Source organism: Pholis gunnellus (genome assembly GCF_910591455.1).
Source record: "Pholis gunnellus genome assembly, chromosome: 2".
In the NCBI taxonomy this organism is placed as follows: domain Eukaryota; kingdom Metazoa; phylum Chordata; class Actinopteri; order Perciformes; family Pholidae; genus Pholis; species Pholis gunnellus.
The window spans coordinates 8,718,865-8,779,812 of NC_136536.1; the positions used below are offsets into that span (position 1 = coordinate 8,718,865).

A 60,948-nucleotide genomic window follows, 5' to 3' on the forward strand; every position below is an offset into this window, starting at 1 on the left:
GATTAAAGCTATAAATTATTTAGTGCCTTTCTCCTCCGAAGGATCTCTGATTTGTCTGTAGGGCCATTATGTTTTAGAGGAGCAACTTATTCTAAACCGAAGCGAGCATTGTCCTTAAGATGCAGCAGAATGCTTTGCAGGGGGGGGAGGGAAGATTGGAATATTACTGGCTGTTTATGTTTTTTAAGTGAAATTTAAAGTGAGGCTTTTTACTAACAAAAGATGACATGCAACACAGAATTCTTCATTTTTATTGAGCTTTTATTTATTTTTGTTTTTACACAGCAATTCCCTATATTTTGATGAAAATCATTATTCGGTGCGTACACATATATATGCTCCAAGTACATTTAGAGGATTCAGCACAACCTAGTAGAGATTCACCCAAGGCTAACCGAAGACAAACGCTCTCATCAGTGCAATCACAGAGGGAAATTAGTTGTCTCTGCACATAATTTGCTCTAATAAGTCAAAGTCGATGTGGGACTCATTGTTAGTACACAAAACTGCTAAATGGATGTAATATCAATTTAAAAAAAAACTTTATAAGGTTAATATGAGTTGTATCATGCAATCAGCAATCATTTCAATGTGCATAAACTGTAGTTGGTGGAAAATCAAAATACACATCAGCTGCTCCAGTTTTTCAAATAAACATGATGCTCTCTAATAGGAATACCTGAGTTATTAAATACTGATATACTTCAGGTAACACATCGCAGGTAATTAGGTGAAATAAACCCATAATTCTTTTGGTGCTTTATATTAATTCATTTTGGATGTTTGCATATTAACACAGTTAATCGCACCGTATATCTAACATGTCATGGCTAATTACAGAACACAGTCAGCTTTCTGCAATTACACACACACACACACACACACACACACACACACACACAATCTTGCTTTTAAACTGATTGATTATGAGAGATATTAAGCGCAGCATTCATGGACACGGTTTATACGTTGTTGTTTTTTTACTGTACTCTACATTAGCTAGAACACTGGGCAGTTACATGGTGACAGATCTTGGCTGTGTGTGTCCCGTCAGTATGGTTCCTCTCAATAAACGAAAGAGAAAAATAACAAGACAAAATGTAAGTGAAAGTCACATCTCAGACCTTTTCTCTCAAAGCAATCCCTCTACATGCAATGAAGCCAATCTACAGACCGCACATACATGATTGATTATTCTCACTATTAGCACCATTGATTTTGCTCGCTGTGAAATTGTTTTGAAATGTATTAAAATCAAGAAAGCCTCAGAAATGTCTCACTGTCACATTTTTTCCCCAGCTTGGAGTTACTTTCTAAAACAGTTCTAATAACTTCTAATAGCTTAGTCGAAAAATTAAATTATGCATATAAGTAAGCTTGCATTGAAGATGCAGTGAAACCCGACTTTAGCTAAATTGACGCCAACTCGTGTTTGCAAATTCTTTGTCAATCTGTCATTAAACATGCTATCAAATAATGATAAGTGCACGCTGCTTGCTTGCACTGGCGTGTCTCCCTGACGCTGATGTGCTGTAATAGGGCAAATGTGCATCAGAATTTGCCTGCTTGGATACACACAAAACATTTGCACTGTGCCTGACTTTGCTTCGCCCTGTGCAAGACAAGCATGGATTCTCTGCATCATCTGGCCTGTAAACCAGAGGAGGAGGAGGAGGAGGAGGAGGAGGCGGGGGTTCAAAATGTTCATCACACAGCAGCAGGGTAATGACTAGCTCATGTGTTTAATGAAGGGCTTTAGAACTTATAGCTATAATGACCCACATCCTAACTCCCTTTTCTCCCATTTATTCTCCCCAAAGTCCTCAGGTTATTACGCCCCTCTGAGAAATATCCCAGAAAGAGCATTACATCTCTCGATTCCTTTTCACGGAGATATCAGAACATTTGTCCTTTTACCTGCATTGTACTGTTGCAGATTTCCTGACACGATATTATTTTCAAAATGTGGAGGACCAAATACTTGGAATATAAAGTGATGAATGATGTACCTAAATGCTCTGCCTCTTTTTTTGGGGGCTAAATAACAAGCTGTAAAATATGATTTATAATGAATTCAGCCTCCTGAGAGTGTGAGCTCATACAAGACAAAGAGGAATGCATGTATGTCTGCTCTCCTACATACATCATATCTTCCAAATAGCCCATAGTCCTCCACTGTTAATGGTGTTGCTTCAAATATGCTAATTAAGCAAAAATAAGTGATGAATGGAATACATTTGATCAATCAAGTAGGCCTAAGCCCCTGGTGCTGCATATTCATTGTACATCATGAATATGAAACCAAAGTCATTTATCAAATATCAGTTGCACATTTGTATCTTATTAATCATACATGCTGAAACTTCTGTCTTGTCAAAAAAGCTGAAGGTTGATGAAGCACTTGCAAAAAGGATTAAACTCGGGTAACTTGGGGTAGTGCTTCAGTTATAATGCATGAGGTATTTTCAAACTTCCAGAATCTTAAACAGTTGGTCAATCCTCCCTCCTGATGACGTTCAGATCCTATCCCCATGTTGCCCCTTTTTTTCTGTCTTTTAGATATTCACTTGTAATGATTGCCCAATAATTACAGATATTCATCACTGCCTTGCTTTGAAAAAGGTTATTGATTCATTTTATAACTTGAGCCAGGCTTTGGGTACGCACTTAAATCATTTCGGTCTGTATATTACCAATGCAATAATAGGTTAATTTTAGCTCGTGCCCATTGGTCGAACACGCCACAAGACAAGGGTTTGTTTTGACCCAGTGTTATGTTTTGATATTCATTTCGGGTTATTTGCCCAAACTAAAATAGGTATGGTTATAAACTGTTATAATCTGTCGCTCTTTTTAAACTCACATGTAGGTATTTGTTAGTGTTTGTTGATAATTTGTGGGGTTTTTTTGCACGTCTTTTTGCACAACTAACAACACATTTGATACCATTTTAATGTATAACTTGATTCAACACTGGGTCAAGATAACCATATTTTAGTTTTAGCAAATAACCCAACAGTAGTATAAAAATAACCTAGTGATTTAAGTGTGCAATGTGGGATTTTGGTGGCTGATTTAAAAAAAAAAGGGGGTAAATACTTTATTTTCACTTTTTATTAGTAAAAATGAATAGCCCCCGAAGACACATTTAGGGTGTCAGTGACCACTGAAATGGGTTAAAGTACTCCATGTTATTGTGAAGCAGTGTATAAGAGAAATATTTAGCAGACACATACTGTAAATGAATAATTGATTTATAACAAGTGAACAAAAGATGAATAAATAAATCAAATTCCCATCTTTTTTTAGCTGATTTATGACATTATATAAAAAGCTGATAGCCGTAGCCAAACCTCTGTGTAACAATGTGTGGAGGTTTTCATTGCGATCATATAGTGGATGAGAGAACTAACACTTGATTGCCAGCAGTTCATCAGTGCATCCTTCATATTTGTCACCCAGCCTGCCTCAAGGCAGCGTGCTAGCTCAAATTGAAGCTGACATCTTCCAAATATGAAAGCAACAAATCACACATTTTTATTGGGCTTAATCTCCAGCCTAGCCCCTTGCAGACGTCAGCACAATCATGGACGCTGCTCTAATTCTTGCCGACTGGCTGCTTGTGCCTCCGAAGCATCTCAGGACTCATGGAGCAAACGCAAATGACCAGGCACCAGAGACAGGGGTGACACCTGCGCTTATTAGGAGGCTTTATTATGGCGGAATGAACAATCGCAAACTCATGTAACAAGATTGTGCTTCGAGTAATCTATGGATGAGCTGTTAATGGAGAATACATCTTGGAACATGCTGAAACGTATTGATCTTGAGACAGATAAACAAAAAAGCTGATGTCTCGTTTGACTCACTGGGTTTTTTCAGTTGTTTGACTTGTACATTCTGATATCTTGAATATGTTGCATCTGAACTTTAGCAGGGAGTTGTATGGGAGTCATGTTTGGAAACGAAGGACAGAACTGGGGACAAAAAATAAACCCACATAGAGGAAAGCTAAAAAAACAAAATTCAGTTTAATAATATTAGGCAAAAAGGTCAGTTGCCTCATGTTTAAGATGAGTAAGTAATTCCTTTATTCACTCCACTGTAAAAAAAATGATATATATATATATACGGTTGAATATGGTTCTCATTAAAGGGGAACTATACAGATTAAGCAACCCAACGTCTGTTAACAGGTCTTAGGGAGTTCTACTGCAAATGTTTAAAAATATATATTGTATAACGCCTTTTGATGCTCCAGGGGAAGTTGCACAAAATCTGATGAAATCTGCCTCAAGTGATGTCACTTGACATTGAGCGTTGGTTGGGGCTGAAGACTACACATTTGAAAACGAAAACAAATCCAGAGGTGTGGAGTGAGCAAGACGTGAGCTCACTGGGGCTCTGTAGCCCGCTGCTCATCTCTGTGAGGGTATAGCTGCTCAGGGCTGCATTAGCTGTTTCTAGCATAACACACATTAATCCCTGACTGAACTCTTCAGTGGTAGAGTTGCATTGTGGGTAATGTACGCACCAGGATTTGACAGAGAAGAAGAATGTGTAAAACCAAAAAGACAATCTCTTTTTCTCCTTTTTTTTCCCCATCATGGGTCAAACGATGTTGTAAGAGTGCAACATTAAATCGGTGGAGTGCTGCTTTAAGGCTGGAAACTACAATTCAGCGTAGATGTAGGTGGGCCAGAAATGTGTAACACAGCTTCTCAGCTACCTCCAGATGTGTGGCCAACAGAGACACATAGCTCTCAAGAACAAAACACATCCTAGCAGGAACCATAAAGAACAGAAACCCAGTCACTGTTTGTCAAATTCTAGCCAACAGAAACACATTTTTGGTGAGGCTCTAATACCAGAGAGTTACAGTGTGTGTGTGACAAGGGTGCTCTAAATGTTCTTCAAAGATAATCTGAACTAAACAGCCAGTGCCAACAGAAACAAGATAGCAATTGACTACACTTTCTGTAGGACCAGGCCCCCACTAGACATATTGTTGGGTGTAATTTTCAGCTTGACATTGGCCACAGTGAAAATGTAGCTTCTTTGACCGCTGAAAATGTAAGACTGGTATCAAGTGTATGTGATGATGATTGGTACATTCTAGATGAGGTCAGGTCAAAGTTGATATGGGGAACATGTTAGCCTAGTTACACATGGACACAAAGCAACATTAACACCTGATTGGCGGTCTGTTTCAGGCCACCTAGGAGATGTAAGTCTAATATTTACTCTTCTTTTATCTCTGTTTTGGTCTCCACCAACTTCTGAGGGAAATCTCTAGCTTTTAAGCTGCTACATGCTTCGCTATTTTGACCAGCTAGTCGCTAACGCTGTCTGTCTGAAATTTGGTACTGGGTAGGTAGCGTTCAGTGGGTTTATTAGAGCTTTTTTTCTACTTCTACTTTTGCTGGAAATTAGGTTGAGAGTGAACCAAAACAGTAAATTTGTGGGCAGTAAAACTAAATCAGTGATCTTATTGATGCTGAAATGTTCCGTAGAGCTGAGGGGCATCTGAGAGTTGGGGGATAATTGTCAGCGGTTTTGTCACTACGAGTGACCCCTTTACTATTATGCATCATCATTTCATCTATTGTTCATGTAAAGATATTGAATAGAGCAGCTTTGATAATAACAGGTAGCGTTCAAGATGAATGGTTGAGTCATAAAAGAGTACGGAAGCGTTTTAGCAAATAATGCAAAGCCTTTTTCAAATGAAAGTGATTGGCCTATTAGAGGAACGCCACAGTATTTACTTACTTGTTGGATTCTGCAGAAACTTAGTGAAATGATGAAGCCCACAGCTGTGTTTTCAGATTTTCGGAATTACACAGATGAGCCCAAGGAGGAGCTGAGCAACATCTGTTTGCTCATTTATGTGTCAAACACAAAACATCAGACATGACTGATCTCACTTTGACAAAACTTGGAAAATGATGCATCTCACCACTGTTTTCTGGCATTTAGAATAACACTGATTGGTCCAAGGGGAAATTACAATTCAAAATAAAGTGACACATTTGTTGCTGATTGGCCCAGATGGGGACATTTTGGGGACAAAAAAATGATTACTATTACTCTGTCTCCCCAATCTGAATTTTCAGAGGACGGATCGTACACATTACGAAATATGAAAGTTTGGAATCGATGACACGCAGCTGCATTCCATTTTTTTTTTTTTGGTTACATTATAGCACAGTGAGGTATAAGAATTATAAAACCCACTAAAGAGCCCGGAAAGAATTTGACTGTCAGCACTGTGCAAGGTCGTCCTCACTGTAAACTAACAACCAGATTTGGATGGGATTAGATTTGGACCCCTCAGACACTGTCAGGAGAATTCAGGGTTTGTTGGCTCTCTTGCAGCCAGCAGTCAACAAGGGCACAAGAATGCTTTCTTTTTGCCACTATGAATTTGTTGGCTTGCTGAAGCATTTTCCTCTCCTCTCTGTTTTTTTCTTTTTTTTTGTCCACCTTTTCATAACAAGCATATTCTGTATTCACACCTTCCTATTATTAGATCGCTTCCTGACTTGCAGGCGAGTTGGCCTTAAAGCCAGAAACACTTATTCCTCACTTGTATTGGGCTGGAATGTAATTACCGCTGCTGCTACCGCGTAAGAAACAATGACCTTGATTGATTGACAAGCATTTTCACAATCTGCTGCTTTGTAGATATACTGTAACAAATCTCTCTCCACCTTTGGATCCGAACCCAAGCCAGACGCAACATGAACACGGTAGCAGCAGTGATACTTCAAAAGTAAAACACTGAATCTGTAACATGTGACATAACACTCGACAGAGCTGTAATATTTTTACAACTGAATGTTCTCATTTTCCCCTGTCTATCAGTCAGCCTGAGTGGATGGTGGCCAGGAGGGGGATGGGTTGATGGATGGATGGAGGGACGAGGGGGGTAGAGAACAGAGCTCTCCACCTCTTGCCCTCCTCCGCTGTCATCTGTTGCCCCACAGCAGGCCAGAGGTTGTTGGCGTTTTGCTCACTTGTAATCCGTCTCACTGTCTGGCTGCCGGCTCTCGGGTCACCTGTCACTCAATTTGACATGAATCAGCATTGACGCCAGCAGATTTAAGCTATTTCTCTCAGTCTGTAAACACAGCCTGGGTCCATGGGCCCCTAGCAAAAATAAAATAGCACAAAAAAAATCAGCCCTCGCCACCCACCCAAAACTACTGAATGTTGCCTAATGACCTATAAGAGCTTGAATACGGTGAGACATGTTAAGTTTTTCTTGTGATATAACTCCAATTAAATGTGGAATGGCAATCAGGTTGTGTTAATGTGACATGACATGCTGATGCATCTCACTTTTGCAGCCCGAGATGAGGACACAGTTTCAGACAGGGAAAACACAGGCAGTAAATCCCCCATCAATCTGACACATTATGTTCTGGTGATAAAAGATTTACCATGGGGTCATGTACTCGGAAATAGAAATTCTTGTTCCTGAGTCCCCTTTGAAATATACACTATTTCACTGCTATCATTATATTGGTAAATTAATGCCAAAACGTTTATATCAATTTTTATATACATTTTTCAACTTCTTTTCTTTGTGAATTTCATGAAAGTGCCATTTGAACTTTTCTTACAAAAAAAGTTACATTTACATTTAAAGAGGCCTGAAAAGTGCTGTACGTATTTTCTTCCTCACAAAACATTTGCAAAGTAGATTTTTTTTTTATATTCTAAATCCTGCATTGTTTACATTAATCCACTCTAAATTTGCATTTAAGAGAAACTAGAAATAAGTTACACTGAGAGAACTTCCAGTAACAGTGATGGAGAGTAAGTAAGTACATTTAGTGTTTCTATTTCATGCTTCTTTATAATACACAATATATTTCGAAGGAAAATAGTGTACTTTTTACACCGCTACATTTATTTGACTTCTTTACAAATTAAAATTTTACATAAAACACATGATGAGCTCATTAAATATGATGTATTAATTTGTCATAGATTAAACTTCCACAATACATAAAATAATTAAAATTAGGTCCACTGCGACCAACTACGAGAGTAAAATGCTACATCTCTGCATTCATGCATTACTAATGATAATCCAACACTCACAGGGGTCATTTGTGTGCAGTACCTCTGCTTCACATTTACATTGTGTGACTTTATTCAAGTAATAAAGTAGATGCAGGACTTCTACTTTTATATTAGTAAGCAAGTATTGCTACTGTCTACTGTAAATTATCTGAATACTTACTCAATCACTGCCTGGTAAATTATAAATAAGTACAGGGTAGATATAGACCAGTCACGTTAAATTGTCCAAAATGTAGAAGGGATCTGAAGACATTCATAGTTCTTCATTTATCATCATTTGTGACATGCATATATCTGCACTGTATATTTTTTTTTAAAGTGTGAGTGGGCCTTTTTCTTTTCACTGTCATGAAAGCCACTTTTAAGCCTTTTGAAGACACGTGGCAATGTTACAATACGTAAACCACGAGTCTTACTTTATCTCGTTACTTCCCTAAAAAAACAAAAAGACACATTTTGAGAATATTACGGATCTTCTGCACGTTTGAAATAAGCCTCCTCTCCAGCCACATGGGTGAATCAATGCCGCAAAGTCACAACAGTTTCTGAATTCATGAAAAGACTTCCTCTCCAAGCATGAATAGACATAAACAAAACCACACTGGTGAAACACGATGCGTCTTAACATATAGACAACACTTCAGGTGTCTATGTTTTTTTAATGCAGAACACGCGTTAAATATCAGAGAAGCTAAATTGATCCAATGATGCAACTGTAAGCAACAGTGATAGCATGAGCTGCATAGACAGTTGTCACTGTGGTCAAGATTCAGACGTGGACATGTGCAGTCTTAAAAACCCAGCCACTGTGCAGACAGGGAAATCAATACAGCATTTTGTTATCTATCTCTATCTTACAACTTAAAAGAGAAGGATTATATGTCATAGAGTGAGCCCAGGCAGACTCGGGCGTAGATCTATCATTGTAGGGAGTCACAGGCCTTTTCCTGTGTAAATCATGTGTCACATGGGCAGCAAGTTCATTCTCCGGCCATGGAATACATTTAGGCCTTGGACACGGACCTCCATTTTTCACTTATGATCGAGTGCTTCCCTGCAGTGCTGGACCTGTAAGTAGATTATTTTCCGACATGACGCCTTCATTGTTCGTTTTGTTGTTGCTGTCCATATCAGATCAAACAGGGGAAAAATAGCTTCATGTGCTAAAACAAGTGATTGATACATTTTAATTACTCCACTTCTCTTAGGAGTGCAAGTGTCACAGCTGCTGAGGTTTTAATGTGACAAAGGCTTGACAGCGAGACGAGAAAGGCAAATGACACACTTGTGGCAAAGTTGTGAAGGTACTGAAATCCTCCCACCTGAGCAGTCAGTCAGAGGCTTCAGTGCCACCGCACGATCCCCATAAACCAAAACCTCAAATGGAGCCGAGACAGTGAATGATCCGACTTCATCGTTTTGCAGGACCCTTATCCTTGAGGATGGTTCTGAACCATCCCTCATGTGGAACGTATATGCTGACCGTGCGAGGTGGATAAAGTGAAAGTAGCCACAGAAAACATGAACATGAACATCACACACTGGGACACGTCCTTTCAGGCAAAGATGAAGGCCTCTGCAGAAGATGTGACGCACTACTTGATAAAGAAAGGAAATCTTGTAATATCCAAGTCTTGATTGATTTTATATTAATGACCGTTATACAGCAAACCATAAATACATAAAGAAATTGATCCCCAGCGTCAGTCTCACATCCTTAACCCTCTGTGGTTGGCGTAAGAAGGCAATCTCGTGCCGTAGCTACAGAGATGGGAGCTGTATTCTACAGGTACTGTATATTCTCGGTTATGGGTGCAAAGACAGGCCAGCAGGTAGTCACTCATTCAAGACATCTATATTACATCTGTGAGATGGGGTCTTCCAGAGACAATCATTCCTACGATTCACTTTCAGCACACAAGAATCATCTTATGTCATGAAAGTATGTGAGCGCTGAAATTGTCAGACAGCTCCCACTTTTGGCTTTCATCATCTCTTCCCAAAGCATTTCGATTTAATTTAAGTGTGCCGGGAAGTGCTTTCATTTTGTTTTAATGAAGTTTTAAAAGTCGGCTGATCTATAATGTAAGCTGCTGCCACAGTCCAACTTTCACTTACCTATCATCTGTTCTCCGTGTGATTTCCACAGAATACAACGTGCTGACCTGTCAACCATTACACCATGTGGGATATTCCCGAGTTCACTCAGAAGTTAATCACTGGTGCAGAGAAAGAAGTCTGTCCTGCAGTTTCTCTTCTATGATGAGCTGTAAGTGCCAACCTTATCAATATACCATCCATCCATGCTCGATCAAATTGTGAGTACTGATGTTCTACAGCTAAAACTGAACATTCTAACTATTTAATGTCAACATCACACGCATTAACACAAAGGCCACCCTGAACATCTTAGATATGAGCACACACTGTGGGAATTTCGGCTCTTCAAGTCTCGCATTGCTGAAAGTGACCCGAGATTACGTGAAACAAAGACGCGGTAAATGGCGTCACCTACCCAAAGACAATGAGATGCTACGTCCAATGTCATGGCATTATGTTGGAGGATTCAAACAAAGGATTGAACCGTAGACAATATCTGCTTGGTAATGGAGAAGGGTCTTAGCTGCCACATCAAAACGGAGAAAAAAAAGGCATAGCATTTGAAAGCCTAAAGGCTTAAACTAATACAAAAAGTCTAATCAGACTAGCAATCCCTGATGTTAATGAAGGTGTCACACATTGCACAAAGAAAGTTGTGCCTGGCAATCTTCCATTTTTCGGCTGCCTACACCAGTGACATTTCATCTCACATTCAAAGAGCGCTGAGGCCCCTTAATGAAATGCATAATTAACATATTCTAATTGTGCTGAGCACAGTGATGGTTTTGACAGAGCTCACTTTCCATGTCTAATTCAATGCTAATTTAATCTGTTCTTTTCCCGCCGACATGACCTTTCTTGATTGAGTTTCACCGCAAAGAATTTTTTGATGGATTGATTTATCAACCTCTTGAAATGCAACAAAAGTGCCAGTTTTAGACAGACGAGAGAAGTAAATGACGAAGACGATGGCGGAGACAAAATCAGGTGACTGTGGAGAAAAACAATTTGATATTTTAAAATGAAATGAAGCCAGACAAACTATATAGAATTATGTCCCATGATACACTGTGGTATTAAAACACTCCTGCACAAAACATAGCATTTTGAATCATGCAGGTCTAATGGCATCATTTCTCAGTCACAAGCAGAACATTGCTTAAGCCATTCGGCTGGCGCACCTTTAACACGGGGATTAGGAGGAATCTAAAGGCGTCTTTATGACAGAAAGAGCAAAAGATACCAACACTATTCATGGATCTCCTTAATCTGAGTATTTACCAAAGGTTGATGCTGAGTAGGCAGCTAAGAGTATATCGGCCCACTCAGCTGTTGAAATTCCCATTCTTTTATAATGGGAAAGAGAGAATTATATTCAACAGAGTCAAAGACACTGACGTAGCCTATAGGAGACTTTGTTTAGCTTCGAGCTTCAGGCCACAAATAGGGAATGTGTTGTAAGCAATAATTCACTTTCTGAAGACACGTCTTTCCTTTACGGTCCTTCAGATGTCAGATAATACATTTGCACTATTCTAAATGGAAATGACAGAAATTCCCTCCAATGTCTGATTCCATGTAACAGTATGAGGCGAAAACCTAGGTAGTGAAATTGGGGGAGAAAGCTGGGGATGAGGAGGAATGTGGAGCTGTCAGTCAGTCAGTCAGTGGGAAGGGGGATTATGCAGAGCTCAGAGCAGTAATTGAACACCGTCGGGCCCGCCCTCATTTACATCTCTCCCTTCTGCTGGCTTTGATTGGCAGCTGTACATGAAATGCCACATCAGTTGAAAGTATGTTGTGAGCTGGCACTAACAATCCTGTGGCTCCGGGGAGACCTGCCATATTGTAATTTGGTTATCAGGCATGAAGGAAATAATTCTAAGTGCCAGGAAATGTGAGGCAGAATAAATGCTTCATTGCTGCAAGTTGCCCAGGGTGACAGTTCTTATTTAATGTACAAGAGCGTCCCGTTGCCTGTAGATTTGGGGAGCATAGAAGGGGAAGGCAGTTGTAAACTGAGAGGTGGAGAATTTTCGCAAAGAAGATGGGTAAATGAAAAGCCTGCAGAGAACAGAAACTCAGATAATCAATTTAAAATATATCTTTTTTTTTGGATAATTGTGGGGTCAAATATGTACTCTAAATAAAAAACAACATGTTTGTGTTTACACCCTATTTTGAGGCTCACACGTGGAATTTTCAGACAAAAGGCATAGAGACAGAAGTAATGCAGATTTGAGCGTGCCGTTGCATCATTTGGTTGACATGTAGTGAAAATGGGTCTTGAACGCAGCCACTTCTCTTAAGTGGCTCGGGCCTTATTTGTTTTGATGCACTGTTTTTGCATGGGGAGTCTTTTCTCTTGAGATGGAGCTGTCACATTGTAAAAAGAAGCCCCTGATGCTGGCAGCAGCCCCCGGGCAAAATGAAAACAAGTAAGTGGCATAGATAAATCATGCCAGCCAACGTCTTGTTGATGAATCAGATAAGACCAGAGCATCTCAGGAACACTGGGCTTAATGGAGGTCCCAGTGGCAGCTGTGGGTGGGTTTATAATGACTGTAGAGAGTTTCTTTTGTTTACACGCAATTATAACACAGATTCGTAGATAGGTAGATAGGTAGATATAGATAGATAGATGGGTAGATGGGTAGGTAGGTAGGTTTAGGTAGATAGATAGATCCATAGATAGATAGGTAGATAGGTAGATAGATAGACAGATATATAGGTAGATAGATAGGTAGATCCATAGATAGGTAGATGGATAGGTAGATTTGTTGTGATTTGTTAGGCAGTGCAGGATAAAGTGTGACTGATGTTGTGCAGCTGTTATTCTATACCGAAGCCTGTCACTTTGATGACTTTACTGTAGAAACATAAATATAAGGATAACAAAGTTGGCTTAGCTACAAGTGGCTTGTATGTGATGCTTGATCGGATACCGAAAAACAAATAAAATGCATCTACAGTGAATGTTTTTTGCCACTTGAAATTAATTTCTGTAACAACATGTTCACATTAATGGTATATGTGTGGTATTAAGGTTCCTTAATGCCAACATATTTGCAAATTAGTTTTTCTGTAAAAGTAAGTTACAAACTTTATTTATTACGGACAGTAGAGAGGAGGGGATTTTGTGGTTTATGATTGCTGTCGTAATCTTTTGGATACGCAACCTGATTTCAAAGAAACATCCTGCAGTGTGGCCAATTCAACTTTTTGATGCAGCTTTTATTTTGGCACAGTTTCTTAAAAATGAGGCTTCAAATTCCAATGCTGTTTTATTAGTTGATTAATAATGTAGGTTAATGGATCAAATGTTATTTTGTCAATTTTGTAAGTGGCTACATTTATAAAAACAGGTATTAACACAGAAAATGAAGGAGTTTAGATGATTTCTGACAACATCCAGTATAACTCAGAATACAGGTTCATAGATAGATAGATAGATAGATAGATAGATAGATAGATAGATAGATAGATAGATAGATAGATATCCCCGTCCTATTTGTTGCTATAGGGCTAATTATTCATAAACTAATAGGGTTACGAGAAAGTGGCCTCTGCCATCATCACTCATGTGAACAGACTGACTGAGGGACATGATGGCTGACATTCCCTGGCAGAGTGCGGATCATTTGTCCGCAGGAATAGGGGCAGCTCAGTTCCAAATGCCATGGTGTGGGGTGCCCAGACAATGGGCTCAATGCTGGGCTATTATCCCCTGTGTCAGCAGGGATTGGCCTCCCATTTGAAGAGGTCCACTCGTCTGCATCCATGCCACTTTGAGGAGCATCATTAGGTGGTCCTGTCAATTTCCAACCTAGTGTTATCTGGATGCTATAAATACTGTGCATCATTCCTCCCTATATTTGCCCTCATACCATCCATCCAGCAGCCTGCCGTCCTGGGGAGATGGTCTGCTCGGTGCCAAATGATCTCTGCTATTTATTTTTAATCAAAACGGATAAAATAGCTCTGCAAATAGCCTGGTGATAGCGCACTAAAATTGTTTTTATGGTGCGTCTTCTGTGGAAAATTCTGCATATTACACATCAGCACACATCTTTGCTGATAGACATGTGCATTGCTCTTTCCCCCCCCCCCTCTCACTCTGTTAATTTTAGTCCAGCATAGATAGAGTGACGGGTGACGGGTACTGTATTGTAAAGCTGATATACATCAGTTTAAATAAAACCTCTGTTGATCATCTGCCAAACACCCGATGGGATTCAAGCAGGTAAATACTGCTGAATGTATAGTCAACTTCACGTCACACTAGATTTCTACTGTACCTGATCAAACAGGCCTGTGAGGGGCCAAGACAGGCTTAGACCATCATTAGTCCATAGTGAGGTTGCAGACTACTAGTAGCTATCTCAGCTCATGGCCAAATTGGCTGGATGTCAGTCTGTCTGTGTTTTGTGAGGTGTTAAGAAGCCTAATGATGTCTGGTCTTGGCTGCTCCATTGTTTGGAAGTTGATCTTCCTCTGCAGGTGATGTAGGCGGCTGAATGTTACTGAACTATAATCCAACACAGTGAGAATATCAGGGATGAGATTTTTTTTTTTGCATTATTCTTATATGACGAGCTGGTTCGACTTATGGATGTGCCTCAGCCGATGTATTTTAACGCAAGAAAAAATTGGATTTATGTTAAGGCCTCAAAAATCCACATTAAATGTTGCAATTTAGAGAAATGAGCCAGAGCAGAGGAATGAGGAGGTGAAAGAGGATTTGATTTTGTAATGTTTTGTTTGCACAGATTTATATATATGGTGCTGTTTTCTGACACATCTCTTACTCACGCTTTTGGCGTGTCTTTCAACCCTCCCTTTGGCATTGCCAGACTAAGTTATGTGGATTGCCTGTGAAGATGTGATATCTTGGAAGCACTCAGACTGCCCCCAGAGAATTGGCCTGTAAACCATCATTAGCGAACGGAGAAGTGTAAGTCTTAAAAATGTTAGATCCAGCTGATGTGCCATATAACCCCTTTTATTCCCAGTGACAAACCAAACCATCTAAAATCATGTATAATTATGGCGAGGCAAATCCAATTTACCCCTTCTGCATGTAAGGTTCTCTAAATAAATGAAATTATAGATTCAGAACCACAAAGCAACTGCAGTATTTCACAAAGAATATCTCTGGATGTGGATCCCGATTCAACATGTGTTTTAAGGGATTGCTTGATTTGTTTGTTTGATTTCAGATGTGATGGATAAAGCCCAAAAGACTTGAGGCAAAGTATTGGGATTTGTCTTTCTGATCTTACGGACTTAAAAAAGCCCTGACTTTTGATGCAGTCGCGGCAAGACGGAATTTCATATTTCATATTTAGCTTTGACATCTTTGACAATTGGGGGAGAGAGAGAGGCAACCTTCAAAACTTTCAAGCGCACATAAAAGTTAGATCAGTTGTATTTTTAAAGGTGCAAAGGGAAGTCACCATACTCAACCGAATCAACATTTCAAAGTCTTCATGGAGCCCTTGACTTTTGTGGCAGATCACAGAGGGGTGGATTGGCAAGACTCATTTACATTGTTCAGAAATCCCCGGCTGGTCTTGCTTGAGAAGAAAGACACCCTTTACACAGCTTAAATATAACCTTTTGTCTCATACTCAGAGACAAAAAAAATAAAATGTTACAAAATAAATGTAGGAACATCAAAAACAGTCATAAAAATGTGTCACATGTGCAATTGGAAAAACAAGAATAGGACAGATGGAGATGTTAATGTTATTAATTTGTCCTCTTATTAATGTTGCCAAAAAAGTGTTTGAGTGACTCCTTGTGCAAGCCATATCTGTGGACCTGTCAGTTGATTAGTCCTCTTGATTACCATTTATAAGAGGCCCCAGCGCTCTATTATTTGCATTCCTATTTAGCCATGATTTTGCAGAGGGCACACCGTGATTAAACTTGTCAAGAGGTCTGATTGACAAGGTCAAATCTTCACATTCCAGTCTGCTGAAATGAAAAAAAGAAAAGAAAGTAAAATAGACACTGGATGTGTCAGCTTCCCTTCCCTTTCCTTTTCCTCTCCCACCATGCTCAACAAACTCCCCCTCTCCCTCTCCCTCTCTTTCCCCCTTACAATCTCAGTCAGGAATGTTTTAATTTTAGGGATATATTCTGCCTGTCAAGTGAGGCTGGATGGCCTGTAGTTCAGACGATGAGATGTGATGGGTGTAAAACAATAAAAAAAGAGAGTAGGAGATGGGAGAGAACAAAGAGGGAAAGAGCTCACTTTATTGGACAGATTTAATTACACTGAATAGAGATTAAGGCAGGCAATCCACTGAGGTGTGAAATTAACCCTTGATTACTGATGAAGCTCTGAACAGGGGCTGAAAACAACAGTTAAAAAAAGATTGACCACTTGGAAGTGGTAATTATTTCAGATATCACCTCTTTTTTTCTCCAAATCTGGATAGGTAATGTTAGCATGCATAAATGAACGAGGATAGGTAACTACATTATTAACCAGGCAGAAAACGCTAACAGAGAAAGACTTGACATGATCTGAAATCTAGCAGCTTGCTTGCATCAGAGATTGCTAACCTTTCTGTTACTGGGCTCTTCCCCTGGAGGGGACTGGGGCCAGGGAAGGAAAGAAAACTACAATTAAAAATGCGAAATTAGTTGATGCAATCTGCTCTCTCTAAATGACGCTGATGAGTTATTCGCATGAAATCTCACTTTATGAACTGTATTTAGAAAAATGGACAGTTGTGGATTGCAGAGACATGAAAGACAGTATTTGAATTAGGTTTAGCAGTTTGAAATCCCCGAATAATTTCTTCAAAACAAAGCTCTGTACAAAAACACAAGGTAAAAGAACAACTACTTATATTACAAAATAAATTAAAAAATAACAGCTGTGTGTCTAACACACTGATATTCCTTCATCGCACCATCGCCATACAGGAGGGAAATGGGACATCCTCACGTTCAGACCTGATGTTCACAACCAAATGCACTGCTCCGACAAGGCTAGCTGTTCGTATAATTAGCAGTAATTAATGAACAGAAAACCCAGACTCGTTTGTATTTTAAATGATCTTAAATGAACCCATTAGCACTTGTCATAGTCCTGTACACTAAACAGCGTGAGTTCAATTAGATTTTTGTCGTATTAAAGTGGTTTCCCGATGCCACATTTGAAGTCTTCCAGTTGTGCCTCTTTCCAAATTATCTGCAAGAGGGCTCCGGCAAATCTCCCCCATGCCATTAGGTTTCAAGGCCTGTTTGCTGAAGTTACAAATATTCTGGAGTTTTTTTTTTCCTGTTTCCTCTAACACACTTTGCACTATTGAGTATTATATTGGGAAGCTAGGCTAAACCACCACTGCCTACCTCTTATCCCTAACTGTGCGTGCATGACAGCATGCATACAATAAAATATGTACCCTGTCTTGTACATTTCATTCCCGGTGCTGAACGGACAAGGGAGGAGGACAGAGAGGAGAAATAAAGTGCCATAATGAATCTAAGGGGTATAATTCATTCTGATCAAACGCACTCAGGGATGAGTCATGCTCCGGTGAACCTTCTGACCACTGATGGGTCTACAGCAGAGAAGGGGATGAGGCGGGATTGACGAGCGCACATAAATTCTAATTATTCCCAATGTATGCGATCCTGCAAATGGCCGTCCTCGCAGTGGTGGCCGACGATGGCTTTCTCTAACAAAACCCCCCCCCTCCCTTCTCAAAATGTCCCCTCGGAGTTTTTATGAAGAGCTCTGGCTGTAAACCTGGGACAGGAGCTGTAGAGCAGAAGGAATGAAAGCAGCGGGTCGTGTAGTTGGTACAGAAGGGAGAAAAACACACCAGCTCTGGTGCCGGGGAAAGAAAGGTACGATGATCAATTAATCCAGGCAGTAATTGGATGAGTGTGTATGTAAAGCGGTAATGCTGTAATGAAAGTCATCCATTGTGCACATTCTCTCCCTGGCCGGTGAACCATCCCCCTCATCATCCTCTGGATCTCAGGTGCTTAGCCATGCAAATCTGTCTGACAGCCCAGTACATCTCTGTCTGCCTAATTGGACAGTATAGAGTTGTTTATGGATATTGCAGACATTTAGGACTCAGTTGGGGGCTGCTCAAAAATCATTAGCAAACGGCCCCTGTTACTGGACTGTCAGCTTCACTTCACCGACGTCAAAGCACTGCCATAAAAAAAATGTTTATCTCTGTCAACAACAGGGGAAGGCTCTTTTTAAATGGAACAGTATACTTGCTGAACATTCAAACATGCTATGAAATGAGAGTCTCAGGCTTCTAGCAGCTTGTTATATCACTCCCACGCCGCTAGTTTTTTGATATGTAAGCGAGGTGGGGTTTTTGTTAATTAGAAAAGAACTCCATCTGTAGAATTTGCAGTGGTGGTTATTTACAGATGAAAGGCAAAAGAAGATACTGTGCTCTTCCAAATATTGAGTCCTCACACTCACTTATAATGCATATTTTAGTGGACTGGAGAATTAAAGCCGCTATAAGCAATATATATATATATGTATATCAACAATGGATCAAATGGCCAAGTGTATGTGAAAGAAGTCGCTTCAGTTTCACACTGAACAGCAGACACAGTTAGAGACTATAGCTGGTGAACACAGTGGAGCATTTAGCAGCTAAAGAGCCAAATATTTCCCTCAGGAGTTGGTGGAGACAAAAACAGAGCTAAAAGAATACTTAGACTCATCAGTCTGAATGAATGCTAATGTTGCTCTGTGTCTGCTGCATGAGTAAATAGGCCACTGTTAGCCAAAAAGTTCTCCATTTCAACCTAAAACGTTATGTTAGTGTTTACAGCTAACGAATCAGTTATGAACCCGATTCAACATCAACTCTACTTCATCCACACCTCAAATTCATAAACTAAATGGATTTGATCATTATGTGATATTACAAAATAACTTTAGTAGGCAGTAGTCAGATTAACAATACATGTATATTGGTTGTAGTGTCGAAACTGTTTTTTTCAAGGGCCAGTGTAGCAATTCGCCAGATTTTTTTTAGCAGAAATGGAATGTAATATTAACAACTATGTTTTGATTAGTGTTTAATCACCTGAAACTAAGAATCATTGTGTGTTTGTTAGCTTAGAATGAGCCCTATATCTACAGAGGGAGTGTTTTTTATTATTATTAGTGGGTCTCTTTATTAGTCCATGATGCACCGCCATGTTTCTACAGAAGCCCAGAATGGACAAACCAAAGACTGGCTCAAGAAAAGGCCTTTTGCATTTTTACATTACCTGAAGGCCACCGTAGTCAGGCTACAAAGTGCTAAACAGTGGTACCGCCAGATCTGACATCCGTTGCTCTAAACTTTAAAGTAAAATGATTATGGTATGGATGACCTCGGAGCGAGGCGAATGGTGTTATCACGGTTTTGCACTCAGCGGCTCACGTTACCGCTGTCGTGGAAACAGAGGAGTGAGCGGAGGGGTATTCAGTTGGTTGCAATCTGTAACCACACCGCTAGATGCCGCCGAATCCTACACACTGAATGATTAGTCAACCAACAGAAAACGAAAAAGGGCTACTCCAGTAAGGGAATTAATACTACACTCCAATGTAGTATCAATTCCCATAATGCAACTCAATTGCTTCTTTCTTTAGAATTACTCTGCCTGCTCAATACCCTCCATTTAATGAGTTTTAGGTCAAATATTAGCGGTCTCAAACTCTGAAATAATCTGTTTAATCGGATCCTTTTAATAACAATTTTCATAATTACTAAATAGATTGAGTCATTTATCAAGCTAACATATTTGCCGCTATTTGTTATGAGTGTAAATGAGACCTATTTGAATTGTGGGTTGCTTGTCCGACAAAACAAGCCAGGTTAATATGTCACCTTGGACTCCTGCAGGTTGTGATGGGTAGTATTACTATTTAGTGGCATTTTATAGGCAAAATCAATGAATCTTAACCAACAGATCAATTAAACATAATAATCATTTATTCCAGGCCTAATTGGTTCTATTTAATGTCCTAATTTATCAAAGAACAAAGAAAAACAAATCCCCAATGTGGCTCTAAAAGAACGAAGTAAAAACATAAGTAAACATTAAATATATATATATATATAACCGCATTTGGTGTACCACAGTACACCCCTCTCTCCACCTACACCTCACCAAAAAATAAAAGTCGCCAATTCTACATCGGGATGCACTCGGGGCTCCCACTGGCTCCAAACACAAGCTGCAGGTTCGGCTTATGAATGTTCAAATTGAAGGCACTCTGATTTGCATGGCTGAACATGGTGAGGCAGGGGAACAGGTCAGAGGGACTCTAGACACAAGCTTTTAGAGGGATGAGGCTGTGCCAGGCTGCACGGAGGTGAGGTGCTCATTGCACTGATGTGACCTCACACACAGCTTGAACAAAAGAGGAGCTAGAGGGCTCTGCTGAGATCACACACCGAACAGATAGCTGGATGTACAGTAAACATTGCAGAACATACAGCGACGACTAGGATTAATCATCAAAGTTAGGTATTAACGTTCATTAACACAAAGCCATTTCAAAGACAAGCCTTCAGCCAGCGGTAATGGCTAGTGTCATCAAGCGGCCTTCTATTTTTGCAGAGGGACTGTTTTATCATTGCACTTATCTGTCGGGATGCAAATGTACCGGACGATTGATCGGAGTGACCACAGAAGAAGACTTTACGCAATGGACAAAAACTGGTGACAAGACAAGGGTAAATTCAGAAGGTGGTGCTCACTCTAACTCTTTTTTTCTCCCTCTCTCATTCTGTCTCTCTCTGGCTCTTTAAACCATTCCATCTTTATAGCTGAGCCAATCAATGGCAAACCAGTGTCTATTGTCTGTTCTGTGCTCAGGCCACTGCCCTCCTCCAGCTCCCCCCATTACAGAAATGTTTCTTCCCATCAGTGCCTTTACTTATCACTTCCCGGGTGACATTGAACTTCCTATGCCCCGGCCGCCGAGACACATCTCTGAACTCACACAATTACTCTTCATTCCCACTAACAATTTAGTAATGAAGTATTGATTTCCAGATTCCTCTCTTATGGATGATATTAGATTTTGTTTGATAAACTGTGCCTGGGCCTCTAATCTGCACGGTCCCTTTCCCCACTGTCTGTAAAACAAAGTGCCACTGGAGAGATAATGACCGGGGAACATCGATGAACTCATTTCATCAATTTGTAACACTTGACAATGAAAAAGGGCAGGCATTTTTCAAGCAGCAATGTCAAAGTTTATTGCTCTGGGTACGGTCTTATTGGAAGCCAGACATCTTGAGCAGCGTTCAGCTCTAATTTATGGGCCCCAGTGTGCCAGTTACTTTTAAAGGAAATGTTTGGATACTGGGAGGATATTAGTGTTGCACCTGGGTTGTCTGATTTCCAGGGCCACCAGGGATTCATGTGTCATGTTAGACAATACAAAAACAGGAGAGGTGGGGCTGAGACTCTGGCTATTTGCAATGCAAGAAAATGTGGTTTAGGGCATGAATCATGCCGAGATGTTACATGCAAGTCAGACATGCACTGACGTAAGAGCCACATTAATGTTTGAGTTTCCATGTGTTCTGGAAAAACGGTGTTCGCAGAACAACAAATGCATCTTTTGTGAGAAAAAACAAATCGATAAAAGTTAAAATGATATCTTTATTCATTTAAACCAAGCAGGTTATGGTATTTATTCCATCAAAAAATACGGTGCAGACTTCACTAATTGGAAATGAATATGAACTAGTCCAAGTGTTTCGTAATTCAGGTTTAGGTTCAAGGAAATCTCTTTGATAAAGTAGGTTAAATAAGTCTGACTTCAGTTACCATGGATGCTTATTGCTCCAGACTAGTCTGGTCACTTTAGTCTTCAGGCTTGGCTTCGCCACATTGTTGCATTGTGAAACATGAGCCAAAGTGTCACATTTTGACATGGGCTGCACTCACTGTATGTTGTACTTATCGAGCCTCATATCTTTATTAGCCTCTACACAGTATCCAAGTCAACATACTGTGCATTCAGAAAGCATTCAGACCCTGGCACAGTTTCTTTTTTTATGTTGTAGCCTTATGCTAAATCAAATCAATCTACACTCAATACCCAATAATGACAAAGAGAAAACAGGATTTTCACAAAAATAAAAAAAACTGAAATATCACATTGACATGAGTGTTCAGAACCTTTGCTTTGACACTTGACATTTAGCTCAGGTGCCTCCCATTTCTCTTGATCATCTTTGAGACTTTGCTACACCTTGATTGGAATCCACCTGCGCTAAATTCAAGTGATTGGACATGATTTGGAAAGGCACACACCTGTCTGTACAAAAAACAAAGAACTGCCTGCAGAGAGAGAGACAGGATTGTGTCGAGGCACAGATCTGGGAACGGCTACAGAAACATTTCTGCTGCATTGAAAGGTTCCCAAGAGCACAGTGGCTTCCATAATTCTTAAACAGAAGAAGTGTACAACAACCGGGGCCCTTTCTTGAGCTGAGTCTAGCAAAATGTGAAAAAAAGTAAAGGGGTCTGAATACTTTTTGCATTTAGAATAATGGTAATAAAGAACTCATGGCAGTATCTTTATGTAGCATTTCTTACACTTATTCTCTCTTTAAATGTCAAAAATTAAAGCGGCAAACAGGAAAATCCACTTATTAAACAGTAGTTTTGCCTTATAGATGCTGTTATGTTACTACAAACCAAAAAGAAAACTCCAAATGAGAACTTTATTTTCAAGAGAAATACAATTTTCCGGCTTGGCTCCACACTGAAATAGCATCACCTATTGAGTTGATGTGGCTGGAGTTGTGTTTCTTGCATGGCTTGATTGGATGGTTTGCCATGGAATTTGGTGCAGGCCTTCAAGCCCCCTTCATGATGAATTAGTTAGTTGCTTTCTCGAGTTCCTCATTTTTCATCTAGTGCTATCATCAGGTCAAAATTAAATTGTATCCATCTTGGTTTATGACCAGATAGGCTTACCTGCAAAACCGATGACATTCAGCCTCTGCTGTACTTTGTTTTCAGTGCTAACTAGCACATGTTATTCTGCTAACAAACTAAACTAAGACTGTGAACATGGTAAAACGTGGCCAAACGGTGGAATTACACTTTTTTAGGTGTGTCAACTTCCCAGTACAAACACACGAATAGTCCGATTAAATCATTAGTTTCAAGGAAACGAATATTTTCCTTCCTCCTTTGATGTAAATGAGCATGAAAACGAGGCTGGGCCGGGGACTGGGAGGCGGGGTTAAAGGAAACACTTGTGCTGATGCTCTAGGGATGCAAAATATCACCAGAAGATCTGGCTAATTTTATCAGAATTTTATAATCGGAAGTCAAACATTCTTTGCTTCATGCGCCATTGAGCAACTTTCATAGGAATGAGTGGGGCACCGCCTCCAACGCTGTATCCAGTTCTCTTTACACATCCAAGGTTGCAATGTTTGCATTTAGCAGAAAGCCCCACCGTGCCTAAGCACAGCCTCACAGAGCCGCTAGTATGACTGTAGACTCTAGGCCGTCCTAAGCCAGACTATTATTAGCCTGATCTCATCAGCTCTGGGTCCCGGGTTGGGTTTATAAAAACAGTCTAATCCTGGTTTAGTTTCTTAGGTTTATTTAAGACAGGCTTTTCACAATAAAAGTGTAAACCTTTACAGTTCATCACATTTCCTCCAGGTGATGCTCAGCTGCTTGCCCTTTGCAAAACCAAAAAGTTCGAACCAATGTTTGAATGAGTGAACAAATCTTGCAGAATTGTTGTATTTAGATTAGTTTAAATATCACAGAGACAACTTAAAATAAATCATCCAACCATTTTGTATTTTAGCATTACATGTATGTGGTGCATCTCCGTATGCTCAATTACCCTAGCACTGTTTTCTTTACGTGTGCTCCTGCGCAGACAATTTATCTGGAGCAAAGTCAAATCATTTATTTCCCCTCATTCATCCTGATAGAATGAGAGACCCGAGGAACAACAGCCAATTTAGACTGAAAATCCCAGTTCAACTCGGGGTAATCTGATTTCTCTGCTCCCCAGAAATCTACATGTATAGTGCTTATCAACTGGATTACTGGCAGGTAGGAAGAATAACTCAATTTGAGGTTACTTGTTTCTCTGTGTGTAGTATTCAGTGTCACAATGCGTTAGAAGAGGAGGGCTATTGCTTTGTGGAATGGATGCGTAACTTCTTCGCTCCTCCTTTCCAAGATCTGGCTTCCCATTCATTCTTATGTTGTTGTTTCTGCATTGCACCAGCACATAGAAAAACAAAGTGATCAAATGTAAAAGTACTGCAATCAGATAATGGCTTCAAGGGATGCATTTAAAAGGAGACTGCAGGCCTGAGCACCCCCATGTCTTTCTTTTTTTTTTAAATGGGACACTGTTTGTCTTCTTACCAGACATGTGGTGGAAGGGTTTCCTGCAGTGGTGACACCTACTGTATGTTGTCCCACTCTGATCCCGGCAAAGAAGGTTCCTCCCAGACTCTCTGTATGCGGATATAATACAGGGTCAAGTATGGGTTGTGGTAACGGATGACCACCGTTCACGTACCCTCATCACCACAGAGGTCAATACCCCTGGAACAAGAGCAGCACTCCCTCCAAGGTGATTATTGATAAAGGATGGCACGCCAATGTAGACACAGGAGAAATTATACTCTGGGGCCAATCACTGCGCTTCTCTTGTTTCTGGAGACGAGACCTTGCTTAATGTATAAATACTGTGGTGGGACACTATTCCCATACCGATTGAGTGACTATAAAAGAAACGGAGTGGAAACCATCAGGGATGCAGGGAGCCATGTCAGTTTCCTTTAGACACAGTCCTCTTAATATCTTTTAAAGGAAACAATCATCTTTCCTGATGAACCAAAATGTCCTGTAGCAGCCAAGGTCAAATACACCGAGCCCACATAGACGCACACAGACACACAACTACAGTAAATGCATCATGTGTTCAACTGTGCATTATGTTCTCTCATTTGGCCCTTAGTCCACTGTAGGGGAGGTTTCGATCTCAAGGTGCTGAAAGGCAGATGCTCCGAATGTGTTTCACATAAAAGTGGTGGCTAGATATATCACATTAACATCTTAATACAACCCACAGGCAGCTCTGTTTGAATCCGGAACAAGACTGTTTGTATTCGTAATCACATCTGCAGACTGGAGAGTCAATTTACTCTCCAATCTAGAATTTGTTGGCAGCATTCACACAATGAATAAATGGTTTCTAACATACAGTAATGTAGTTGTAAACAAATATAACAACATTTTTAAGTGTTTAATGGTGTGTTTGTTCTTTGCTATGAGGCATTCATAACCGGCTACTAAACAGTTAATGAATGTTTGATTAAAAAAAACAACTATAACTTTTAATCACATCTATAAACTGTTTTAAACTTCCCTTTGAGAGATTGTGCACAAGCAACAATTAATACAACTGTGACAAATGTATATTATTAAAAGTCAAAATATAGATATATGACAATTGGTTATTCATGAATTCATAACAATTTTAAAATGTTTATTTTTAGCTCACTTTTCATGGCAATAAATACTCAAGTATGTTTGCCAAACATTGATAAGTATTAACCGGATGAATGTACTCACGTGAATAACCATCATACAATTATTGTGTATAAGATGCATATTCAAAAAAAGCATATCTTGGAGAAACTTTCATGTCCAGTTGCACAAAAGTAAATTGCCGTTAACATTTTAGAAGCATTTGTCATCATTAAAAACATAAAAACATTTTACTTAAGGAATAAATAGTTGACAATTTAAGATTATCCTTTATTAGTCCCACAGCGGGGAAATTAACTTTGTTAATACAGCATTACTATTTATTCGTGGATGGATACGGTTTTCTGAATAATGATAATTCGGTTGAGTTAACCGATCTTTTAACACAAGTCCATGTTTCAGTTTTGCAACTGTTTCTCAGCAAAGTTATCCAGATCAGTCAGTCAACCTGCTGCGTGTAACAGATTATAATTATAATTAGCTGAAATTACACACTGATTGTGTTGCATAGATATTCAATGTCCAACAACATAGCACGTTGCTATTTTAAATAAGGAAGGGTGAGTGGGTGGGTGGATGCACATCATCAGATTAAGGTTTTAATTGTTCATATATGAATATTTAAATAAAAGACAACTACAATTTACAACAATTTAATAGTGTTTATTAAACAATGTTATCAATAGCAATTACAAGATATTAGCTCATCACAATATTACATTGTGTCATAGAGCGTTTATTAACTGTTTGTAAACAGCAGGTTTAAAACTGAATATGTATGATTGTATGCTTACAACTACTGTGTTATCAAACATTCATTAACTGATAATACACCAGTTATGGATGCTTATTAGGTGCATATTAGGGATTATAATGGTGACAAATATATTTATCAACCAAAAAATGTCTTTGTTTGATTACAACTACACTATAATGTGTTATAAGCTATTTATTAATTGTTTATATACTGCTTATGAATGTTAAATAGATGAATAAAAATAGAGCAATGCTAAGCAGTGGCGTGAGTGCAGCACAAACAGAAAAATTGCTTATGTAATTTGGACCATAATACTTTCTTATAGACAATCTAATGGATAATGAATATGTCTTGAAAAGCATCTTATCATTGGTAATAGATACACTGTTTTCCATATAGCTGCAAAAAAGCAAATAGATAATGTCTTCGGTGACATTGCACATACTCGCTGCACTGTATCTTGTTGATTAGACTGTAAAATGAGGAAACTCAGGAAAAAAAACAGTTGCTTAGGAGGTGCCATGTCCTACCAATCACTCTCCCCTTCTAAAGGGGCTCCAATGGCACCTGAGGGGGAATCTCATGGCTGTCATCCCAGAAAGCCTGCCGCACTGATGCCTGCTTACCATCTGCTCCCCATATGAGCAAAAACAGGCAATTGTCTCAGAGAAGGCACCTCAATCACACTGTCATTGAACTAATATACTTAAACATGTTTTTCGGTTAGGTTTGGACAACATCTTGGTAAAAATCTGCAACGCTGGAAGTCCCCATTTGGCTCGTGGAGATAGCCGCAAATGATTGTGTGTGCATGCGGTGTAGGTCGAGTGTGTTTGAAATGTATATCACAGCCCTGCCCTGTCTCAGCATGGACTTGGCATCTGACAGTGAAAAAAGCAGAACAGTGGGACCCTGTCAGTGTTACACTTCCTGTAAATAACCCCTCCATGCCTTTGGTTTTATCATTCCGTGCAAATGATTCCAGGCCCCTCCAGAGTCGACGAGAAATAGCATTATTTTATGGCATGGAAAAAAGAGGAGATAAAAAGAGGAGCCGGGGAGAGAAAAAGGGAGATGGGGCTAAAAAAGGTCCTTCAGGGAACATGGTGTAAATGAAGTTCCAGGAATGACACAGGCGAGCAATGAGGCGTGGATGGAAAATATACGCTGCACATCATCGGATAGAGATGCCAGTGAAAATGGCTTCATTGAAGTGTCAGCCCTCATCCATCAATCAATCATCCGCAAGAAACAATAACGCTGCGGCGATGGGGCAGCTTTTATGGGGCTTACTCATGGGTATCGGAAACAGCACTTAAGTATAGTTCTGACACTGGGAGAAAAACAGAGGTGAGGTGCTCGGCTTATTCCACATGCAGGTAGAGTAGATGGGGGGGGGGGGCTAAGTATACAGTGCCCCCCCCCCCCCCCCATAGCAGAGGAGTTCTGGACAGAGGAGTCTTTATCTCCACAACAGCAGTGGATTCCACCTTTTGTAACATCTTTGTTGTTAAAGCCTCATATTGACAATGACACAATAGTCTACAGCCTTGCTAGCAACTCTGTAAGGCTTATTAACTCAGGCCCAGTCGTGCTTTGAGCTAACATCAGCATGCTAACATGCTCACAGTAACAATGCTAGCATGCACAGAAATGTTTATCACCATCTTAGTTGGGCGTATTTGCATGCTAACATTTTTCTCTAACACAAAGTACAGCTGAGCATGATGGGATTGTTATTCCTCTGGGGACCATGCACGTCTGTACAAAGTTGCATGGCAATCCATCCAATAGTTATTGAGATATGTTTGTCTGCATCAAAGTCGAGCAGCCGTAATGATAGTGTGGCTAAAATAGATTTGTAGAATACTACAGTCGCCTATGTCTTGAACTAAAAATGTTATCTTTGCATCTATTTTACATTATTGTCTTTTAGTTTCCCTTCAGTCCACTTTCACGGGTTGTTCCGCTGTTAAAGTTGTATGCTACGATGTCGAGTTATAAGCCTATCTATAATAGACAATCATTATTTGTCGTTTTACTTACAAATAACCTCAACAGACCAAAAGCATGGAGGTAGAGCAACACATTCCTAAAGGCTTCAATATGTTCAGCACTCTCCCAACATAAAAATAAACAAAAAATGCTAAATGGTCCAACAGTCACTTTTGCTGTATGTGAGCCTTTTGATTTCCCCAAACCAAGTCTCTTGATGGCTCCTCGGCAACATGAAACATGACACGTCATCCATTATTCTGTACATGTGCCTTGCTATCTCAGCCCGCTCCATATGGCCCCTGTTGTCTCCAGACACCCAAATCCCTTTCCTTAGGCCAGGGGCTGTTTTTGTGGGAACCATTACATTGCTCCTCTTCCTCAGAGGAATGGGGTGACGATGATGAGCAATCACAGCCAGAGCAGACTTTCTGCCTCAAATTCTGACAGGATATTCAACAATTGACCGTATCCGCTTTTGCTGGCCCAATTGCTAATTCATGCAAGTTGACAATCTGGAGGCAACAATTATGAGTGATGAAAGGACTGAAAATAAGAGGAGAGAGCACTTAAGGGGAAGGAGAAAAACATGAAGTTTACTTTACAGGGAGAGGGGGAGGTAGGAGATTTGATAGTCTACTGGAGGAAAAGAGGGTGGAATTGCTAAACACAGTCACAGATGTATCCACAACCTCCTCCAAAACCAAACACACTGAACAGATGAATGGATGGCAATGCAAGCATAAAATGCCATTCGTGTATTGAGTTGTGCACTAAAATGGCTGCTGTCGGAATCACACAAAATCTAATGTGATGAAAGAAGCTTGACAAGGAGCTGTGAAGACCTCAGGTGGTTTATGCCAAAGCATTTTGAGAAAAAAAAATAAAAATTCCCATGTGAATTTGCATGAAACATCTCAGGTTGATCTCTGGTTGATCTCTGTGCATAATTGGCAATGAGGCATGGTATTGGGGAATACACATTTCAAGATGTAGGAAAATAAATACAGTTCTAATTAGATCTATAAAATCTGTTTTCCGTAACTTGCAGAGAAAGAAATTGCTTGAGAGATGCACAGTGTTGATTTTTTTTTACATTACTGTATCAAATCAATAATGACTGTAGGTCTCTTTAAGCCCAGCAATGATGCACTTTGATGAAAGGAAGGCCTGCAGTGCCATTCATCTGCAAGGAACAGAAACGTAGGTGAAGGTCAGGCCACATCTTTCTGGCAGCAATACACATATTTGAATGTTTCTTGAGGCCCCCCAAATTACAGAGAAAAACATAGAGAACAAGAAGTAAACAGAGTGAAAATTCAAAGTGTATCTTTGCCTATTACAGGGACTTTTGACATGAGAGCCCTTGCAGCATTTTGGACACGGGGACCGAGAGTAGCGCGATGCATGTCATAAGCTGTTGTCGACTTGCGTTCTCTGCCATGCCTTTGCACTAAGTTTGCCATAGTGTGGGGGGAACATGAGGGTGATGCTAAGTGAAATGCTCATTTTGCGTTTGTGATTACCAAGGCCCATGGGCGATATGCACTAATGTGAGCTAATGCAATAGATTACACAGTGCTGGCCCAGGGGAACAGACAGCAAACAGATGTGGTCTACTCAAAAGGGGAGGAAGGGGGGGGGTGGAAATCAAAGTTTAAAGTGTTCAATGTGCTGAAGATTGTCCCTTGCAATTTGTTGTTTACAGAATGCACCGCCGCGATAGGTTCTGTCAGTCTTCTCTGTTTATAGATGTGAGGGAATTCAACAATAGTGTGCTCATGTCTTGGAGAGGATGTGACCAAACTTCTCTCAGAAAGCTTTATTCTTCAAGGAGTAGATGCCCACTGAATCACAAAGCAGGTGTGTTGCCTTTGACTGCCAACAGGTAACACCTGTATGACATCACCAATTAGGGCGTGGCCACAGGCGCAGCATTCAGTATGCAACTTGCAAAGCAAAGAGAGCAGAACAAGCAGGGTTTTTTTTGTTTTTGTTGTCCTGTATGGAGAAGTGTACTTCTTCAAATGAAGAGTGATGTGTGTAATTTACTCCGCTCAGTATCAAGGCTAATGAATACTCCTGTATTTTGAATTATAGTTTTGTAATTCCATTCCCAACCTGGCCACAGTGATGTGACTTATAACTGTGCTACATATGTAGGTCTGCTATTCAGACTGAACATACAAGGCTTTGAAACCAGAATCTGACATGGCTCTGATCTAGACTTTGTAAATACTGCCCTCTAGTGGGCAATGTGGGTCATTGATGGGGAAAATGCATTAATCACCATATATTCTTTAGTCTAGCGTAAATTATTGCAGACATTTTCCATTTTTGGGGACTTGACACCAGGTTTTTTTCTCGTTAGGAACTGAAGATACTGGAGCATTACTCTGAAAAACATGTTACTGCCACAGCATCCATATTGATAGGACTGAAATCTTAACTCAAAAGCTAGAAAAGGTGGCTGTGTAAAAACAATCCAATTCTGAATTGATCTAAATCAGATACAGACTAGTCTGTAGTCAGCAATTAAAGCGGCCATTGCAGGGTTTACCCTGGGAGCAGGTTAAAGGTCAAGGAACCACCACCTCTCTTTGTCTTTTTCTTTAATAACTGTTAATGTATAAATGCTGTCTATAGAAGCAAAACTGTGTACAGTGTAGATGTATGCGCTATGCATATTAGAGGTATGATACAACCATAAAATCACTTCTTTGACGATTCAATAAGCATTTCAGCTCCAGGTGCGTGTAACCTCTACACCTGGGAGATGTCCAAATTAAAGACAGGTTTGTCAAATCAACCGGTACCAATTTGAGTTTATTTAAGTCCCTCAACCTGCAGCTACATCTCTGTTCTGTACCGAGTACACTGTGGGTGGCCAGAGGCCCATCAGTGAGGTGACACACAACACGCAGCTTTTCGTCTCACTTTATTATTGAAACGTGTCATACAAATCTCAAACAATATTTTCATTTTTTTTACATAAAGTACACCAGTAATGTGAATACCCCCCAAAAAAAGAAAGAAATAACTTAACCCAAGCCTTTCAAAAGTGGCAAAAACACTCAACGACACAACAGACTAAATGGCTCATTAATGCGTTAACCTGAGACTTCGTTCACAGTGTGTAATTAATCAAGCCATTAAATCAACATAGCTGCTTCTGTATTTTTTTTTTCTCCAAAACTACACAGTGATGACCAGCCGGGACCGACTGCTGCCACGTGAAACTAAATAACACTTCCAAGACTGCATAGTGAAGCAAACCTCCTGAAAAGTGACTAAATGTGCAGTCTAAAATAATACAGCACGGCCATTTAATACACAAACAGAACTTGTGAAATTTGGTGCCGCTTATGGATTTGAGGCACCACTAAAGCAGATGATAGCCATTTGCCATTTCAAAAGTTGTGTTGCGTTTTAAAACCCGGGCTCGTCAATACCAAGCGTGTCAAAGAACTCCTCAACCCACACTGTGTTACAGTCAATCATGTGCCACAGGTCGATAGGGCCTCAACAGCAGTTGGATCTGTACCTCATGAGTCTGTGTTTTATGTGGTGCCTGACAAATACACATGTCCGTCTAGTTATACCACAAAAACACATCCGTCTCTAGTCGATAAGACAACTAGGTGCAGAGGCTCGGCTGACACGAGGGCTACAGCAGCTTTACAAAAATAACAGCGTCGAGCGCACAACGCGAGGTAGACCACTTCAACATACACAGGACGCGTTACTGTGGCCCGTTTGTGAACCACTGGGCCGAAGCCTTTAAGTTATTAAAACAGAAAATCCCCAACCTTCAGTGCCTTGGAAAAGGGAGGGTGGGGGGGGATGGGGGAATAGACTAGTGCTTAATTACTGCCTGGACATAAACAGTACGTGAACAAAGCAGCAATTTCTCACACAAATTATATTTCTTACGTTTTTTTATATCATTTCTATGTACTGAAAGCTGACAGATATATTTATGTTATCCCACATACAAAGTGTACCGTTATGTCACAGACACTTACAGATATCTGAACATTAGTGTGGGTCATATACGGATCAAGCAACAGTTGTGAATGGAAACAAATATCACAGTGCACACCGGTGGAATAGCCTTTTCAAAAAGAGAGACGATCTGCACTTTTTCATTCAAAAAATAAATGTACAATAAAGGCCTCAGCCATGAAATGTCTATGCAACACAATTTCCCCCCTGTTGAAAAATAATTAAATTAGGGGAACCTAGACATTTTGAGCACGAGACGTCTCTCTTTAATCTGTATATTGAACAAATTCTCCAAAAAGTTAATGGAAAAAATAATGGAGCAGTACAGTTCAAATCTAGAGAGAAGAAAAATATACTTTTTTTAATGTTTTCAAGTATGACTTGATTGATTTATATCAAGCACCAGGTGAGATATTCGGGTCCGGGTTTGAAAATCAGAAAAAAAAAAAACAGGAAGCTCTAATTGTGTGTACTTCCCAAAATATCTTTCAACCTTTTACCTTGGTGCCACTTTAGGTACTTTTGTCAGTGGTCCCATAGCGTTGAGAATTAGGGAAAGGGCCCGACGGGTCTCTCCTCTGATGGTTGGACAGAGTGGGTAAGTGTTGGTACAGCGCGCTTCTGCCCCCTGAGAAAACACCTTTCATGTTAACTCCACAAACTGCTAGGATATGCACCTCTATATGAACCTCTGCTGAACCTAATACATACCTGCTCTTGGGTTGGCCAGTCCTCCATGACTGGGGTTGGCTGGTGAGCCGTGATAGAGAGACGCCAGGTCACTGGGTGTGTAGGAGCGCAGAAGGTCCATCATGCTCCACTCAGCGTCCAGGCCTCCCCCGATGGCCACAGACGACGTCTTCAAAGAACCCAAGGTGTCAGAAACTGTGGATGGAGCGGACATTTGCGGCGCGGTTTTCACACTCCTCCCCGAGATGAGCAGCCTGTTGGACACGTTCCCCGCTGGTCCTCTGAAGCCGGGCTTCTCACCGGTGTCAGCCTCCCGGCCTCTAGGTACCGCGTACTTCAACCTCTTGCTGGAAGGCTCACCAAAATCCATCTGGGGGAGGCTCCCAAATCGGCTCGACAGGCACAGCCGGGCAGCATCCGCGTGCCAAAGGACGCCGCTTCTCGCCGGGTAACTCCTCTCACCGATTCCCACTCTGTCTGGGGGGGCCGGTCGGTCCATGGCATACTTGATCACCGCGTCGGATTTCCTCATGAGCTCCGTGTACCTGGAGGATTCTTGACTGGGATGCGTGTTGACGCCATGCGTGTTGACGCTATGCGTGCGACGCTGGGTCTCTTCGACAACCTCGTGCGCGGGTGCATGGATGGGGGGCCGCTTCGGGGCATGCGGGGGTTTAATGGGCGTGTTTTCTTGTGGTTTTGCGGGTTGGGGGGGCGGGGACTTGGTTCGGCGAGGGTGGCACCGGTCAATCATCGGAAGTGGAGTGACGTCTTTCCCTTCGAGCGCAGGGGGGCAACCTGTGTAACGTTTGTCTTTCAAACTGCCGAATCCGTTCTTTCTTGTCCCGTCTGACTTGTCTTTATGAGTGAGCTTTTTGTGCATTATCAGAACCTCTGGGTACATGGTTTTATAAGCACAAAACGAACAGCCAATTGGAATTAATGCATTTCTGGGTTCCGCACTGGCGGGGATGGAGAGAGACACTTTTAAGGACAGGTTTAATGGGGCCTCGGAGTTCTCGTCTTTTATCTCTTTCCTTTCCATCTTCAGGTTAACAGGTTTGGGGCACTTTACGACTACATGCTCAGTCAGGGAGTAAGCAGACGTGGCAATTAATTTCTCATACTCGCCGCTCATCTGTACGAGCGGCTTGCCGAGCTTGCTACTACCTCTGCTGTCCTCTGGTGTTCCATTGGTACAGGATCTGGTTCCAGGAACCCAGAGTTTGGATCTATTTGGAGCAGGATTGTCGTCGTCGTGTTTTCTGTCGTTTGGAGAGGGCATCGAAGGCCCGGGTCTGCTGGGAATGTCGACGAAAGGCTTGTCCTTGTGACGGCGATCCAGGTGATATTTCAGCGAAGTCTTCTGGGCTGCGGCGTAGTCGCAGTAAGCACACTTGAACGGTTTCTCACCTGAAACCAGCAAAACGGTACAGTTAAGCATATGCGCAGTTTAAAATACAAGCCACAGCACACAGTCTCGTATTCATGAATGATTCATTCAAGCCAAACGTGTTGGATATACCTGTGTGGGTCCTCAGATGAACTGTGAGGTAATAGCTGGATCGGAACGATTTGCCACAGTAACTGCAGGCTTTTGATCGGACTTTGGATCGATCAAAACCATCTTCACCTTTTTCGAAAAGACACAAATACATAAATGAATACACAGAAAGGAAAAGGACAAAATATAAAGCACAAAAAAGGCAGGTGTTATCCTCCCTCCCATCAGCAGAGGGAGCACTTGGTAACAGAGGGGTGGTTTTTACATCACCACTAAGACCGCGTGTGAGTGAAACATGAAAGTTACCTGGACCCAGGTTCTCCGTCAGCGCCGCTTCCTCCAAGCCCTCCTCGCAGCCCTCCTCCGCGTGCTCCAGGGAGCCGGCTCTGGACAACTTCCCATCCACGGAGAACGTTGGACTCTCTCCGCCACCTCTCTCGCGCTTGTGGACCCTGGAGTGGAGCACTAACTGGTGGTAGGTCCTGAAGGTCCTCTGGCATTCCTCGCAAGTGGTTGGCCTTTCCTTGACTTTACTTTTCTGCATTAGAGACCTGCGTGGCGGGGCCGCGTTCTCTACGACGGTCTGCTGCTGAGACCGGGGCTCTCTCCCGAGGACCCCTTTCGGAGCTTTGTCTCCTTGCCCCTCAGACCAGATGTGAGTCAACTCCTCCTTATCGGAGCCGCATTCTTCATTATCTGTGCTGGCTTCCTGGCCAATGTCTTTAATATTATTCGGACCGACTGCTAATTTGCCCTTCGTAGCGAGTTGCCAGGCCTGATATGTGTTGAAGGGATCCAGCTGGGGAATCCATTTTGATGACCTCTCATGTTGCAAGCCATTTCCTGTCGGAGGTTTAGCCATAAGGTTTAGACTGTGAAGAAATGTTTCCTGCTTGGCAAGGGATTCGGTAGTGACGTCCATTTTCTCCTCGTCTTTATCTTTGCACGACTCCGCCTCTCGATTATGTACTTTGCTGTGTTCCGCCAGGCTGTCGTGGTCAGGGAAGAAAAACCCACACACCATGCACATTTTGTAAACAGTGACTACTGGTTCTGGAGCAAGGTCTTGGACGACGCCATTGACCGTGACCGGGCTCTCCAGATCCTGCTGGGCTTTGCTCTTCGCTCCTGGTTTAACGTGCATTTTCATGTGGTTCTTGAGGAACCACGGCTCTCTAAACCGCCGTCCGCAGACGTTGCAGCAGTAAGTGAAGTAGTCCTTGTGCTTCCTCGTGTGGGTCTCCAGCTCCGTGGCATCTTGTGACACTTGACCACACACAATGCAGCTGTGGACCTCTTCTTTGTCGGTGGGGAATGTGCTCGGTTTGGGCCAGGGTCGCTCCCCCGGGATCCGGAATTCTGCCTCAACTCGGAGCACGGCGGGCTCAAAGAAAGTAGTGGGGTGCTGCGTTAATACGTGGGGTCCTAGCTCATCCTGATGAGTGAAAGTCTGATCACAGAACATGCACGATAGTGGTACGCTTCCTCCCGATTGCAACATGGCCTTTTCTGAGTAAATGGTGTGCGGTGTCATGCTACAGCCGGGTCCTGGTACGCTTGCATTGTTACCAATCAGAATATCTTGGGCAAGTCCATCTGGGCTCTCCACAAACGGTGGCAGCGAGTGAGTCGGCATTGTCCTCTGAAGGTGGAACATCAACAACAATGCTGTACACTCTGTCCAGATTAGGAACCTGGAAACAGTGGGAAAAGGGTTTTTTAGAGTTTGCTGAATGTTAGAAACAGGATCAGGTAGCTGTTACCTAACTTGAGATACAAATCTGTTAAAAACACACCACACAGAAAACAGGAAATGTATCTTTTTTTAGCAATTCAACTGCACAGACAACTCATTTCCTCTCTGTACGGGCCATTAATAAAACATAGACAATAAACTGTTTTTCTTACTCAGCATTATTTTTCTTATAAATCTTAGTTTGTGTGAATCTGAACGCAAAGGTTCATACTGTCATTCCAGCTCACATTTAAATGTGTGTTTGTTCAAAACAAACTGAATTTGTAAGCTACATTGTTTACAGTAACAGTCAATATTAAAAAAAACTCACGGCAGTTGAATAGAAATCATTAAAATACCACAACATTAAACGATTACTGTAACATTCAGCATTCTTCTGGGCACAATAACCGTTTAACTTCACCGCCATCTTGTTTCAAAGATCACACCGAAAGTCTCAAGACTGTTACATGGACTTTGTTTGATAGGCACTAACAATAGACAGCCGACACCTAACATATAAACCTGTTTGATGTTATACTGGCCTACAATCCTCAGCTGACTCGCTGACTCACATGTCCCACAGTTGAATGCGATGCTCCAGACATATACCGGTTTTGTTTTACTTTTCTTTTGTGACCACTGGGACTACCTCTCAGTATGAATGTATAATAGAATAAACTATCACGCTGTTAGTTTGATTGGCACAAGGGTGGAGTGACTGGACCAGCAAGTTCAAAGGCTTACGGCTCATATAAATGAAAGACTGACAACCAAGCATATTGCTTCTGTGACAAGAAGCAATTCTTTTGTTTGTTTTTTACATTTACCCAAATACATTATAGTGTTACGGCTGAGCAATGTAGTTGATAAGAAGTTATTCCCCCCAATAATATAACCCACTTCTACTACTTATTGCTCAACTTTGCTTTAATTAGCATGTCTTAATGAACTTTATTTAATCCAGGTGAGCACATGCAACTGCCGATAATGAGCCAGTGTGCTTCGTTTGCTTTGTGTGAGGCAGCGTTAACGTTAGCCACTTTGGTATTCAAGCGCAGCTCTCTTTACAATTAACGTTAGTTTGCACGTGAGGTGTGAGGTTGGGGGGGCTGCTCAGAGTTGTAGTTTCATTAACTTCACCAAAAGTCAATGCGGCTCTTTAAACGGAGTGGTTATTACATTGCTATCTGTGTATAATAAGCACAGCACGAGGAATTGGGGTGTTACTTCTCAACAATCATATCGTGTTTGCTGGCGTTAAACCGATGGTTTCAAATCATACGAGTCATTTAAGTAACGTTACATGAACTCAACTACAAACACACGTTCCGAGAGCGATAACGTTCATTTCGTGGCAACAGATTGCTTCAGACAATAACCACACGGTCATGTGTGTACTTACGTTGCTGCTTATTGATTTGTTGGAACGCCGGATTAAAGTAAAGTAACTTTAACAACACGGTAACGTTAACTCCTTTAAGTCCACATTTCTAACGACACCAACGTTAGCTTTAACTCGCACGTTCTGTTGTCTCGACTTCGACCAAACTGTAGAAACTCACCAAACAATACCTTCCAACTGAGGGTTTCCGGATTATTAATGACACTGATACTACGGGCGAGCGAAGCAGTGTGTGTTGAGTTGCTTCTTCATTTCGCACACGCACACGCACGCGCACAGACACACACACAAACAAACAAACAAAAAAACGCGTTTTGCAGGAGGTGCACAGCTCACCTATTCAATTGTTTGAATGTGAATCATATTTTGTTCTACTTGGCGAGTCCTCACTGTGCAGCTGTTGAATTCTGACGCGCGCTCTCTCTCTCTCTCTCCAGCGATTCTCAAGGGGGAAGATGGAGCGCGTGCACGACAACCCCCCCAAAAAACCACAGGGCAGTCACGTGGTCGCGAATAACAGATAAAAGGATTTACGCATTGTGTTGGTACACGGCAATAAAAAAAGAAGAAGCAATGCTTGAATTCATATGAACATACTAAAACGTGTTTTTTATGACATATTGTTAAGAGCCGTTTACTTACCAGATACGTGAACAGGTTTGACAGTCTTTGGCATTGAATCACTGTCGTGTGTTTTTAAACAGCCAGGTTACAATTCCATAACGTCACACAATCTAATATGTTTTTCTTCCTGTGTTTACTTCACTGACTTTGGACTCGCCTGTATAATAACGCGCATTAAACGCTACTTTAATACGTGTAAACTGTCACAGAGTGCGTTCCTAATGCTGTTCAGAGCCAGAGGCTACACAACAACAACTGTTTCTGATGTAGTCCCAATGCTGCACTCAACCTACCTTTAAAGAAGTAGCCCTTCTTCTACGCTCTCACGTCATGCATCAGCTACCATGTGGAGATGGGGGAGGGGTGCCTCAAACTTTTCACAGTTACATGAGGTTTCTCGTTTTTTTTGTTGTTGAAGCAGAAGCAGGTTGGTTGACTCATGAGAAAATTCAAGCTTCTTCCCATTTATCAAACATGCTAAAATAACTCAAAGCAGGCCAGTTTTATATATAATGTACATGTGATGAAGCCATATACTTAATGCAAATGTGTAATGTTTTAACTTAAAAAAAGGGGATGCTTTCTTCTGTTAAAATAGGACATAGCCAAACTTCTAATACTATATTATATTAATCCTAATGATAATGCTAAATTATGACAGGAATAATGGAGAGTAACTGTTCGGTTCTTTAAGAAGAATACACTGAGCTAAAGACCATCACCTACAGTATAGCACCCACTGACTAATGTGAAGTTGACTAACAGCCCCTCCTCCACCCTGAAACCCTTCCAAAGAGACACCAGGCGTTGATGGTAACTTAAATCCATACATTGTGCAATCAATGAGGATATTCAGTAGACTTCAGGGTGCACCATTATTGAGACACAAACACCCTCCTATCCGCGAGGACGCAATGTCTGAAAGAAGAAAAAAAAGTATTAGCAAACACTTCCAGCGAAGGAACAGTGAACAAAGAACAAACCCGTCTCTCAGACTAGGCTGGGTTGTTGCCCCTTTACTCCCTCTTGTATACACTGTTTTGCCTATGTATTAAAAGTTGCTTTGAAACCCTTGTTAACAAACAGGTCAGACCAATCCGGTGTTCTCTATATAAGGAAATCACAAGTAGATCTGCAGGTTTGGCAGGCGGACTTCACTAAATGCAGTAATGAATGGGATTATTGTGTACGTGCCAGATACCACGAATAAAGAGACTTTATGCCTATCGCATGTTAGCTATTATTGTACATATAGTTAAAACAATTTCAATGTTTATTTCATCTGATCAAATCTTGGCCTGAATAAGCCATGTGTTCTCTGAGTACCTGCAGTACAAACTAAAACAGCCTGTTGGTGTGTAAAGACTCAACAGCCTATATGTGCGGCCCTACATTAAAACATTTTTTCTTACCCCCTGCAATACCCTGATTCATTTTTTAGGTATTCTTGCCTCACCCTGAGATCCTGTTACACAAACAAGTCTAGTATGTTAATCAAAGGCACCACATGTGACACATAGAGGCCTCCCGCTCATTTCCTATTGTTCTGTGGCCACAAAGGCTCTGTGAAAGGCTATCAATCTGGAGAAACAGTCTGATGCCTCAGGATGATGAAATTACCAGGAGATGTTTTATCCTATCATAAAAAAAAAACTCTCTATGGAGGTGGTGGTTTAACCAGACATATATTCTGTCAGATATGGCAATTTCATCATAAATTATACATTGCAATTTATTAATTAGCCTTAATTTTCCCCAGCAGTAATGACAGCAACGAGTACACAAGCATTGTTTACTTTTAACTGATTTAATTAACTTTGTCATATTGTTTGACTTTATGCTAATGTCATTTCACCGCCACAGTTTTGCTCTAACTCTTTGATACAGATTGTATCTTTCATCAAAAAGAAAAAAAACATACACGTATGCATTCAAACCGAAAGCAGTTCATTTTAATTAAAGATAAAGAGAAGAAAAAAAAAAAAAAATGCTTGAATGAATAATTATGTGACAGACAGCCTGATAGGAACTGGATCAGCGAATGGGGAAAGGCTGCGGTGGCTTCTTTTTGTCTTGGCGTGTCAGGAGCAGCTGACTGCATTGTTCTCCTCCAGATTCACAGCCTGCCTTCTTGCATAATCCTGGTGTCGCTCCTGAGAGACACTGATAATATATAATCTCCTTTCTCATTCCTGTGTTTATTCAGTGCAACCAGCTGTTGTGTTTTTGATCATCGGGGAAATGTCATCAGTCACCTAAAGCATTCCTTTTATTTGAGGTCGTCATGTGTTTGAAATATTTTGGCCTCTTTCCTGAGGATAAATTGAGAGAAAGGGTGAAAGTACAATGTATCACCGTGTTTGACTGAAAGTCTTTATTCCATTATGACCCATATGGACATAGTTACTCATACAAAACAACAAAAAAAGAAATATAATGGAAAGTGGATCACTTGTTGCCCAGTAATGGGCAAATAATACAATGAAGAAGAAACTTATATTAATAAACAAATGAGCAAAATATGTTTACTCTGGTCAATATTCAATAATTACTTCACCATTATAATTTTAATAAACATGGAAAGAATACTTTTGATGACTGCTTGGATTAATCCTCTTGAACTAATTTGTTTCTCTCTCTCTCTCTATCATCGAAAGCCAGACAAACTAGCATAATGATTGTTCTGACCTTAATCTCCTCTCAAACATTAACTAGACTTGGAACATTCCCTTAAATAATTCATATTTGAAAGTGACAATACCGCACCTCAGTTTAGACAGATTTTCTCTGTACACAGGGTTAAAATATCACATTTCTTTTCCCAAAACAAGATCAGTCCAAACTGTCTGTAGTTACGACACAAATATTTCATCATGCCAATCCTAAAGATACAAATCCATAAGTTTAAGGTCAACACTAAAATCGTCTGTGTTCTGGAGTGATATCTCTACCATAATACGCATTCATGAAGAATAAACTTCCATAAGAAATCCATTTTGATCAATATTTACCATCGTCATACTGTTTCTGTAGCAGCACGGTGAATTATGTTTTGAGCACCCGTCATCTTACAGTTCTGTGTAGTTTATATCTCCCCAGTGCAACTGGCTGCAACACATTTTTCACGGACACATACCAAGTACAAAAAAGAAAATGGAAGCTTTTAATCTCAAACTTTTTTTTTTTTTTATCAACACACAGCTGACCATATCATCTTTCAGTGGAGGTTGAGACATGATCGCATTACTGATTTGATTATCAAGCAAATGTTCCGACACACGACACTGAATAACAGTGACGTTTCAGTCATTTATAGCATTTACATTATCAAACTACAGACACCTTTTGTCTCTCCAGCAGGATGTAACATTCCACTGAAAAGACCCCCCAAAAACAAACCCTAAAAGTCACTTGAGAGCATCTGCATTAGAATACCTCCCCAGCACACAAACACACACACACACACACACACACGGCCTGTAGGAGTTGCTGATTCACCCTCGGTTAGAGTGACCGACACTGGCCTGTAGAAGATCACTACCATTCATTTGTTCAGAATCTGCGATTACTGTCTTTCCCCCACTGGTCCCCGGAGTTGTTTCACCCTAATGTTTCCTCACAGAGCAGACCTGTTACTAGCGAGCAGTGCCGTGATGCACATTAGTGCTGACAGCAGGCCTCCTGTCAGGCCTCCCTGCCCACTGTTCCCTTGTTCCGCCCCCCCTCCGAGTTTGGTGCATTCACACAGTCACATCCATTGTCCCGGGATGAACTGCAGCAACATGGTGGTCAAGCAGATCTCTTGCAGTGTGTACAATCTGTATGCACTGTTAAATACATACCTGTAAACCGTTTTCCATTTCAATAAGACACCCAGCTCCACTCTGTCTGTGATCGCACACAGAAGGGATTGACCAGATTGTACAGAGAAGCCTTCCCTTTAAACAATCTCAACTCTGGCGTACTGCGTGTAGGGACATGCAGCTGTTACCGTCATCTGCACTGTTGTTTCTTTTGCGGAAAAAGGCTGAGTGAATTTCCTAATACCAGCATGAAGACATCAGGAAGTGGTGGTGAGATGCATTGTGGGTACTATAAAGTTTTTCATTCTAAGAGAATGGTAATAAGTGGTGATTTTATGTATAGTGATGAGCATATACCAGCGATCCTGTCCCACATTCCTTTTAGTTTGAAACATCCCCAGGGGAGAAGACTGACAACGGACCACATGTCTTACACTGTGCAGGCAATACCTCACTTTTTCTCCTTAAGTGCCATGGCAATTACTTTGATGCACAATTTAAAATGATCACAACGATTATAGAGGGTAATGCAAGAAGAGTGCGTCTCATTGATAATAAAGGAGCAGCGTGAGTTATGCCTTCAGGGGCCACGACTCATCACTTAATGGCGGCTGAATGGTGGGTTTTCAGACATTACTATCTAAAACACATCCTTCCAAAGACTGCCCACTGTGTTATCCATCATAGGAATTACATCATAAATGGTAATAGAATATTTGAGGGCCTCCTTTACCTGAAACATACAATTCTTTAGATCTTGTTTTACATCTTTTATCTCTAAGGTGTCTCATGGACTCTAAATGAAAATTAGTATTCCATAGTGACGTACAGCAGCCATCTCTCGGTCTGTCAAAGTTACAAATGACGGCCTGCTCTGCGGTCAGTTTTCTTTTTTCCGTCAGATAACTGTCACTCGTTTGTCAGCCAACAAAATAGACACACAGATGAGTAAGGCTTACAGTATTTTAACTCTACACCCAACATAGCGGGGTGGGACTCGTGTCACACCCTGTTAGCTCACAAGTTTGGTGCTTTAAGTTGTGTGCGTTCAAATAATTTGGACAGATGTCACATATGATTTTTGCCAAACTTGCTGAGCCGTATATCTATGCAGATGTTGCAACACCCAGTTATTGTTGATTAGGTTTCTCTGTTGCGGTTTACATGAATGAAGAACAAACGAATGGTGAACATATTTATTCACTTCGAGATAGCTGAAGTTACACATACATGCATACATACATATAGGCAAACAAAAGCATGATATTAATTGCACATAATGCCAAACACAAGTGATTGAGGCTAAAAGACTTCCATTAAATTACATGATACAATGAGCTGCAATCAAATGAAAAGCTAATCAACTGTGATTCACGACTACTGCAAAACATACCACAAGGACACATTTGCACGACACCTTTTTTCCACCTCAGATGCATTTTTTTGACTTACAGTCAGTTCCCCTCACAACAATAAAGATACTGTTAACATATGTATGCATGTGCTTTCGTCTACATAGCAAAGTTAAGTGCAGATAGTTATACTAATAAGATTTAATATAGATTTAAGTGCAATGTTATTTTGTATGAAGCTCTGAACTGCCACAGCTGCGTGATTTTTTTTGGTGTGAACTGTAAAAATAGAACCTTTCTTCTTAAATGTTTTTGACAAACAAGTTGCTAAAAGCAATGCATTTAACCGTCTATTGCATGTGTGTTAAGTCGCAAGAACAGAGAGTAGTCACATTAAATGTCTGGAGAAAAGGTTTCACACTCATATTGCTATACTTGTCAAGGCATTTACTTGGCCGCAAAAAATATTTATGTATATATATATATATATATATGTATATATATATATCTCAACGACCTCACCTTTCACCATTTCAAATCACCACTTGTTCAACTACCTTCTGTTTGTCTTTCTCACAACATGCTTTTGCCATTCCAGTCACTTTTTCTTGCATATTGTAACTTCTAAACAGAAAACAAAAATGTAGTTAAAGCAAATCAGTCAGAGTTGAAAGGAAAATGAGACAGAGAGAGACATAAAGATTGAGTGAGAGCAGGAAAGAGAAGGGGGCGTCTGTACAGGGAAACTTCACTGTTGGTTTTGGTTTCATTTGGCCTTCTCAGCTGCTGGAGCAACAGTGGCTGGCTCTGTCTGGATCCCGGCATCTGTCGAGTTACGTTTCTGACCCTGCAATTTAAATAGGAAAAAAAAAATGATCATTCCAACATCTACTGTACTAATCTTTTCTTTAAAGACCCATGTGATCCATGCCAAATCTGAACACATATACAGCCCATTAGCTATTTATCTGCATTTGATTTAAGTCTCCCGTAGAAGCATTGCTCTTGATGCTAGTTGTGGGGAACATTATTAACTTGAGGGCTTTGTTTTTGTTTTGTATTTTTATAGCACCTCCTCATTTTCTCACGTGTATCGTTTCATCAAACTAAACTGCTTGCAACACTGCATGGAATATGAGTCCTCTGATTCAAGTCAAATTTATTAGCTGGAAGTTATTAAAAACCAAAGTGGGCAAAAATATTCACAAATTCAAAAAAAAAGGGCCAACACCTTCAGTTACCTAATGAGTTGCTGCTGCCATCTAGTGGAGATAAAGCCACAACATATTGCAATGCACAGGGCCATTCAAGGTAAATATGAATTAACGATCAGCAACGTCGAGGGAAAAGTGACGCTCTCCTTACCAGAATTTTAAAGAAGCTCCTCTTCTCCACTTTTTTGGGCGCATCTCCTCCAGCTTGGGAGGCCACTGAAGCCGGTTTGTTATCTACAGCCGCCTCTGATGACTTGGCTGCTGCTTTGGGTTCCTCCTTGGCTTTGACGGTCTCTGCGGCTGCAGCTGGGGCAGGGGTCGCCTTCTTGGGATCTTCAGCCTGAAAGTGTTTGCGGTGCATAATGAAAAACTGAATTATTCCAGTCCTAGGGCTGTGCTCCACTCGTTATGATCAGATGTAACATTTTAAGTGGCATTAAGATGTGCCAGCTGTTAGGATCCAGTGTGTCTTAGTGACTGCAACATTATGAGCGATGTTTACAGAAGCACTGTTATGATTTTTTAATATAATAACAAATGGAGAAAAATGCCTCTGCCAAAAAAGTTGTTTTAGAGCAGTTTTAATAGCAGATGTATTTATGAAATTACTCTGGTTAATAATGCATCTATTCTCCAGAGGTAATTTCACTGTATTTACCACTCCAGCTGTTCTCCTGAGGAGCCGAACTCCACTTGTGGAGGCTGCCTGGACTTTTGTGGTCATGTGGTCTAACAGTACCTCAAATTCACATGAATGTGTTACTTTATATTTAGTAATTCTACCACAATTCATACTCAGAGATTTTAAAAACCCATGAAGGCTTACGTGAACAGGTCCTTACTTTAGGCTTGAAGAGAGAAAAGAGGGATGGTGTTGAGGCTGTTTTCTTTGGTTCCGGAACAGGCGGTGGCGGTTCTGGCTTTGCTGCGGCCTCCAAAGTGCCAGCTTTTGAAGAATCCACCTTCTTTTATCAAAAACGGCAGAGAATAAAATACATATGAGGTATTTACGCATTAAAGGCAGGACCAGGATTGAAGCTGACAGAGTAAGGGCAGCAGCTGCCACCTGTGAAGTGAAAGAATAGGTAAAAGGGGAAGAGTCCAGGCAGGATCAGAGCAGAAAAGAAGGCAGAAAAAAAAATCTGATATGAACCAGTCCCTGTAAGTGAAGAAGCCCGCAACATCATGCACACAAGTAAATAATGTAATTGTCTGTAAGGGGAAAAAGACAAGAAAATAGGAAAGTCTCCACTGAAGATTCCTCCTTTGAATGAATAACCATGCTGTTAGCCAGACTAGCTGTTTTAAGCCTTTATGCTAAGCTAAGCTAACCGGCTGCTATGCCTCATACATAGCAGACACAGATGAGAGTGTTCTTCTCATCTAACTCCCGGACAAGAAAGCATATAAGCGTACATCCCAAAATGTTGAACCTCCTTAATTTACCTCAGCTTCTACCACAGGCTGTGGTTCCTCTTCCACCATCTGAAGGAAAGGAACATTTGTTGTCCTCCCATTAATTGAAATGCTGTATGAAATGCAATAAACAGTGGGCTGACTCATCTGTCGTGATGGAAATTTACCAGGTACAAAAATGTGTGATAAAAATGGATAAAATCCTTAAAAAATAAAGGAATCAAAACTTGATAAAATAATGACTGCAAATGCCAAATTGCATGTGTGTTGACTGAAAATAAATGAAAGATTATTTTTGGTTTAACATAATATTTGGTACATCTGGTACAACATCATGTCAGAGGTGCCTGCAGAGCAAAGCAAATTAATATTTAATATTCCAGAGCACTTTCTGCTGATATACCTGCTCTTCTACAACTGGCTGTGCCACCTGCTCTGCTGTGTCATGGGGTTCAACATTGTTTTCATCCTGAGCAGATGCAAATGAATAAGAACATGTCAATTTGTTTTTATTTTGAACATGGTGATGTGATATAATTAAAGGATTATTCCACTCCCTAAAAAAGACCAAACCCCCAAATGAAGAACTCTCCTTTGATTTACCTTGACGTCTACAACAACTGGCTCTGGCACTTCCACTGGTGTCTCCTGCAGAGCAAAGCTATACTTTTTTATTCTGAAGAGATGCAAATTGAGATGGACACATGAAAATGCTGTAATTTACTGTATCTGTTTTGTGTGTTGTGAATACATCTGAGAAGATTGAGCATGCTCTCCAGTTTACCTGTACTTCTACAACTGGTTGTACCTCTACTTCTACTGCTGGCTCTGGTGGCGCATCCTTGTTTGACTGCAGGACAGTGAGGGAATTAGTATTGTTAGTAAAAGCCAGCAAAACAGAAAGGAAATGTCTGAGTTATGAAAAGCTTCATATGTTAGCATGACAACGAATACTGACTAATATGAACTGGTTAAAGGAATAACTTGACATTTTGGGAAATGTTTATATTTCGTCGAAAGTTGGATGAGCAGTTCAATACCCCTCTCATGACTGTGAGCTAAGTATAGAGCTAAAGCCAGGAGGTGATAAGCTTAGCTTAGCATAAACACTGGAAGCAAAGGGAAACAGCTAGCCTGGCTAGTAAACAAATAGCCTACTAGCGCCTGTGAAGTACCCTAATTACACTGTAACTAATTGTTTGATTTGCTCAAAAATTGAAGAATAAAAATGACAAGTTGTTTTGCCTGGCAACCTCAATGTGACATACAGATGACTGAACAGCACAGACCAAACAAACAATGTGTTTATAAGTGAGCGTTGTGCTGAGCTAAGCTAATTGTCTCTTGATTCTAGCTCCATACTTAGCTTACAGAAATGAGAGTGGTATTGATCCTCTCATCTAACGCTTGGCAAGTAAGCAAGATAAGTGCATTTCCCAAAATGGCAAAGCATTTTTAATTCATTGAATCACTAATGCAATTTAAATGTTGGGAATATAATGTATCATGGAAATATGGACTGTGGTAGAAACAGATAACATGAGGCTTTTTTACAGCGAAACCTTTTGACCGAAGTCACGCTATTACTATCATTACATGTCCAGCTGCACCTGATTCGTCTGGATTAGGTTCAAAGCACATATAACCTTACACAATGGCAGCAGGTTCCAATTTGGAAACAGCAAATTGTTCAGTTTCTGCCACCTCCAGACAAACCAGCTCTTGTTCAGTTAGTAACAGGATGAGCCATGGTCAGTTTGAGAATATAATAATGTGCCACTGTACCACTGCTGCAGACTTGGCCGGGGCATTGGCTCCACTTGCTGAAGCCTTGCCTTTGGGTGCCTTGACACCTACCAGTACCTCAAATTCACATACAGTATATTTCACACTAAATTATAATCTGATTTCACTGTGTGGACCATGCACTTACTGAAAGTCTAAATGAATAACCACAACGATCTTGTTCATTTACCTTTGAACGGAAGAATTTGCCGAAAGAAACTTTGACTGATTTTCCTTTTGGGGACTCGGGTTCCTTTGCAGCAGCTTTTGGTTCTTCTTTTGGTGTGGCTTTGACAGGTTTGGCAGCTGGTTCTGCCTTGATTTCCATTTTTGGTGGCTCTGGAGGAGGTGGCGGTGGGATAGACATTCCTTTTGGTGCTGCGGGCGGCTCAGATACTTGTGCGACCTATTCAAGAGAGAGAGCGGGTGTTAAAGTAAAAGCTTTGGAAAGGAAACTGTCCACACAGTCACCTTAAACGGCAAATGCATTTTACACAATGACAATTTTAGTTGAGGTATGATAAGTAATAAATGCAAAGCAGTGATTCAATTCAGTTTAGCAACTAAGTATTCATCCAACATAAACTAATAAAAAATGAATTAGTATGTACAATGCAGCATTAGAAAATAAAGCAGAGTTTCTGGAAGTAAACTGAATCCAACTATGTCCGGTAAACATATGCTTTCTAGGGAAATAAAAGCTAATTAAAACACTTTATGGGCATTGTGCTCACAGTAGTGGTTGCCGCTGGTTGGTTCTCCTTCTGGGACTATTTGGCAACAGAAAAAAGGAAGCAGTTAGAAAAATAAACCGAAGCAAAAAAAAGGTCTGCAAAAAAGCTTGTGTATATAACTTGGGGAACCTATTGTTTTTTTGGAATCAGAGATATCAGACAGAAATGTATGCCAGTTATGAAGCAAAAACAGCATTCAACACACGACCAATATACTGTATAAAGAACCAGTCAAATAATTAGCCCCTATCATTACTGAGTTCACTGATTCGGCTTTGTTAACCAAAACATTCATGATATTAAAGTGGATATTAAAAAGGAAATCAAAGAAAATGAAAACTATTCTGAAGAATCCCTCGGTGGTACAGTCACGATGAATTAATCATTTAACATGGTTCATATATGTGATGAAATGCTGCATAAACATCTGGTCACCTGGTCTTTAGCGGCATCAGCAGTAGCTGTTTCCTTTTTGGTTACTTTGACAGTCACCTGTGTAACAAGGAAAGAGCAATTAACTGTCTTCAATCACTTTTATTCATGCCAGACATAAAAATAAGATGACAATGGCCACCTTCAAATGTTAAACCTTAATTTCACATAGCTGGCAAGCTGCAGTGTAAAACAGAGTCAGTGTGAACACTGTTGCTGATGTAACAAGAACAGAAAAATAATTATTTTGATAAAACAGAAGGCTTTCATGAATGCAGACATAGGCCTTTATGATAAGCTAACTGAGGCACAGTGAGGTCCCTGACAGAGCACATACAGTACATGCGCTGTCATTGTGACAGCCATTGTGCTCCGGAGATGGCGTAGGCCTTCCCTCGCTCTATCTTCACAAATCTCAACTCCCAACTGCACAGGCCTCCCTTGTGAGCTCACACTATGGGTTGAACAATAGGCCACCACATTCCCGCATGTTCAGAGACTCGATTAGCATGGGGCTAGTGCAATGGTAACTCTTTAAAACGGCATGAATCCAAAAGACAGCACTATGAAGAGGAAATACAATAGCTGCTTGTTGTGGGCTTTTCCATCAGGCACTGTAATCATGGCAGATGTTGTTATGGATACCTTTGCTGCCGTAAAAGTCGCTTTTTCATATCCTTCAACAATAAGAGGACTTACCGTTTAAATTTAAACACAACATCGTCACTGTTTAATTTGCTATCACCTTCTTTATCAGACAAATTACCACATTTCTGCAGTAAAAATTAAAACACTCATTAACTTCATTTTTGTTGTTTGAGCAGCTGTTTGCCTTCAGTAATATTTGGCGATAACAAGGGTGGATTGTTTTTTTTTTCTCACTTTTGATGAAAGCAATTCTTCAATATATTTCATCCCAAGCAGTCTAATTTTACAAGAAATTAGAAATATTAAGTGCATATAAACCACACTTAATTTCTCAAATCATGTCACTTACTAGTGTTTTGAAGAAGTTCATAACTGGACTCTCTTCTGGGTCACTGTCCTCTTGGTTTTCCACAGGTTCACTGTTCCCGTTGTCAGATTTAGGAGCTTTTTCTCCTTCTGGAACCAAGTCTAGAGTCACACTCTCTGGCTCCGTCAATGATTCTGACTCTTGCTTTAGGTTAGCTGTCTCCTATACACCATCACAAAGAATTAGTCTTTGAGAATTACGTTAGAGCAGCGTCGCTGATAATGCAAGCAGTGAGTGTCTTAATCGCAGCATTGAGATGGGAGTACACAATTCCAACCATGCCTCTGCCTACTCGGGGCATTGTCAACAATCAGCCTTTTATTAATGTGTGTGTCCCACCCCTCACTCATTGATATTCAACAATGTGTGAGAGTTTTGCCCTGAGAAATGTCAGGAAACTCAAATACCTTGCTGTGTTTTCATGGTGGGTCATCTTTTAAATACAACACTGACCAACTCTGATTTGAAGATCATTAGTAAATCTGTTCACTTCCACGTTCCTTCAGTGTCAACTGATTTCAATTTTATATTCCTTTTTTATACAAAGTTATTATTACCCTTATTTTTTTAAAGCAGGTATTATTTGTTACTTAACACCGACTAAAAGAATGCAAATAGATAATGAACCAAATCATGAATGATTAAGAGGTTTTCATTTTTGATTTTATTGGAAAATGTTTCGGCACATGTGTTGATGATCTATAAAAAACAGAGGCCCTTTGCATTATAATAAAACGCAAATCATTTTACAATCAAGTTACAATTACTACCGCATATCATCAAACAAATGATATCCTGGAGGCAGACCAATTCCTTCAACATTTTACTGCTGTTCTTGCTTTGGGGCTACATGAATAGTAACAGTAATACCGTACCCCAGTGAAGATAGAGTTAAACCACCAAGCCCATGTGTTGGTTCTTCAACAACTGATATACAAGCTGACTGCAACCTGACAGCTAAAGCTTCCATGTCTGTTCTTGTGACACGTTGTGAGTCCGGTCTTGAATCTGTTGAGTTCACACTTGATTCATTCTCTGCCTCCTCTTCAGTCTCTCCCTCTACGATGACCTCTGGCGCTACCTCCTCTGAAGCCACAAAGTTACGTTCAGCTGTAACAACATCTTCTGTAATGATTTCTTTCACAATGGCCTCAAGAACAGCATCAACACTCTCTGACACCGGCTCATCTGAAGTGGCATTCTGAGAATCTTCAGAGTTCTCCTCAATGGCAGAATGATCTGTTTCAGACATGATCTCTTTCGTAACTTCATCGACAAGGCTCGAACTCTCCTCCACAGGCTCCTCAGCAACAACATGATTGGAATCAGTTGGCATTTCGGCTGGGGCGACGTTCTCTTCTTTGAGTTCCTCTTGGAATGAAACGCAAGGCTCAGGCTCTTCTGTGGCGTCCATCGGTGGCACATCTGCAGGTTCCTCACCGACGTTTGTGGCATCGTCCTCAACACTTTCTGGCACTGCTTCAATTTCATTTGATAAAGCCCCCACAGCGTCTTCATTCGTCTCGTCAGCGACCGTCTCAACCAGCTCCTCTGGAATAGCAATGCTTGCTTCTTGTTCTCCAGAAAGGGCCACATAAGTTGTTGCAGTGATCACCTCTTCTTCCACGAGGAAGCCATTATCCGTGGCAGTCTCCTGAGGAGTGATGTTACTAGATTCAAATTCTTGAGAGAGGGCATTGATTGCTGCCTCGACAAATACAGGACTTGGTTCTGCTTCTTCATAACGTTCTGGTCTCACATCAGCTATCACATCTTCACCAACCTCCGCCTTCTCATCTGAAGTATCTTCAGGAAGCTCTTCAATGATGAGTGCAACAGCATCATCAGCAGTGACCTCTTCATGGGCAGATTCCACCTTAACTAGAAGAAGTGTTACAAGAGGGACAGAACGTTCCTCTACAGGCACGTCTTGGTTTGCAGGTGTGGGATTAGGCTCCTCACAAACAACCTCAGAGATTGCCTCCATCAGCGTAGTTGCTGAGGAAGGAACGCAATTTGCTTCCTGGGCCTCAGGAGTGACGGCATTAGACTGAGGCTCAGCTGTTTCAGTGAGCATTACATCGACTGACATGTCTCCTGCTCCTTCACCATTGTCTTCAGTAATTACTTTATCTGCAATTGGCACTGACGTGTTCACAGCAGCAAAGCCAGTGGATTGAGGTACAGCTGCGAAAACCGCCTTAACACAATCTGCCACCACTTTAGGAAGGCTGTAATAGACCTCCAATGGTAAGGTTTCTTCAATATAATTTTTCTCTGCAACTATTTCATCTTGAATAATTAGTTTTTTTTGGTTAGAATCTGGTTCTGCAGCAATGTCACGCCCAGTCGCGCTCTCTCCTTCAGGGTCATAGTTTTTATTGTCAGTGGCTTCCACCCGTTCCGTTCTGAACCCTATATTCTCATACACAATGATCTTCATGACCACTTCCTCATTGATGATCACAGCTGTCTGGTTGTCAACGGGCTCCTCGTTTGCAGTTTCCTCAACAAGCTCCTCAGCAATGACACAGGCCGACACATTCAGAGGATCTTCTTTACTTGCTGCGGTCTCCATGTCGAGACCGTCTTCAAAAGAGCCCTCGGTATCGGTGGTTGTGTCATCATCATCCTTACCAGTTTGGGTTGAAATATCTGCTTCAATTATTCTGTCTGTTTGTGTTGATATTTCAGCTTTTCGACGTGGACGTTCAAAGTTCTCTCGGTGCACAGCGATGGTCACGGTGGCAGCTTCCTCTCCACTTGAGGTTGACTCCTTTATCATGAAAATTAACATTTTGTGTTTGAATAAAATACAGTTGTTTTCTTTATTCCGGGACACATATGACAACCATGTGCTTGATCACACTGTGACTGAGACGGCAGAACAGTTCTCTCAGTAAAGGAATTGTTTTGTGATTACAGAAATTATTTCTTTCTTTCAACTTGTTTTTGTACGACTTAAAGTAGCTTACTTGACTGGCTAAATCTATGTGAGGCAATTTGGCATGCAGATTGTTCTATAGATTCGAAAAAAAAAAAAAAATTAAGACTGGCATTATTCTATATTACCCTAAGTATGAACAAAACCAACAATACTGTCCCTTTACTCAATAAGGGCTAATTTTCCTGCCCTCCTATCTATAACACTTTTTGGCTCAAAAATAAACAGTTTAATTTTTAGGAAAGGGCTAAATCATTTTCTAAAAGTGCTGGGCACTGTTGTTTTTTTGGAAATGCTACTCAAACAGGAGTAAATACTGGATTTGTTGAGGACTTTTTCAGTGGTGGATAAACACACATGTGTCAGTAGGACAATGAATGTACAACACATCAAAACAGACAACACATGTTTTTCTGTCTTTTCATGAAATTTGTTGACAATGAGAAGAATATAGAATGTCACCTTTAAAAAACAAACATGAAAAGTGCACTCACTGTCGGTGGATCGCTGGCAGGAAGACCAACATCCGTTTGGTCTACATTACTGTCCTTGACCTCTTCCTTCGGCATTATGGTTTCAAGGAGTTCAGTAACAACTGGAGAGTCTGATTCGACAATCACAAAATCATTTGATTCAGTGGCAAAGTTTAAAGAGAAGGGCTTGCTATTTTGCTGGACTGTGGTCTCACCGTTAACTGCAAAAAAAAGCAAAAAAAGAATCCATTATAAGAAAATGTGAAATACATGGTTGGCCCACGGCACCACATTTCAAAATATAAGATTTGATTCCAATGTTTGGAACCTGCAATTACCAAACTAGCACAAGAAAATATATATTTTTTTCCGTTTATAGATCAAAATATGTAATGTTCTGTAATGTGAAGTCCATGTTGCAATAATTCGTCTTATCTAATAATTACTCATGTGTGTACATCTGCTTTATCAAAGAAAGTCACAGCTGTCACTACTATTACATATCAATGCTGATTTTCAATGTTAAGCTCTGTGCATGCAACATTACACTCATGCACGATATCTCCGCGTGCAATGCTCCATGAAGTAAACATGGAATAAGTGACATTATCATTATCTCCAGCGTCAACATTAGCTCTTTGACAAAGTCAGGTCCCAGTGGAAATCCTACAGCATGATTGTCACCTCAAAGACACTTAACCACACCGTGACAGGACAAATAGTGGCTCCTAATGTCAGAGACTACGCCTATTGTTTACATTGGAAGTCTCAAGACAGAGACCAGCTGTGAGTCACTGTGTTGACAGGGCCTTATAAAAGTCCAAAGGACTAATCCAACACACACATGAAAAGGTCTGCGGATGTACAGTATTTTCCCACAGAGCAAGATACAATAAAACAGATAACAGAATAAAGATTAGCAAAAAACAAATCTTCCCTCATCTTTGGATTCTCCTACCTAGAGTATACATTTTATCACTATTTCACAGTTAAATCATTATCATGTTTTATTTTTCAATTATTTAACTTAACGAGAAGACATTTTAAAAATAATAATAACACTCATGCACTCACCAGTAATCTCCATTCCATTAGATGAGATGTTTGCAGAGATGCCGTTCGCTGATCCATTTCCAAGCTTCTCAGGAATTGTCCCGTCCTATAAAAGATAATAAAGAAATATGGGCCTGTGTTAGCACCACAGCTTGTAAAACAGTGTCTACCGAGGGTTAAAATTCAACAGAAATAGTGGGTTTGACTGTAAATGAACCTCTGACCGATCCAGCATTTTAAACAACTTGGGGGTTCACACCTTCGGTTCAAGAGGCATCTAGCATCAATTGTTCCATGTGAATCTCACCACTGATTTAGAGGCAGCAAAGTTATTCATACTACAGGTATAGCCTTACAGCTGTGTTGTGTAACTTTTAGTAGAATGTTACCCCGTTCGGCAGCTCTTCGTCCTTGGAGTGCTCGTTTCCCATGTTTTTCCCAGTAGAGACCTACAGATACAAGCTTTTTAACACAGACTCAACTGAAACAAAAAGGGAAATAAACAGAAATGTAGTTTTGTTATGTTGCATAAACTAGCAAAAATACACGGGAAATAATGACCAATGTCTTTCTTAGTGATTAAAGAAGTTGTACATCTGTTCACACAGTAGTTTAGCATCTTCTTAACATCAGTATCATTCATTTATCTTACCTTGTTACACCTCTGTAAGTCACGCAAGTGATATCCTCCTTCAGAAAAATAAATATGGAAAGTCTGTCACTCTGGCAAAGAGATGTTCTTCCTGTTCCTATTCAACTGTGTATATAAGCTGTTGGTAACAGCCTATATACACAGTTGGTGTGCTTTGGAAATGGGTGGGACTTTTTTTAAGTAATCAATTGATTTCCTCCAGTAAAAAGCCCAACAGAGTGTTGGTGCTCTTTAATAAGCTTATGGTAATCTCACTGTGAATTCTCTGAATATACCCCAACATGATAACAATGTAGTTACACTCTAATCAATCACACTATGGTAACGCAGCACATTGTTGTTGACACATGGGAAGTAACAGGATGTGTATTAAGGATATTGGCCTGGCACATTTCCACACTGCCAAAACAAAAATAAATATGTTTTCTCTTACAACCCTGTTGTGAAGGGAACACTTTAAGCATGTCGTCCTTTAGGTCATTATGAGCAGTATCTATTTATTTATCTAAGTATAAGGTATTTCTTTGATATTATTTGAGAAAAGGCTTTTTGATTGGCAAAGAACAGCCATCTGCTTTATTATCACAGTTAATCAAGAAGCACAAAGAGCTCTGTAATGAAATCATCCGTCTTTAAAGACGTTCACATAATCCTATTTAAATGTCTTTGAGGGCCTTTCAATACATCGATACAAACAGGCCTGTCTGAGACGACTTCAGGGATCAAAGACAAACTGAATTTAGTCCATCAACTGATTACTTCCTTCTTTTATTATTCTCATCATTTGGTTTGTTTACTACTTTTGAGAATAAATGGGCTGTGATCATGTTGACAAAAGCCTCTTTATGCAAATCAACCAAACGTGTCTGAGCATGTTTTGCCACAAACAACTGCTAAATAAAAATCTTAAAAAGAACTTCAAATGTGCAGTAGCCTATTTATTGAATTTATTATGACACGGCTTGGAATCCATGAACACAATGTCTCAATTGTATGGCGTGCACATTGAGGTGGGAGTTGGATTCCCCTGTTCGGATTGTGCATTTTTGACTTCATTCAAGGGCCGCAGCTGAGAGACCTCAAGCAAACTCTTCATGATGTACCAACGCATGGCAGCCTACTAGTTTCAGTGGCACGACACTACAAGAAGCTGCCTCATTAGAACTATAAAGATTTAGTCAAAACAATAGATTTCTCATGATACCGCCCGGTTGTAACATCATTTATCTATCTTTGGTGTGGTACACTTCCCATATCCTCTGCAGCTTGTTGAAATTGGATTAAATATCGTCTTACTGTGCTATAGCGTTGTGCAGGTGTATTCAGTAAATATTTGAGTTGGGTGCAGTACTGTTTGCTGTAGAGATATTACAAAGCAGCAGTTCCGGTTGATAAAATAACTTGTTTGACATATTGTAAGCACATTTGATGATTAATTATTAATTAATTACAAACCAAACAGGCTACATTCTGCCCTTATGGTGAAATTCATAAACGTGTGTTATGAGGCTTGATGTAAATGAAGGGCCATGTTTGATGCCACAATATACTAGCCTACATTTTTAATCATAAAAGCACATATGCGATCGAGGGGAAACCGATATATGCTGTTAAATGGTGAAAAACACGTAGAAACTGACTAAATTAAACACTTTACTGCCATCTTCACTGTCATGCCACCCCGCTAGGTGGCGGTATAGCCACATTGTTCGGTTTAGTAACACTGTCTTTGTGCAATCGAGGAAGCCATGATGGCAGCTACCATGAAGGGACCTGTAGTAAGTATTAAATAAAGATAAATTGGATTTAGTCTTCGAGACACTCTGTTGCGGTCTCTTTTGAGGACTCGTATAAAACAGTAGAGGTGTTTGTGGGGAAGAAAGGCACAATGGCTGCTGCCAGATAGATATTTAAAAACCGTCACACCCTCGTGTAGCTCACGTCAACGGTTGTAGTTAGCAGCCGTTAAATGTTAGCTTGCTAGCTAACGTACTTGCTAGATATGTCTTGTGTTTATGCAACCGAGAGCCCTGATAATTCACCAGCATAAAGATAATGGTGGTAAGCAGCTGACCGCCGGCAGTGATATTTGGTAACGGTGACTGGCCATCAATCAAGTTCTCGTCCACAGCTAGCTAGCATGCTAACCGTTACATTCATACTCATGCTAGCGAACCGACAGGGTTTGCCATGTTGATTTGACCGGTGTACGTTACCAGTGGAAGTAGTACTTTTAAATAACGTTACAAGTAGCAATACCACAGTGTAGATGTAAGTTATTCTAAAAATCCTGCAATCAAAGTTTTTAAATGAATAACGTTTTGTGTGAGGATCAAAATATACTTGAGTCTCAAAAGTAAAGGTAGGCTACTCATTATGCAGAGAGGCCCACTTAACAATAATGTAACATTAAATTATACATTGACTTTAAAATATTGATGCGTTTATGTGTACATCAATTAAATATTGCTGCTGTTCACGGTCGGACTAATTTGAACAATTGTATACACAGCTAGCAATAATATATTTGGTGTTCTCATACATAAAGTAGTGGCATAGAATTATCACGTAGCAGAAAAGGGTATTACTCAAGTAAAGTACATTCACTTCAGAATTGTTATTTACTAGTTATTTAGTACTTTTCAACACCGACTCTTGCCACAGCTTTAACTTTTCTATCCTTTTTGTTTGCAGGCCGTTGAAGACGTGAATGTCACATTTGAAGACCAGCAGAAGATCAATAAATTTGCCAGGAACACAAGTCGGATGACGGAGCTGAAAAATGAAATAGAAGCAAAAAAAGTAAGCAAAGTGTGTGTTGTGAACATCACACACACAGGGTTCACCATGTGGTCATGTGTTTACAAAAATCACATTTCAAAATGAGTTGGACCATCATGGGGTTTAGGAATACTAGCGTTGTGTTCAGACCTGATACTGTGAGTCTGAACTGACTGACATAAGATATTAACTCCACTCAGTTGCAAACTAATTAAAACAAAGGCAGTCTATTGCAACAGTCCTTCCAAAATGGTTGGAAAGCTAGGCGTTTTGCTTTGCTATATTTACGTTTTATTCTGCGCTCTGTCCGCCATTGTTGTAGTTTCTCTTGAATGCTTGCTTGCACATAAATGGGGGCTACTCACTCAGAATGAGCCTAAACATTGTTTTTAAGGAAAACGCTGCATAATCTTCCTTTTTAAAGGAGCTGTTCAATGAACTTAATGGCCGCTTTAGAGGCTGTAGTTTCTGGTCCAGTTCATTTTAATGTGGTTTACTGGGAAGTATTTATATTAACTAGTCTACCCTCACGCCTACCTAGTCTACACCTCTTAAGTTGAACAAAGTACAGTCTTTAAAAACAGCCGTGAAGTTGATTAGACACTAATTTCACTGAAACTTAATTTGTTTGGATACGTTACAGTTTAGTGTTAAGTGCAGCTGCTAAATTACCGATGCTAATTTGTTAACGGCCCCAATTGCGCCCGTAACGGTCTGCTGATGTCTCCCTTCAGAAATCGCTTCAGAACTTGCAGGATGCCAGCGATGACCTCATGATGTTAGACGACGACGCTCTATTGATCCCCTATCAAATCGGCGATGTCTTTGTCAGTCACACCCAGGAAGAAACACAAGAGATGCTGGAGGCTGCAAAGGTAAGTTCTGTAACGTCAGACTTGTAATCATCAGTAAAATACTTTCATTAAGTCAAAGACAGCAAGTTAAAGGACTATCGGGAGAATTCTTACAATGAGGATTGATATAAAATAACTTTATGAGTAATTTGCCTCTAGTATGACCGTAACTACAACAACTCTAAAATTAGTTAAGGCATATATATTTGTATATTTCTCTCTTTAAACATGTTCGCTTTCATCTTACTTAAAACAAGCAAAGATCTGATCACAAACTGTTTTCTGTCCCATCCTGGCCAGTGAACGTTGTTTATGTATGACTTATGATTTCTTCATCATGACCATTTTTTATGTAATTACTTTGACGCAAATGTACATCATGACACATTCCAGCAAAAGACAATGAAGCATTGCTCTGTGGCAAGTATTCTAGCCGCCTTATATTTAAACTAATATATACAATCTGTACTCCTGTTCTGAGTTACGTTGAATAATAAACACAAAAATTAGATTTTCTAACACTTCTGAAACCAGAAAATCCGTTTGTTCAGATGAGTCACAGTTAGTTCGTTAGAAAATAAAAGTTCTCACATACTTCATGCGCACGTTCACGCACAATATTCAATATATTTTTTGTTGTGCTTTCCTGCCTCTTCTGTTGTACAGAGCTGTCATAATGGCCCAAAATATGATAGTTAAGTTGCGCTCTCTCACTCTGCACGCGGTTTGACAAATGTGGCTGAAGTGTTATCGATGATAACTTTTAGTGCCTCGTCAAGACACCTGCTCACTCCGTCCTCCCGGTCCATTCTTGTGATATCTCAGAAACACCACAAGCAGATTCCAGTTTATTGATGTGGCCCACTGGTTCAGAATAGCTGATTTAGTTCACATTTATGCACATAATCATTTTTGCGTTGTTTCTTTCCCCATCACATTTCCTCCCGTCTTCAGAATGTGTTTTTATTGAGTCGTCTAATAATTAATTTAAACCGATATTTAATGGAAATGTCCATTGTTGCTCGCCTCGTGTGGGGAAGTTTCAGCGGTTTGTCGTGTAATTGGAGTTTCTGTTCTGTAATCAGGAAACACTGCAGCAGGAGGTCAAAGGCCTCGAGGGACGAGTGTCAGCGATACAGCAAGTATTGGGTGATCTGAAGGTCCAGCTCTATGCCAAGTTCGGTAACAACATTAACCTGGAGGCCGACGAAAGCTGAGCTGTGGAATGGACTTTGACAGCTGCCCCGGCACAGACTTTCTTTCATGCAGCTCTCGTATCAGATCCACAAAGCGTTCGCCAAACAAGACGTCAAGTAGGACTCGACGTGAACGGCTTACATTCGTAGCCCCCTGGCTTTTGTTTTGCACCGATGTTGTATGATTCTTCGTTTTAGCTCAAACTACTTCACGAGGACAACAAAGGAGGAGATTTGAAGATTAAATAAATGCACATCATTTCTAACGTATTGTATTTGGTCCCTTAATTAACGTTCGTGTTTTCTTTTACTTTCTGGATCAAACTAAAGTAAACAAAAAAAAAGAGAAACTAAACAGCTCTGTAGTATTTTAGCTTGTTTCATTTGTGAACTCACTCTGTTTGACTTCCCTAAAGGAAGAAATCCATTGTCTCTGCACTGAAATCCTTAAATGTTTTCACTCTGCTTGACCTTCAGCCCTATCGTGGTGTTGCCACACCAAATCAAGTTGATTAAATGAGCACCGGCTGTTCTTGATCTACATGGTTGTTGTCTTTTACAAACTGCATAACATGAGCTGAAATATTCTGAGCCAATGAATGGAGTGACAAATACATCATCCAACATTGTTATAGATGCTTGAGGTTTCTCTTAATCTGTGTGTGTTAAGACCTCATTTAGCACAAACTGTCTGTGAAATGAAGGCGTTAAAGCCGAGCCATGAAATCCACCAAACTGTCTGAAATACGGAGACCGATTTGAAGATATTGTCATTAGGAA

General features: G+C 40.5%; 3 protein-coding genes across 6 annotated transcripts; 1 reads left to right on the forward strand and 2 right to left on the reverse strand.

The window, feature by feature from the left end:
* Positions 1 to 29,562: 29,562 nt before the first annotated feature.
* znf217 (zinc finger protein 217) lies at positions 29,563 to 38,086 on the reverse strand. Of its 2 annotated transcripts, XM_079170203.1 has the most exons (6): positions 38,001 to 38,086; positions 35,007 to 36,394; positions 34,722 to 34,829; positions 33,218 to 34,609; positions 33,007 to 33,134; positions 29,563 to 29,687 (listed from the first exon to the last, which is right to left on the reverse strand). In XM_079170203.1, exons 2-5 carry the CDS (start codon positions 36,355 to 36,357, stop codon positions 33,019 to 33,021), a joined length of 2,967 nt encoding a protein of 988 aa, XP_079026329.1. In that variant the 5' UTR covers positions 36,358 to 36,394; positions 38,001 to 38,086; the 3' UTR covers positions 29,563 to 29,687; positions 33,007 to 33,018. The 2 variants fall into 2 exon arrangements, with proteins under 2 accessions (XP_079026329.1, XP_079026328.1); XM_079170202.1 differs by lacking the exon at positions 29,563 to 29,687 and having other exon boundaries at positions 31,461 to 33,134.
* Positions 38,087 to 43,449: 5,363 nt separating this feature from the next.
* bcas1 (brain enriched myelin associated protein 1) lies at positions 43,450 to 55,471 on the reverse strand. Of its 3 annotated transcripts, none has more exons than XM_079173913.1 (15): positions 55,338 to 55,471; positions 55,075 to 55,134; positions 54,707 to 54,791; positions 53,654 to 53,853; positions 50,198 to 50,377; positions 49,204 to 49,260; positions 48,769 to 48,804; positions 48,225 to 48,440; positions 47,034 to 47,099; positions 46,853 to 46,897; positions 46,653 to 46,718; positions 46,280 to 46,318; positions 45,676 to 45,798; positions 44,985 to 45,173; positions 43,450 to 44,466 (listed from the first exon to the last, which is right to left on the reverse strand). In XM_079173913.1, the coding sequence occupies exons 2-15, from the start codon at positions 55,114 to 55,116 to the stop codon at positions 44,386 to 44,388; spliced, it is 1,425 nt and encodes a 474-aa protein (XP_079030039.1). In that variant the 5' UTR covers positions 55,117 to 55,134; positions 55,338 to 55,471; the 3' UTR covers positions 43,450 to 44,385. The 3 variants fall into 3 exon arrangements, with proteins under 3 accessions (XP_079030039.1, XP_079030040.1, XP_079030041.1); XM_079173914.1 differs by having other exon boundaries at positions 55,075 to 55,166; positions 55,338 to 55,447; XM_079173915.1 differs by lacking the exons at positions 46,280 to 46,318; positions 46,653 to 46,718.
* A 1,606-nt stretch (positions 55,472 to 57,077) lies between these two features.
* On the forward strand, positions 57,078 to 60,700 carry pfdn4 (prefoldin subunit 4). Its single transcript, XM_079181555.1, has 4 exons — positions 57,078 to 57,115; positions 58,032 to 58,139; positions 58,853 to 58,993; positions 60,058 to 60,700. The coding sequence occupies exons 1-4, from the start codon at positions 57,086 to 57,088 to the stop codon at positions 60,187 to 60,189; spliced, it is 411 nt and encodes a 136-aa protein (XP_079037681.1). The 5' UTR covers positions 57,078 to 57,085; the 3' UTR covers positions 60,190 to 60,700.
* Positions 60,701 to 60,948: the final 248 nt, after the last annotated feature.

What these genes read in the sequence shown, in the direction of transcription:
- bcas1 (XM_079173913.1), bottom strand. Translation starts at nt 55,116, where the DNA reads ATGGGAAACGAGCACTCCAAGGACGAAGAGCTGCCGAACGGG. An exon ending in CAGTTGTTGTAGACGTCAAG is followed by an intron (nt 46,719 to 46,852) that starts GTAAATCAAAGG and finishes GCATCTGCTCAG; the next exon opens with GATGAAAACAATGTTGAACC. An exon ending in AGCCTGTGGTAGAAGCTGAG is followed by an intron (nt 45,799 to 46,279) that starts GTAAATTAAGGA and finishes TTTTGATAAAAG; the next exon opens with AAGGTGGATTCTTCAAAAGC.
- znf217 (XM_079170203.1), bottom strand. Translation starts at nt 36,357, where the DNA reads ATGTTCCACCTTCAGAGGACAATGCCGACTCACTCGCTGCCACCGTTT. An exon ending in GACGGAGAACCTGGGTCCAG is followed by an intron (nt 34,830 to 35,006) that starts GTAACTTTCATG and finishes TTTTCGAAAAAG; the next exon opens with GTGAAGATGGTTTTGATCGA. An exon ending in ACTGGCCAACCCAAGAGCAG is followed by an intron (nt 33,135 to 33,217) that starts GTATGTATTAGG and finishes GTGTTTTCTCAG; the next exon opens with GGGGCAGAAGCGCGCTGTAC.
- pfdn4 (XM_079181555.1), top strand. Translation starts at nt 57,086, where the DNA reads ATGATGGCAGCTACCATGAAGGGACCTGTA. An exon ending in CTACCATGAAGGGACCTGTA is followed by an intron (nt 57,116 to 58,031) that starts GTAAGTATTAAA and finishes TTTTGTTTGCAG; the next exon opens with GCCGTTGAAGACGTGAATGT. An exon ending in AGATGCTGGAGGCTGCAAAG is followed by an intron (nt 58,994 to 60,057) that starts GTAAGTTCTGTA and finishes TTCTGTAATCAG; the next exon opens with GAAACACTGCAGCAGGAGGT.